This window comes from Schistosoma mansoni, chromosome 3 (genome assembly GCF_000237925.1).
Source record: "Schistosoma mansoni strain Puerto Rico chromosome 3, complete genome".
Classification (NCBI taxonomy): Eukaryota; Metazoa; Platyhelminthes; class Trematoda; order Strigeidida; family Schistosomatidae; genus Schistosoma; species Schistosoma mansoni.
The window spans coordinates 18,238,917-18,311,005 of NC_031497.1; the positions used below are offsets into that span (position 1 = coordinate 18,238,917).

General features: G+C 34.3%; 3 protein-coding genes across 3 annotated transcripts; all 3 read left to right on the forward strand.

Moving 5' to 3' along the window:
• Positions 1-883: 883 nt before the first annotated feature.
• Smp_084910 (hypothetical protein) lies at positions 884-6,672 on the forward strand. Its single transcript, XM_018799490.1, has 4 exons — positions 884-932; positions 3,860-3,957; positions 4,012-4,161; positions 6,044-6,672. The coding sequence occupies exons 2-4, from the start codon at positions 3,886-3,888 to the stop codon at positions 6,137-6,139; spliced, it is 318 nt and encodes a 105-aa protein (XP_018651273.1). The 5' UTR covers positions 884-932; positions 3,860-3,885; the 3' UTR covers positions 6,140-6,672.
• A 14,212-nt stretch (positions 6,673-20,884) lies between these two features.
• On the forward strand, positions 20,885-24,179 carry Smp_084900 (putative translation initiation factor EIF-2b alpha subunit). The gene is made up of 2 exons (XM_018799491.1): positions 20,885-21,186; positions 23,422-24,179. Exons 1-2 carry the CDS (start codon positions 20,905-20,907, stop codon positions 24,139-24,141), a joined length of 1,002 nt encoding a protein of 333 aa, XP_018651274.1. The 5' UTR covers positions 20,885-20,904; the 3' UTR covers positions 24,142-24,179.
• A 76-nt stretch (positions 24,180-24,255) lies between these two features.
• On the forward strand, positions 24,256-46,940 carry Smp_084890 (putative ectonucleotide pyrophosphatase/phosphodiesterase). The gene is made up of 6 exons (XM_018799492.1): positions 24,256-24,545; positions 26,226-26,344; positions 27,161-27,329; positions 33,426-33,636; positions 44,670-44,742; positions 46,220-46,940. The coding sequence occupies exons 1-6, from the start codon at positions 24,266-24,268 to the stop codon at positions 46,916-46,918; spliced, it is 1,551 nt and encodes a 516-aa protein (XP_018651275.1). The 5' UTR covers positions 24,256-24,265; the 3' UTR covers positions 46,919-46,940.
• Positions 46,941-72,089: the final 25,149 nt, after the last annotated feature.

Sequence of the window (72,089 nt, forward strand, 5' to 3'; positions counted from 1 at the left end):
GATTTTAATCCCAGGGTGAACTTTACTTTGTTTCAGGCTATGGAATGTCCTAGCGGTGTCCCTCAGAACTCATTACTAGGACCTCTTCTCTTCTTGATTTACATAAACGATCTTCCACGACAGGTCTCGTCAGATTTATTACTTTTATCCGATGATGTGGAACTCTGGATAGATACGCAGCCAAGAGTATATACTGGCACTTCAGGAGGATCTGACTGAACTTCAAAGTTGGACAGACTACAACGAGTTTACTTTTACCACTTCGAAGTGTAAAGTAGTCCATCTACGACATGTTGCAGACTACAGATACAACTTAGGAAACTCCTCTCTAGGAGTATCCTAAGTCGACAAGGATTTAGAATTGTAGGTACCCTAGGCCACGAAATCAGTTCGGGACTCAAATTCAAACCTAATGAAGAGCGCCTCAAATCACTAAACATTTACTCATTGGAGTATAGGCGTCCTTGAGGTGAACTAATAACTTACAAAATCCTAAATACTTCTGAACATCCCCTTAAACACCTACTAAAGTCTAGCCCCAATACAAACGTAGGAGGTAACACCTAGAGACTGGAGACCCAACATAGCAGAACGGACTGTAGACACAAACTTCTACTCTTCAAGAGTTGTGAAATGCCAGGCTAGGCAAGTGACTTTCTATGAGTCCTTTAAGAGGAAACTTGACCTGTTTTTAAGGATTAAGGATAACATGTTATTATGATTTATTAATTTCTTTTTTTCCTCTGTTATCGTTAATATACCTAGGTTCCTACCTAGAGGTATTTGTGGTCCAGTGCCACTAGGCAAGGAAGCCCGTTAAGCGAAAGCTTCTACTATTCCGTCCACAACCATTTGCACCATCTAAATATTGAGGAAAGAGCGGACTATTTGAATTGGGAGTTACTTGCTCCTGAGTTTGCGGATATTTTTTAGTAGGCTTTAGCCGTATTCCTGCCTACATAAGCATATTTTTTATGCTTTCCACTTACATGTAGCTCAGTGGAAGCTTTTGTGCAGTCTCAAACTGACGGATACGTCAATTATTTGGTTTTAATAGTTTTAAACGCTGACGAAACTATAATTTCTCGACGTACCAATTAGATTTAGATAACAAGTCTTTCGTTTTTTCGCGAAATCCACCGAATAGTATACTTTTATAGCATTTCGGCACTACGGCTGATTCCAGTTCGTTATGAAAATACTTACTCCGGCTCTTAACCCCCACTTCCCACTATAAATCTTTATTCCTCACAATAATATACAACCATCTTTTGACCTTAAAAAGTACGACAACCTCAGTTCCACGTTAGAATTATCTAAATGTCTCATCGAAACGATCGTTTTGGTTGACCAGCACAATGTCAGTACCGATGCAGTTTAGCAACGTTCATTTTAGCCACATTCATAAATGATGCTGTTTCTGTAAACAGGCCAGCTTACTTTCGTACATAAACCTATAGCATGCGCCTTTATTTCTCCGGACAAAAACGTTTATACATTGTCCGCACGAGTTGACAGGACTTATCATTTTTAATATTCACTTATTCACAGAAAGTACGATTACAATTTCCAAAAATAATATCATCAAGGGGTTATTCAAGCGTCTATATCGCGGCTTACGTATCTAGCAGCTACAACATAGTCGTATATATGATTATCCCCAACCGAAATGTAAAGAAAGCAGTCTATCCAAGGTGTCTTGAACATAATAGCTGCCAATAACGCCTACCATTTGGAACAAAATAATTATTCATGCTAACTGTACTAGTTATATCTCGTTTATTTACTTGGGGAAAGTCAAAAGTATCAATAATCTCAACAACCTAAACGTTTTCCTTTAGTTGTCAGCAGGCTTCACTTTATTCATCATTAGAATTTTAAAATTAGGCAACAATCAAAGTTTATTGCTACGTGTTTGTAAAATGTTTGCTAAGGATTTATAAGTTGACTTACAAATATATCACATACGGTTGATGACTGCGTCTAGAAAACAACAGAAAATAGTTAGTGGTACACATTGTCACTTACAATATATTTCCTTCTATAATTATGCATTTGCCTTGTCTCCCAGGTGAAAGCAACCATGTATAACGTTGTAATCTCTTGCAAGACCATCTTCACTGATAATAAGAATTTAGGTGCTAATCTGCTTACCAAATAAGCGTCACCAAATACCAATCTTCTTGTGCCATCGTAAAATCTGAAGTTGTGAGGATTCCTCCTCCTATCAGTCTGCAACAATGTAAACTTGAAGGCCGAACCAATTTTTTATTTCGCAAAGTAGAATATGTTTTAGGGATGTTTTGGCTTGTCATCCATTATCCCAAATATCACTGTCACTTAATATGTAAAAAAATTATAAAGTTAGTTAACTTACAAATTTATCTTGTACATTTTGTTTAAAATATATATTTCCAACTCTTCCAATTCCTCCAATGGACAAAGAGAACTTTAAGCTTGATAATCCCGCAAGCTTGTATAATTTCTTATCAAATATGTGCGTTTTACATAAGGACATCATTAGTCTCATTTTCAGACCATTCTGCAGTAGTAGTTCCAGGTTTTGTTAAATTTATATTCCCAGAAGGGGGTTTTTGTGGAGATTTTAGTAATATTTGTGGTTGAAATCATGAGTCAATTGAAGCTAGACCACCATGAAAAACCTGGAAATGCTGGACGGCCGTTCCGTCCTATTGTGGGACTCCTCAGCAGTGCACATCCACGAACCCACTTTTGATAATGATCATATGCTCACTAGTGACTGGCTTCAAGAGATATTTCCTTCTAGTGAGAAGCAGTCACCAGTGGAGTTCAACAGAGTCTGTTGTGATATAGTAACTCACTGAAGACAGTGGTGGATGGTTGCTCAATTTCGTGGATTGGTTGAAGTTAGACATTAACACCGTTGAATGCCGGATCAGTGGTCTAGAGGTCAAACGCTCGCGTGTGAGACTGATAGGTACTGGATCGGAATCTCGCGAGGCGAGATCGTGTATGCGCACTACTGAGGAGTCCCACAATAGGACGAAACGGCTGTCCAATGCTTCCATGTTTTCCGTGGTGGTCTAGATTCAATCGACTCATGATTTCAACTATAAAAATGTACATTTGTTTTTTTGACAATGTATGGGACTGTTAACATGAGTTGATGTATTGGGTGGTGATAACAGCTTTGATTGAACTTATTTCTATAATTTCCTGGAAATAAAAGGGTCACTTTGCAGTTGGAAAAGCTGGTGTTTTTAACAGTTTAAACTTCGGATTCTCAACGTGATTGTATCCGACCTACATTTATGTGACATCTAAATCGGCAGAATTACGCAATTACTCGAACTTGCGTTTGACTTTGGGTCTGTAGTCATTAAACAGGAATAATGTACTTAACTTTAGCGTTTTTACGTACCCGAGGGCAAGGTGTTTTCATCATACAAGTTGTGTTGTATTTCACTAAATTGTTCAACGATTGGAATAAGTCAGATGCAGGAGAGAAACAACTTATAGGAAAGCTATTAGTGTGTTTGCAAATCACTAAAGCAGTTCATAACCATTTATTTAAAAATTGACTGATTCATCTGGATCCACATTGTTTGCGATCTGGATGTCCGTTTAGTTATTCGGATACATGCACAGTTTTTAAATATAACAAACCACTTTTTATAAATAGTAGTGAATTAAAAAGTGATTCTTATTGAATCTGATGTTTTTTGGTCCTAAAAAATAATGTTGTTTCGTAATGAAACGGCTTTACACTTACTAGTCAAATCTCTAAAATTATCAACTTAAATGTACAATTTTTTTGCCTCAAAATATTTCTTTATATCTTTTCATCATGAAGTACTTATCCTACCACTAACTATAGATAAATTCATCATCAAATAATCGACAATGTCATCGAGGATTCAGCTATTCCGAAATATTCTCCGTGAACTTCGACACGTTCGAAAGAATCAAAGAGCAGTTAGTAATTCTTTTTGGAAATTTTTTATTGACAAATCATTCACTTTCATTTAGCCTTTTGACTATTCACCAGTAGTGCAATACGTTATTTCTGAATTTAGAAATAATCATTTAACCGATGCTCAAAAATGTGCTAGAGAAAATGAAAGTGTTCATCTAGCTGAAACATATTTAAATTATTTGCAAAGTTTACGAAAACATTCAGTAAGTAACCATTTTTAAATGTCATCATTAATTTATTTCTCTGTCTACATAAGTTTTACTGTAAATGTACTTTCATCTTTAAGCAAACGAATACAATCTAGTAAGCATACACTACTTTTGTTAAAAAGAAAAAGAATTTTCACACATTCTGATCGCTTGATAAACTTAAATAAAACGAGATGAACAATAAATTCATTATATTTCATACAACCTTTCCTATTCAAAACTTGAATAAAGAAAGAACAAATATGTTAATAGAGTAACGTAAATTCATTTATTTCGTGGGTACTCCTCAGTTGCTTATAACCTAAAGCTGTAGTATTAATCATTAAAACAAGTTGTACATACTTTACATCAGGAACGTTCAGAATAAACTGAGTTAAAATGTGAAGGTAGAATAGTTTTAAGAGACTATAGTACGAAAGAATTAAAATTATTCAAACAATGGCTTATTTATGGATCGAATATCTGAATATTCTAGAAGAGTATGGGAACAAGAAAATATGTTTTCTTTTCGAAACGGAAGATAGATCATGTTATATGAACTAGTTGAGTAAAGCTCAAAAGTAAGGATTAAGATTGGAGTTATGGAGAAAATAAAACAAAGCCTTACGTAATAATTTCATACGAAATAAGGTCACCAGAATAAAAATGTTTATAACTGTTTCCTTTTCAATTTATAAATTCGGTTCAAATCTTTTTATTGCAACAACTTCGGCAAATCGTAACAGTCTAGAATTCCTTTATTTGTTGGTTATTTTGAACGATTTCTTAACGTCAACGACAGGCCTACTATCGAGTAAGTGAAAAGCAGTCGCACTGTAGAAAACCTGTCTGGTTAGTCTTAACTTTTGAGGAATATGATTGGAGATACGGACGCAGACCCTCCATTCTGTTCCTCCAGTGTATTTGTGTTAGCGGGACATAGATTGGATTAAAGCATGTTTCATGCATGATGGTGTTGCTGCACGCTGATTGGCTAATTCTTATCCAATCAGCTCCAGTCGTTGCTTGGAGAAGACTCTAGAAGCTTCTCATGTAAAATCTATAAATATACTAACGTATTTCTTATTGCACTTCCTACTTCATCTATTCCTGCTATTTGGAATATAATTTCTTCCCTGTTCAACCGTGTTCTGATTTGGGAACTTGTCGAGTGTATTGGTGTCCAAGAATACTAAGCAATAGGAATAGCTGGGTCGTAATAAGGAATATATATATATATATATATATATAGTTATAACAATTTGCTTTAGCATATACATGTAAACTGGTAAACACAATTAGAGGTAACATAAGCCGGGTATATGTCCACATTCAATTGTCTCGATAAGCACTTATTTTGATATACGGACACCAACTTGGTCGCTGGATAAGTTCTTTTTAGTATCGCCTTTAGTTTAAAATCAATCCTTCCAGCTATCTCATCACCTTTAAGCCAAGTTTTAAGAATATAGGCTTTTTCTTAACCGTATGATATTTGATTTGCTTTTTTTTAAAGACGATCCGTATTTACTTATGAATTTTCGCGAGTAACCGTTCAATTAAATCACTTGAAATTCACTAAGGTAATATTGAAAATATCTAGTTTGATATATACCTTTACTTATGTTACATTATACAATCTGGGTTAGTTTTTTCTCAGTCACTCATAGTCAAAATGAAAGCAGATTTCATTTTCTATGTGGAAAGAATCTTCTGTAATCTTTTTTTGGAACGGTAATTAATAATTTCCATATTAGTAATAATAATTTAAAACTTAACTTATTTAATTTAGTAAATACAACAACATAAGTATCTTTTTCATAACAAGTAATGTATTGTGGAAAAAATACCTAACTTTGTACTGTATTTTTATTAGTATCCTTTTTTTATTTTTCAGGAACTCGTGGAATTGTATAAAACCAAAGAGAAAACAACTGAAGAAGCTGCCAAAATGGTTGGATTAGCTCTACCAGAAACAAATTATCATAAATAATAGGAATACTTATGATATTTTACCTAGGATATATTCCATTGTATATTTTCCTATTTTCATTGTTAGATATTGTTTCTAGCATGAATTCATTAGATGTTCGAATAGGTTTATAAGGTAGTATTCATATACTTTTGTTCATACTGTTTTAAAATTTGATTTTAATTTTAAATCAACATTAACTATCCTATTTGTTCTGTGTAAAATAGTTCTTCAATAGAGAACGTTTACATACATCATGAAAATCAACTGGTTCCTGTTGAGTTTTTTATCATCCCTTCCGATAGATGTACCACAATCTTAAAAGATTCATGAACTTTCACCGTGTCTTGACCCAACTGTTATTTATTGCACTATAAAAGAATACTGACTAATCATTATTCATGAACAAACTTCATATCTCTTAACAAATTTACATCACTATTAGTACCAAATTTTCGAGTAAGAACTCGATTTATTCGAGTGATTTCAATTAACAGCTTGAGGGATTTTAGGTAAGTACGTTTTTAATAGATAAACTTTACCTGTAGAATCTTAAAACATTCAGATACTTTTTGAGGGTGTCACGAGTATGACGAGTGACCTTGAAAACACGTAGTAAACTGTGACAGTGCTGTTTTTGTCAAGAAAGACGAGTACTTTAGAATGTATAAGAAAATTTTGGGTAGTACAATTTCGTCACTGTTTCAGAGTATCAATTTTTAGGTTTAATAGCAGTTTCTGTTGTTAATTTATAATTGATATAATACCTCGTCGTTTATATTGTGAATAGTGGTACAGAGTCGTGTGTAGATTCCCTAAAGTATGAGTAAACATCCTGGCAAATATCTCTCTGTCCTACCAATGTAATAACTCTCGTAAATATACATCAGGTGATAAACGCAGTTGCGAGTTACGGTATCTGGTAGTCTCACTGTTTTGTATTATAAATCTGTTAGTCAGTTTTGGTCTTAGTAATGTACTCATGAGTGTCCTATTAATTTGCTGTCATTACTGAACAAAAGTAGAATTCTTTGGTTCGTAGGAACATGAAATGCCTGTAGAAGGATAGAAAAGATTGCATCATAAAGTGATTTGAGACTTTAATTATCAGATAAGGTCATGTAATAATCAGGGGGTTAGATAACTATAGAAGGGTGAAAGATAAACATAAAGGTCATAATAATAACTGTACAATAATCATGAAAAATTGTTAAAGGATAATAATAACAGATTACTGTTTAAAATTACAAAACATTAATTTAAAAGAAAACCAACCAAAACATTCTATAGAAGGGAATTAGGGCCAAGGAAGAATAAGAGGATGGATGTATCGTTTTTGCATTCAGAGTTCAGGCTTGAATTAGTGGATCACCAATGCCTCAGCAATGCATACGTTTTTGATTGTGTAGATTATTTTAAAAGAAGACTCCTTTGGAGCGACGTGTCTAGAGTTGGTTAGATGTTCCTGTATTGAACTGGTAGCTGTTTTGCATTCTCTTTTTAAAAACCATGCTGGGTAGTATCCTGAGATGCGTCTATAGAGTGATTGCTTTGTGCGACCAATGTAACCTGCCCCACAGGAGCAAGTAAATTCATAGATACCTATTGATGTGGCCCCAAGCGGAAGTTTATTCTCAACATATCCGTGAATGGTAGTCCGGCTTCAGAAAACAATGAGAAACTTATCTGAGTAGGAGGTTTTATGCAGGGGATTCGAAATTCGTTTATTCAAGATTTCAACAGCAGTATTTCCTTCAAACTCGATATTCATAAAGGGTTTTCTTCCAAACTGTTGGCGTTTTTTCAGGACGTTGTCTAGTATTTAAGTTCCCACCGACAAATCTAGGTGGATATCCATTTCTGATGAGTATCTGTCCGAGTTGAAGTAGTTCATCATCTAATGTGTCATTAGAACATACTCACCCAATCCTTGAGGATAAAGAGTGAATTACGTTTCTCTTTCTACTCATGGGGACCAAGCTATGGAAGTTAGTATACTGCCCATTGCAAGTCGGTTTTCTATATATAGATCTCTGTGAAGAACCATCTGACGTTTTCAACCGGACATCAAGAAAATGAGATTCCTCTTCCACCTCTACCTCCATCGTGATTTGAAGTGAGTGATGACAATTATTGAAATGATTCAGATTTTCATTAAGGTTCATATCTTCTTCACGAATAATGAAATTATCATCCATATATATCTTATATAAATGAAATCTCTCAATTATTGGTCGAAGTACTGTATTTCCCAGATTGGCCATGAAACAATTAGTCAAGAGGGAACGCATTGCAACTCCATCTGTTTGTCTATAGAAATTAATAAATCTGAACTGCACTTGAGTACATCGTAGAAGTAGCTTTTTAAATAATGTCTCCAGACCCAAATATCAAGGTTAGTATTTTCATTATAGTCACATAAAAAACATAGTTTCTGTTAGTGGAACATTTGTAAAGAGAGAAGTGATATCCAATGAGATCATTTTTCTACCATTTACATTGATATTTCTAGTTCAGTCTACAAAGTAAAATGAATCAAGAGAGTTGAATCTACTGATATGATTCCTGACGAGTTGTAAACTATCAGCTAACCATTAAGCAATCAAATGATACGGAGAGTTATTTATATCAAGTATAGGACGTAGGGAGACATTCTCATGGACTTTTCAGAGTCCGTACAGCCTCGGTATAACGGAACCCGATGGTCTAAGATGTTCATAAAATTCACAATTGATGATAAAATCATCTTTCCTCTGAGGATTTTAATTAATATCTGTTCCATTTTCTCAGTTGCATCTTTTTTGAATGGCTTTTTTAGAGAATTTGGCGGGATCATAAAATATCAAGGATAGTTTGGTGACATAGTCATGACTATCTATAAGGAAAATCCCTGCACCCTTTTCTGGGCAACACAACACTATATCCTGATTTTTCTCCGAAGATCAAATAATTGAGATTTATGTTCCTTTGTGAGTAATAGACTAGTTTTACGTATTGCGTTTACATACCAATTACAACAGTTGGCAAAAGTTGTTTTAAAATGATCATAATCTCCATTGGATACTAGGATGAGGTCATTTGTATGACGAATAAGGCTTTCAAACTGGATTTTAGCGCTGAGTTCATTAATGTTAGTTAACGTACTACAAAATTTAGGACCAAGAGATAATGTTTGTAGCTGAATAGTCGATAATGTTATACCAAAATAAATTGGAAACATATTTTTTGGGAAAGAAGCTTAAATCTCCGTCAATTTTGAAATTTTCATTAATTTCAAAATCATGACTTTTGGCAACAGTATGAGTGTAATCTTCAGATTTGAATCGTTCATCTTCTGACAAATCAAATAACGTATGTGTTTGTAATGAAATATTCCATTCCATTTTTGGTATTCTTGGCTTAATTTCTCACCTTGAATCATATGGATTATATCCTTCTATAGACATTTTCCATCTAACTATAAATACGAATGTACAGCTTAAGTAAATACTTCCATCGAAAAAAATTATCTTTATTTTTATTCAATGACACAATGGGTCATTTTAACAGGTGAAATGTCTCAATTCATACGAAGGTGAAGATGTGTCGTTCTCCAAACAATTGAAATTTTTCTATTTGTGTACTATATTTAAAGACAAAAAAGGTATCATATAAAGCTATAAATTTATCTTAAGTGTTTTACTGTTTCTCAAGAAGTTTGCATCTTACCAACTTCCTGAGTGTGGTTTCTATTAATCATGATCAGTACGATCAACTGTATGTTGGTAGTGGATTCCGGAATTCAAATAGGGATTCCGTGATAACATTCTGAACATTTAGAACCATGAGTAAGTTAAGTAATTACTCCTCAGCTGTTATTTGACTTTTATCTACCCTTGTTAGAAACTAGCTCATTCTAATAAGTAGAGAAGTGTCGTTGATGTTAAAACCATTCAAGTCCTATGTTTCCGTTAGACCTGACGTCAATGTAGTGTTATATCTGAAAGAATAAGTAGATGGTAGCTGCTAGAATTTATTTGTTGATTTCCGTTATATTATATATATATATCATTGTATAACTACTAAGTAACTGTTTTATGTATATTCATATTCCTTTTATTTAAAGCTTCCATTTGACCTATTGACTACTATTATACGATTTACCATTTTCAAGTTATTTCCAATCTGTTAGTTACAGTCTCTTAAAATCACAGTCACCCTTTGGCTTGTTCTTGTATAAGTGTTTGATGTGTAGGCGAGAATGGTAATGATAGGTTTTTTTGCTTAGTCAGACTTGTAGATAGTCTGACAGGTGTTAGATGAGTTATATATTCTCCTGTTATTATTATTTATTATCGATTGTCCATTTGTTGTTGGGTTGTGTCGTTTTGGTGTGGAAATATATTTTTGTTCTAGTCAGTCTCACATATTTTTGATCTGAGTTGTGTTGAAGTCTTGTAGAGTAGACACTGGGGAGGAATCTGGTCTAGATATTCGTCTAAGGTAAATTAACGTCTCATTCGTGTAAACAAAGAAAACCGACCGTTATAACACTGGCGACGGTGATTAAAACGGATCTACGCCTATGTATTCAGTTAAAGTGGATTTTATAACAATAAAATGGATGATCTGAAATAAGCATTTCAACAGCAAAATGCTCTTATCGAATTATTGGTCAAGAATATGTTAGTATCCCCAAGAACTCAGGTATCTAATTCTACTATGACTTCGGATTCTATTACGAATTCAATAAGTGAATTTAGATTTGATCCAGAATGTGGGGTTACTTTTGAGGCATGGTTTAAACGCCATGCTGATTTGTTTACTAATTATTGTAAAGAGTGTGACGTAGGTTCGAAGCTAAGTTTATTACTACTGAATCTTGAAGTTTCTCAACATGAAAAGTTCTGTAATTTTATTCCTCCAAGAAAGCTAACCGACATAACTTTCGGAGAAACAGTAGAATACCTGACACGTATATTTGGGGAACGATCGTCAATTTTCCATACTAGATACCAGTGTCTCCAGCTTGTGAAACAATCACAGGACGGTTATGTGATATATGTAAGCATTGTGAACCGGGAATGTGAGCGGTTCCGGTCACAAGAAACGTCCTCAGATCAGTCTAATTATCTTATTATTGTCTGTGAGTTACAATCCTCAGTAGATGCAGATATCAGAACATGGATTTTAGTGAAGATCGAACAAGATCCCAATATTAGTCTGCAATCAGTATCTGAAGAATCTCAAAAACGGTTAATTTAAAGCATGATACAAATCTAGTGGAAAGAACACTAGGGACGGTGAAGTTAGTACTTTGCAGAAATCTTTTATTGGAAATAAGTATCCGTACTCCCAGCAAATCCCAAATCAAATGAAACTCGAAACGTCATGTTGGCGATGTGGTAAGTGCTATCCTACTAATGTTTGCTACTTCGAAAAAACGAGTATGTTTCCAATGTGGTAAACATCGTCATGCCCAAGTATATTGTAAAAGTAGCCCAAAGGTGGCTGACCGTCAGCACAAGTTTTGTATGGGAAATAAGACGCAGACGTCAAAAGATATACCATATAATTCAAATGTTGTTCTGACCACAAAATGTGATCGATTCTCATCTAAAAGGAAGTGCCTAACTATCTTTAATAGCGAACCGGTTAGTCTGCAAGTTGACACGGGGTCTGAAATAACATTAATTTCTAGAAAGACTTGGATAGAACTTGGCCGACCTCAATATCGACCTACATATTACAATGCTAAGATTGCGACAAGAACTAATATTACTACTCTTTGAGGACAAATTAGGACAATGTGTAGAGGTAAAGGCTCGTATGTGTGTTCAAAAGAAAGCGAAGCCTGTGTTCCCTCCAAGGGAACCGCCACCTTATTCGATTACTGATGCCTTGGGTGCAGAACTTGACAGACTGAAGAGCTCTGGGGTTATTTCTCCTGTAAATTATTCCGCGTAGGCAACACCATTAGTGGTTATAAGAATATCTGGTAGTAAATAACGTGTATGTGGAGACTTCACCATTGGGTTAAACAAAGCACCACAGGACCATTTATACCCCTTGCCGGTCCCAGAGGATTTGTTTACTAAGTTGAATGGGTGCCCCATATTTTCGATTGATTTTTCGGATGCATATCTTCAGGTGGCGGTCAAAGAAGGATGTAGGTTCCTGCTGACAATGAACACACATAGGAGATTGTTCCAATATAATGGACTGCTCTTTATGAGTTGTGCCTCAGCGATTTCTCAACAAGTCATGGGAACCATGTTAAGCGGTGTCCCGTTCGCCATGGCATATATAGATGATATTAGTATGCATAGTTATGTCTATTGGACATTTATGGAAAAGGCTGTGGAAGAAGAACACGTGTTGAGATGTCGTCGATGTGCTGAAGGTGCAAAAGATCCACCGAAAGTAGAATCTCAGTCATGGCCTGAAACGAACAAGCCTTAGGTCCGAGTACACATCGATTATGTTGGACCAATAAATGGATAATATTTCTTGTTAGTGGTAGGTTCATACTCTAGATGGCCTGAAATCGATGTTGTGCGAATAACGTCTACATCTGAAACACTTCTACACCTCAGACAACTATTTGGTAGGTTTGGGACTTCTAATGTTTTGGTTTCAGATAGCGAGACGAAGTTCACATCGTCATTCGGCTGTGACTGGTACAGATATCGTAGATGCGTAATTCCATTTTCACTGCAGAACCGTCAGGGTTTCAAGCAAGAAAGAATATTTTGATGCCTGTTAACGTATTTTGTGCCAGGGAAACTAAACCTCCCTTAAATAGAGGGACGTTGGAGAGTGTGTCTTTGCGGAATCGCTACCATGGTTAATGCCTTCAGATCCAGTTGCATTCTTCGTAAATAACAAAAAGTCAATAGTAACAGAAAAAACACCATAATGTTCCTGGTTGAACTCTGAGTTATGGTTTTAGAGAACTAAGTTTGGCTCGGCAGAGATTCAGCTGGAGATTTGACTTCACAGATGACCTAGCTTTTCTGTCCCATACACAGCTGGTGAAGGCAGTCTGTAAACAGCAGCCTTTTAGCAATAGGCCTCAAAATACCCATCAGCTAAAATGACAGAACGCTATTGAGCCAAAGGCATGGATAAATTTCGCATCAAAATCCAAGATATGTTACCTGACTTATGATTGTTTATCTTTTCTCCGCATCACGCTCTCAGAACACAGCTTTAAAGCATCTGACGCCTGAAACAAATTTGAAGTACGCGTTTTTTCAATGTCACAGCTCATACCAAGTGCTCTGTAAATCTAACTTAAAACAACTATAATTTCAAAATGTTGTATTGCATATACGCTTAGAACGACTAAATTTTTAACACAACAGTGCTGGATTTGTACCTGGTGTCCAACGTGGACGTGATGCCATTTTTAAAAACTGCACTTAGTGCAATAATGGAACAATAACCTAACCATTAACCTTTTGGGACGACTGCAATAGTGTACAGTCTTTTATTTTTATTGTCTTCACTTATTATTATTATTATTCACAAACACCTTATGGGTACATAAGTGCTGTGAAGAAACCATTTCGGGTTTCTTCAAAAATGCAATAATACACAATTTTCAATAATGTTAACATTACATATGCCATGTTTGAGAAAGGAAGGAAAAGGAAAACAAAATATTAATAATAGAATAATAATAGTAATAATAAATCAGGTTCTGAGTAATTAGCAACTCTTTTTGGTTAGCACATTGTAAGCAAATCAATGTTGTAACTTACAGATCATGCCTGTAAATGTGGTGTGCACCTGCCCTGGCAGAAATATATAGTAATGATAGGGAATTATAGTCTTGCGTCTTATTTGGTCGAAATAACTATGAATCGCTTGGCTTGTAATATGATTTCCCGGTAGGGAGTGACGCATATTCAAGGTTACAGACATGAGTCGAATAGGTGTCTAACATAATAAATTAGCGTCAGTAATATTGAACAATTACCTGCCACTAGTGCAATAATTTTCAAAAATGCCCCGTCCCACAAGCATGGGCAGACTGCAGTTATCTCCCAACTGTTTAGTGTAAAGTTACATATAAAGCTAAATAACGGTATAAGTCAAAAGGTACTGGTCAGATGATATGCAGTTTAGAGGTGATAGGGTCAGAGAGCTGATCAAAGAATATGAAAGACGAGCTTAGAGTTGCGAAATTTGTAAAGCGATAAGGTTGTAAGGGAACAAGACATCTGAATTCTGTTTAAAAAAGCTTCTAAACTTGTAGAACATGAACTAAAGGGAACTCAAAACAATTGAGTATATTTTGAGTTTCTTATGATCAGCCACAATTTGACAACACTCATAGTGTTGATGGGCTATTTGTCTGCCAACTAACAGGTTATTCTAGAAAATATGTTTATGGTATAATCCAAATACAATTTAGGCAATTGTATGTAAAATCTGAAGCATAAATATTCATCATGTGTGATAATATATGTTTCGGAGGTGTTAAATTGTGGTCATGTCAGATGGCCGAAACAATAAATAATTGTATGTATATTATCATATACGCTTCTGTTTTGTCATCATACGGAAAAATATACCTTGCCTACGTAAATGTTTCTGAAAGGATTTATCTTTCATAATTCTAAAGGAGAATAATCCGTTCTTCTCTGGATGGATCATTTTTATAGTTGATAGTGGTTCTTGTGGACAGTTTATGAGTGTTTCTGATTTCACACTCGAGTAGCCTACAGATACATTAAGTTTTATTCAGTTATGGTCCAAGGCATTTCTAAGGCCACATTTGTGCAGCATCAGCAAAAGTTTTCGGATTTCAGCCGGTTATGTTAGCAAGCACGGCTATGCATAGTCCAGAAAATGGGATGGAATAAATCTTCGAGACAGTTCATTTAACGATATATGTGTTAATTAGTAGCATTCCAGTCAATTTTAATGCCAAAATTAATTGGACATTCATATTAATATTGTGGCGAAGATGCTAACTGAATATTTTTAACATGCATTCGTATAGCTCAAGAAACTGAACTGTACAAAAAATCTCATGAAGTGGTTGACATAGATCAAACTTATGTTGGAAACAAGTGGACGTAAGTCAAAACGACTCGCTCACATAATTGATAAACCAACAAATTATTACAACTTGCCATTAAAGATTCTGGTAGTAATGAACGTCATGTTATGTTTCTTTTGCTCAGATCTGGTAGAAAGTTGGATCTTATATATGTATGCCGGAGAAACAGTCATAACGACAGATACAGCATGAAATCAAACATCCAATATGAACTGTCCTAGTTTCGTAAAGTTTGTTGAGCTAGTCCAAGAGACTTTCCAAGAGTCCTTTAAGAGAGAACCTGACATATTCTAAAGGATTAAGGACAGTATCTTACTATGATTCGCCAATTTTTTCTTTTTCCTCTTTTGTTGTCAATATGCTGTAATGATTACGAGTATTTGAATTACTGTACGAACTAGGGATACCAGAAATAACGCAATTTAGAGCAAGAAGAACCAAATGAGCACTAATGAATGTATCAGTTGCAACTAAACTCAACTCGATTTCGGAATAGTAGCAGTCTACTTAGCGACCAATCAGAATGAAGCGAGAATCATCATATCCGCCACTTTTGTGGGTAAGGGTGGTCGACTTTCTTTGTTCTGGGTTTTTTTCGCCGTTGCATAATTTAATGTTTTATTGTGTTAAAATTCTTCAGTTGACGTATTACTCTAAATGTTGGTGCAAATTTTTTTGGAACCAGCCTTGTTTCCTCGGTTTTTTCTACAGCTACTCAAGTCAATGTACTCCTTCAGGCAAGTTCGCTTGTCTTGTGTTGTAAAATCTTCATCCGTTTTGTTTGGAGTATTATTTTGTTGATATCGAAAGCCGAAGTTAGTTTTGTTTTTAGCTGAAATAAGTGTTGCTGTCATATGGGACTCCAACTGTCCGCATTTTCGTTCCTAGATGTTATTTAAGATGTTACCGTGAGCAATGAAAGGAAGAGGTCTCTAGTTTGTTATTTTATTCAGTATTGTGGATAGCCCTGCTCCATCAACTAGTCCGACTAATACTGAATGCCCAGTAGTTGTGGATGCTGGTGATGTTTTTGAAAGGATTATGAAACCCAGACACCTGACAACCTAGGACCAAGTCTAAGACGCTATCAATATGTTGCAGAAGATTTGTTGTTGAAAATGTAAGATCCATTTTGAAGGTCTCATGTGTGAAAATCCCTCCATGTATATATTTGCATCTTCTTAATGGTTTCTTTATTTGTACATATTGTTAATCTTTTTGATGCCGTTTGAGACTGTAATGTTTCATTTCATATTAGTTTTCTCAGCTTTTCTGTTGCTTTCACTGGGTTTCTATGTTTCTTCTTGAACTGTATCTATGTTGTTTTAAGTGATTTTTTTCCTGACGGCTGCCATATTGATTGTTCCCTATTTGATTGTGTGGCTTGACTTGGCCGGGATCGTGTATTTCAGTTGTAAATTGGAGCACTTTCCCAGAATTTGAAACACTTTGTGTTGTAAAGAAACTCATTCAGTGGATTTTTACTTGATCTATCCAGAAAGGATAGAATAACACTTACTGTTTGGATCGTTCGGTAATTTTCTCATACTTCTTATCAATTTGCTATTTATTTTAATTTAGATTGATTATTGTGGGACAATTGTTGGTTAAATAACTGAGTGTTAATATTTGTTTAGGTAAAATTATACATTTGTATTTACGATGAAATTTATAACCGTTGTTACCCCAATCACCTTGTTTTGATTTCGATTGAGTCGCACGTTAATATATTTATTCCACGGACAGTTATTCTTCACACAAACGCAGTTTAGATTTTATAGAAAATGTGCCTTATAATAGATGAGTTGAACTCATTACGTCTTAAGTGAAAGCAAGCTTAACATAAGAAAGCTGGAAGTTCGCTACCAGTATGTAGTGTATGTTTGTTGTTTTGGGCATAAACGAAAACCGGGAGGCCATGGTCAGGGATTAAAGGGTAAACAATTGTTATTGTTCTCAATTTTCCTGGCGCCGATGACGTTTAACTGGAAGAGGGAAGAAAAGAAGGTAGATGTAGTATGGATTGTAGATCATTTCAAAATCATCATGACGAACAACAGTGGGACCGAAACATTCGTGATGGATTGTGCAAGATCCATTGTATCTGCCACTGAAACAACTCACCGTAATACCCAAATAGTTTTATGTTCATCCCAAGTGTGTAGAGCTATGCGTAAGGAGACCCGTCATCCAATAATGAAGCAGTACTTGTGTTGACTTGTCCGTGAACAATCAGTGGTGAATTTTCGTCAGATCCAATACATAATCACTGTTCTCAGAAGATGCATCACAACGTAGTTAAACAAAAACTGGGTGAAGCGGAAACGATATTAGACCGCAGCTTTCAGCAGTGACGTTGTTATCTTGGGTGAAAATACAAATAACCACGTTGGAGAACCATATAGAAAATAATGAGGAAGTTGTGTAACCAAGATTTATTGAGCAAATGTGTGTGGAAGATGTACACATCGCAAAGACAATTAAGTAAACACAAGTCATTGCAGTCCAGCCTGTTTTGTAGTCATAAACGTAGGTTTATTGCTCCAGAGGGCTTAATGACTCTCTTAAGCAAGCTGACTAAGTATGCCGGGTTTCTAGTCCCTAGTGAATAAAAGAGGAAAAGGATGATGTACATTGGAAACAGTGAGTCATCATTAGTGTTCTTTGTGGACAGCAGTCACTGTCCTATAGTGGATATAAACGACGACATTCGCATATTCCGTGTATTCCGAATGTGTCGAACTTCACGTAAGCACACGGTATTTACTCATGTGCAGGTGCGTTCATATATTCATATATTCATCTTCGTTTCATGAAATAGCTGATATGGTCTTGAAGCTCTGTGGAGATGGACTTGGGCTGCCGGTGGAGATTGTATTCAGAATTTGAAATAAGGCAGACATCAAGTACAAAGGAATCATTAGTTCATACATACACCACGTACACCTAGGTTCTTATCTGGAAGTATCGGTGATCCACTGCTACTAGATACGGAAGGCCGTCAAGAAAATGTTTTTTTCTATTCCGTTCAGAACTATTTTAACCATTTGAAAGAAGTATTCCATGGAGCAAAGGTCATGTTATATACCTTCCAATTTTTGCAGTGTTGCGCATAAAATACAAAAAGTAAATACTAAGTGACTCATATTTTGCATGGTTCTTGGGGAATTGATTGCAAGATTCAATGAATATTTTCTGAAAACAAACATGGTCGAACTTGCTGTTGGCAAGTACTCAAGTAGATTTGGATAAATGGTTTACGCGATTAGTTGTTACTTGCCAAATGTTATTACTCGTTATAGAGCTAAAAAATGAACAACCATTACTCATATAACAGCCGTTAAACAAACAGGTTTATCTAAAAACCATGGGGATGCTGGTATAGAGGTCTGGATCTCATCATATCAAACATCGGAAGAATATAATTTAGTAATTAGTTCAAATCCCTATCAGCTAGAAATATCAACCATTCGGCCTACCAACATTATTTATTCTTCCAAATAATTCTTCCACATATTTCTCGTAAACTAACTCTCATTTTGCTGTGTGTAAGATGCTGTGTGAATAGCAATTTACGTAATGAATAAATAAATCATGCCACTCTAATACGTAGAATCTCACGTTACAGCTTCGTTCATGTATCCATACAACATATTTTAAATCTTGCAATATAAATTTGCCACACATATCAAACACAGTGTTCGTAATAAAGTTTTTACGAATATGGCGTTCATTTGTTATTGTTCCCTACATCATTCCCACTCAACATTCCCACGAGTGACATTCCAGACAGACCTTAGTAGAGGGAAGTTTGCTAGTGACTGTAGGACCCAGAATCCGTGAAGTCAAATACTCATTATACGTTTTTTAAGCATTTTTATCCCACTATATCTTAACCGCGTAAGAAATTATATTACAGCGTTGAGTAACTTAATATCCACAATAAATTTGAGGTTGTGCGTGGATAATATGCAAACAACATAGATGCTTTAGTTCGTATAGCAGTATCAGAACATCAACAAACAACGAGTTTGATTTTCTACTTGATTACGCTCTATCCATTCTTGAACTTTTGCGCAAACTTTAGAACTGATTCTCAGAAAAGTGTAACTTAGAAAACAGGTTACTAGACCTTGGCAGATTTTCAGTCAAAACCCGAACACGTTTAAGTTTACAAACACATGCCTCATCTAGACTACGGGACTATATGGCGAAGCAAACAAAAGTGGGAAAACATTTGCACACATATTCATACATAATCTACTTTATATAACCATGTGGCTAAACCATAGACTTGATAGCTCATTTCATTTTTCGTAAATCTCGCTTAAGAATTGTGATATAGAAATTTAGCCAGAGAGACTCTTACTTTGTGTCGAAAATACACAAGGCTTACTTACTGACCATTTGATGCATCTTCACCTGTCCGCAGTCCACCCCCGCACATGCTATGTAGGGCAGTCACAAACATAGAAATAAGAAATACTTATTATTTTTGATCAAAACATCTAATTTGTTCATCAAACCAACGGAATAAATGAATGAAATTTTATTAACCAAAACATAGGCGAAGTGTAAAGTCAGCCAATATATTCTAAAATAAAGTCAGGTGAAGCAACATGTACGAAAGCAGGTTAAAAGAATACAATATAAATAGTTTGCAACGAAGCTGACGACGGTGCTAACCCAATAAAGGCGATTTGTTACTCAGTGTAGGTGATTATTGATCCACATGAAGTGACTAGGCAGTCCAACTGTTAGTGACCAGTTTCTCGAGGTATGATATACGTCCTGAAGGATAAACTGGACTGAATTTGCTAGTGTTACACTGACTAAATATCCTTATGGTGATAATGCCAATATCACGCTTCATTCTGTCGAGCTACCAAACATTAAAAATTTTGAGCTTACAACTGCTTTTATCTTCTTTTATCTTATCTAATATGACAGCCTACTGTAAGTTGCGTAAATAATGACCGTATGTGGTCTCCTTCAGAAGACCGAGAAGTCTATTTTACAGCCATATGTTGGCGATACCTACGAAGGAGTAACTTTGGTTATCCTAGAATCTCGACTAAATCTGACTCTATCTAGAAAACGGATGGAAAACTGAAGTTTCTTCACTAGCCAAGTTACAGTTGGATTAAATCGCTTTCGCATTTCAGTACAAAATTCATTTTATTCCGAACACATTTACCTTGAATCGAGAATCAGAACTTACATGGCCCAAACTTCAGCTACATATGTCCACTGTCAAGTTGAAATAGGCTAAGATGATTGACTGAAAAGCTATCAAAAATAGCTACTCTGCGAAGTTATCCACCAATAATTACCGATAAATTAGGACTTACTCGGCATGATACATCGAAAACACTCACGGAATCTCAGGTAACCTCTCTTAGTGGATTCATATACAGTGAACACCAGTCTACTACAATGAAAGGAACTAATAAATATGAAATTAAACTGAAACACATCTACAGAAATGTACACTCGTCGTAAGAAAACCACCAGATATTGCCATATCAATAACGCTACTCTGCATGAATGAAGTGAATATATGACCATTTTTCTCTCTATGATCTGTGAGATTAGAAGAAAAGTTATAGATCCTTTGGATCAGGAATTCAATTTAAATGTTACAAACACGGATATTAAAAAATCTCTTACAGGATAGGTGTACAGTAAAGAATTGAACTAAACTGAAGGTCGACAGTAACGTCCTTCACGCACGATGACTAGTCAAATATTAGATCTAGTGAGGCGCTTTAAGGTCTTATGTGAAAGGAATCCAGACAAGTCAGAGGCTGTTGTTGCTATTGAAGTCCTTGCTCAACTTCATGAATGTTCCGATGTCACAACCGTCCAAGGTCTTCATGATGTAATGAATGCAGCCATAGAACGTATGTGGAAAGAGGGAGTTAGCAATCTCTCCGTTATATCAGCTTGTGAATTATTCCAGCGTTTTATTACGCTAGCAACACTGGATACAGTCGATTTTGATGAGTGTAAAAGAGTTCTTTTTGAGAGAGCCCAGATATTTATCAGAAAGGCGAGTATAATTTCATCTTTTTAATCAGGGAATTAATATTTTCGATAATTTGCCTCAGTATTGAGTTACTAATGGTTTTTATTACATAAATACGCTTTTTGGCCGTAATATTGGGTGAACGACCTTTGAGGGACGCTAGAGTGACCTCGAGAGTGTCCGCATAATTACTAGGATCAAATGAGGGTTATAAACCTGTGTGGGGAGTTCGAATTATGATTTACGGTTCATGGTTAAGGTTAGTAATTATACTTAAAGTTTTCATCACGAACCGACACCAGCCATAATGCCGAAACTTTATTTATCCAAGTGAATGAATTGATTTCGCGCCAAAATCCGAGACCTGTTACCTTATATCGGATCGGTTCGTCCATAAATCGTAGTATCGCTAAATTTCTCTAGAGTTATTGACGCCCTCTTACTAACTTCCAAGTCTGCTTTCCTCTTAGTTCGACAAAGTTACTCTGCTTGTTTCAGACCCATGTAAAGGTAGAAGGGATATTAATTTATGTATTCATAGACCACAAATATCTGAGATTCTATCTATTGACTTGTTAACCGTATGCTTTATAATTCCTGGGTATATATTACTTGTAAGTTTTCGTCTGTTTTGTTTATGTTACGTTTATTTTTATTCAAGCATTATTATCGTCCATCTATCAATTAAGGGACGAGTATACTGCCCGGCAGTTCGCTCTGTTCTAATTTACGTCTGTGAAACATGGCCATTACGAATAGAAGATACTCGTAAGTTACTAGTATTTGACCACAGATGTCTTAGAAATAGTACTCGCATCTTCTGGGATCACCGGGTAAGTAATAGTAAGGTCAGACACAGGGTATAAAGGAATTATGGTGATTCAGTTGATGAGGTTGTATATCCCCATCGACTGAGACGGTTAGGTCACGTGTTACGTATGCCTGAACACCGATTACCACGACGGGCTATGCTGACTAGTGTAGGGGATGGTTGAAAGAGTTAGGGGCGGCCAAACCAAATCATGGCATCAGTGCTTGAAGTCACTAACTTCTAGTCTGAGCCATGTTGGTAGATGCAGACTACTTGGTTGGGGTCTGCGTGATTATCGTAACCAATGGTTGGAAACTGGGTGACATGACTCAGAACCGATCACAATGGCGTAGGTGTATACACTCCCTGTTTTCCCTTAAACTATGAGGATAAAATTGCTTCATATCTTTCTTCCTGTATTATATCCTTATAAACAATCTTTCTTTTACATATTACCAACATTAAATTAACTACTTCTATGAATTCGGTGTTCATCTTGTGCTAATGGGGTATGGCAACTTGGACCGATGCATATATGTGTCTGGTCCTACGTTGTAGCTGACTGACTGATCGTTTGCCGCACCTGCTACCGATTTATCACTTGACTTGCGTGCTAAATATGTTGACTACTTCGATGTTGAATAGGTGACTTGTCCAACGTAGTTTCTTTAAACCCAGAGTAACAGTTGGGACTGTGGTTAGTTGAAATAATTAGTCTTCCAAAGGTTAACATTATTTTTGTTAAGGTAGAAACCATAACAATGGCAACATTTTATTACTCTAGCAACAGGTTTTCTTTAAGATGGTATTGTAAATATTAGGTGTCATTTCTTTGTATCCAAGTTCATGTGCATATAAATTCCTGTATTTCGTATAGGGCAGCTCACAAATCACATTACGCTCTGCATGAGTTCAACATAAGTTTCTAAGGCAAACTATTATTGACACCAACTCGGATGTGCAAATAATAAAAAGGCGAGAAGCGTTGCCTACAGCTTGCGACGTAATCAAACTAGCATCATGAATAGACGCAAGGTTTTAGAGCGAACTGTCATTATTATCATTTAAAAATTGCTACCTTTGAGAGATACTAGCAGCTAAACAATTTATCCAGTTCACTTCCCATATATGTATATCGTTTTATTATCATCGCTGGCCTTGTCCGTTAGCTCCCTTTTTTGTATGAATGTGTGAAGAAATCAAATAGCTTAAGTATCTCACTTCTTGAATGTCAGTTTGTTACTAGAGCAATTTTAGTTTTCACAGTACCTCTGACGATACCCGTGATTTCCAATTTGATGTGTGTTTACGAAATATTATTGTGTAATTCAATTGGTAACAGTTTTTTAAATCTCAATATTTGAATGCAGAGTTTACTACTAATAATTACAGAATTTTGTTTTCCGCTACAGGTCGGTTCATGTAGGCGAAAAATAGCAGAAAACTTCCTGAATTACATCCCTAATGGTTCAGTGATATTCTTGCATTCTTATTCCCGTGTTGTTCTTGCTGCACTGGAATATGCTGCATCTACTCAAAAGCGTCTTCATTGTTATGTGACAACGTGTGCACCTAGCGGGCTGGGTGCAAAAATGACGAAAGCGTTGGCTAAATTAAAAGTTTCCTGTACTCTTGTTCCAGACAACTCTCTTGCTTACTTGATGCCACAAGTCGACCTTGTTGTTTTGGGGGCTGAAGCTGTAGTGGAAAGTGGTGGAATATTAAATATGCTTGGTTCTTCACTAATGGCAATGACAGCATCTTCATTTGGTAGACCAGTTTATGTGCTTGCAGAATCTTTTAAATTTATGCGATGTTATCCTCTTGATCAGCGTCATATTCCTGATGAGTTCAAATGGTCTTACGATCACGAGTGTGGATCATTATCACCGTCAGCTCTATTAATTTTAGGAGATGGGAACAACTATTTAACTCAGGATGAAAATAATTGTGATTTTCCAGAAATGAAAACAGCATGGGCTGATGTTGAAGCACAAAGAGTTCCTGTAATTGAACAAAAAATGCCTCGAGTAGACTATACAAGTCCATGTTACATTAATTATCTTATAACAGATCTAGGTGTCTTAACACCTTCAGCTGTTAGTGATGAATTGATTAAATTGTATTTATAATATTATGGCCATGAAAATATATACATGTTCATACACCGACTAGTTCTTTTCTTTGAATCAACATTTCATTGCTAAATCTGTGTTTTTCTAAAAATTTCTTTACTTGCTTTTTCAGTTTCCCAATATGAACATTTACACATTTCTGTACATCTTAGTTTATTTATTCAATACGAACAGTTCAACAGTAACAACGACAATCTTAGATAATGACTCGTCAGGTTCTTCATCTCGTTTACTGGTTCTTCTAATTGATGGGCTAAGATGGGATGTAATAGCTGGTCATTTAGAAAATAATACTAATCGATTCGGATTTAAACGACTACAGAAAAATGGTGCGTATTTGCAGCGTTTCACTCCTGTATTTCCTGCAGAGTGTTATCCGAATATTTACTCACTATTTACAGGTAGGTACACAGTATTTATGTCTCATGTCTTATTTAGTTTATTTTTTTTCATGGTTAAATCCAAACATCTAAGCAAATACACAAAGCTATTTGCATATGCTAAGCCCTCGGTTACGTAAAGCATTTGAATGTCAATTCTATTTTCTGACTCACTGATCGAAACATACAAAATGGGCGTAAGTGTAGATCTATGACTTACTGGTTCAGCATTTCGTGTCTGAAACGATCAATTACATACAGTAAGTTGAATATAGCTCAAGGATTTGCGAATAAACTACCAAGTGGTTGGTAAATTAATATGATGATCCTAACCACTGATAGCTCTTATAAATCAGGAATTACTCTAGAGAACAAAATAGTCGTGTTGTAAAGAGATAAGAGGTGTAAAATCATGTTATTTATGATTGTAATATAAAACCATTTCATTACAGTATAAGTTAAGGCAAACATCTCATTTTGATTAGTAGTACATCTGAATTTAGGCAAAAAATGAAATAAAGTCCTATTGGAATCGTTGCTAACTTCGATTTTAAGTTATGTTCGATAGTTTTAGAAAACATTAAGTTCCTTGGTTTTCATAACTCCACCCACGAAATCGCAATATGACAATAGATGCCAACTGATTACAATTTTCTTTCACTTCACAACCATATAATAAACCAACCACCTCTCCCGTTTACCCAACTAATTCTAATGTCAGCAAAGGGTGGTTTTATACGAAAGCTGTCTTGAGATGTTACGGTAAACGTATCTAAACCATAAAGTCTATTTTTTAAAAGACAACTTCACTCTTTTTTCTGCAAACATACCCTGGCATGCCACTATTATTATATAGCAGCATCGCGTAATCCATACAGTTCAAGAACCAACCCCCACATCTCTATCATTGTTTTACTGAGCAGCGTTTGACTTAAAGTGTATTTCTGTCATCTTACTTAATGGCTATTTGAAATACTCCGAAAATCGCTCATAGTTGCTAAATTGGTATGTTTCATAAGAAAGTAAAAAATCAATAGGTGGTCGAGGGGGAATCAGTAGCTTCACATTAGTGAGGAAATAATTCAAGGTATATTTTAGGCTATACAGCTGTGTTATGAATTCTTTCATTTCTTAGTATTCCTGAACACCATTCCACTCGACAAGTTCCCAAATCAGAACATGGTTGAACAGGAACGCAGTTATATTCCAAATAACAAGGCTGAATGGAAGTAGGAATAAAAAAAAAGAAAAACCGTTAGTATATTTTATAATTTTTACATAAGAAGATTCCAGAGTCTTCTTCAAGCATCTGCTACCTCTGATTAAGAAACAGCCAACCAGCGTGCCCCAACGTAATCCTACACGGAACATGCTTTAATCCAACCTATAACTGGCTAACAAATTGAATTTCTCCAACTGCCTTTTTCCGACATATTTTTTAAAAATAAAACGTTCCTTACACCAATAGTCCCTCGTGAAATGATTATCATATTCAAGTGACTGGCTTCATCTCGAACAATTCCGTTAACTATCTAGTAGGAAGCTATAAATTTTTAATTAAGCAAAGTTAGGATAGTTGTTTTTTAATAATAACACGGACATAACGATCAGAAGTATTGTTATTATTTATCGCATATACAAACAATCTAGTTAGTTTCTTAACGCTCACAAATTAAATGATGCTCTGATTTTGGTTAACAGGTCGTCATCCAGTCGATCATGGAGTTATTCTGCCAACAACATTTAGTGAACATACAACTATTAATGGTAAGCCTATTCGTTCACAAGTTGAAGGTCTTTGGGAAACAGGAGTAAAACAAGTGAGTTCTTCGTTCTTTTTACACTCTTTATCTGATTTCATTTTTTCAATATTTTGTCACTAAGATAGGGTCCTGACTTTCACCTTTCTAGTCAGGCTCAAATCAGAATACTCTGGTTAGTCCGTTTCCAACTTGTCAAAACAGGTGGGCTCCAATGTTTTTATTATTGTACGTCTATTGTTCAGACTGCTGGAGAATACTTTATTTTCTCTCGAAATTTATTCTGATTTGAGAGGAGTATGGTAAAAATTATCTATGTTCAAGGAATATTAAACAGTAGGAAACACAAGTGTTATACTTCATTGCTGGTATAACTTAAAGGTGACTTGTTGTTCGTGATCATACTGTATTTATACTGTTTAAAATATCGTTTTTTCACTCAATCCAAGTTTGCAAATCCTCACTTTTGAAGTAAAATTGTCTACGACAAGCTAATCAAATAAACAGGTCTCCCTGATCAATTTACTAAGAGTCTTAAAAAAAGAACAAATGGGATCAAAGAACGAAGTATCCATGAATCAACATTGAAACCAAATCTCTAGAAGAAAATAGAGAATGAATACATTTTTGGTGTACTACTCGTACTGCTGTTGACTAACCCCATGTCACTCAATGTCTGAAACGAGGTAGTCTGTCTTTTTGTGTATGGTTTTACTTACAGTCAATGACTAATGTATCATATTTTGATGTAGCCTCCATTAACTGTTTTTCAAAGTGAACTTATGAAAGCCGAAAATAGGAGTATATTGTACTTTAGCATAAATGGTGACTAAATTATACTCATTTTGATTTTTTATTCCTTTTTTCCCTTCACAGAATAAAGGTGTTCATCTTTATCATTTGCCTATATGTTCTACTGAAGCTGGCACTGAAAATAGTTGGTATTGTGAACCGTATAGTCAAGAAGTTATGAATCCTATGCATTTGAATGCTACAATACAAAAAGCTGTGGATGGGCTAAAAAACGGCAGTGCGAATTTGGCAGGTATTCATTATATATATATAAAATTTTTGTTAACGTTTATTCATTATTTTGTAATCATCCGATTTTGTGACCATTCATCATCATCCTTACTGATTTCAACTGTCTTTTCACATTTTCACCTTATTAATTTCCACTCATAGTAAATGTGATATTGTAAAATGTAGTAATTTGAGCTAATCCACAGAGCTGTGTCACATCTCATTTTGTTTAACATTGAATGATAATTTTGATTCATCGTGCAAGACATAAAATATATATCTTGTCAAAAGTTACGAAATAACCTGTCTTGGTAGAGCTTTTTCCCTGTTAATCTCCTGGATATCCGTACTTCAAATACGTGTATCTTGTATTCATTGCACTTAAAAGATAGTTCCTAACAGAAAGCACTAAAATAAAAGTATTTTCTCAAAAACTACACATAACTACTACTTTTATTGTTTTTCCGATCAATGATATTTAAGTTAATAGATCAAATTAGTGTTTAGATTACTTCATATTTTAATCACTTTCTTTGTCATACTATTTTTTGCTTCGATAACTCAATGTTGAAAAAGACTAAAGATAACCCAACTAAATCATTTCAGCAGTTCATAAAATCGATGACTGTTGGTGGATTTTAATGTAATGGGAAGCTTTAGTCAATAATAGGTCCTTGCATATTTCACTACTATCAAGTATCACTCTGTATCGGCTTCTGTTGGTATTAGTTTCGTATCTCGTTAAAGTTGTTAGCTCTATACTCACTAAATTTAAAAAAATATAAATAAGTTACAAGTATCCAATCATCGACTTCTTCAAGAAGTTGTTTCTGGGTGATGGGATCATGGAGTTGGTAATACAGATGCTTCGCATAAAGTGAAAGAATTGTGACTCACTTATTACATACGGGTTCACGTTCTTGGATTTTAGTCACATTTTACTTCCATGAGCACTAACGATGCTACCCTTGTGATAAAATTAAATTGGGTAAATGGGGCTTTGAACTCCCGGTTTCAGAGCCTAAAGCCTAGCGTTATAACCAATAGATTATCGCTCCAATATACATAAAGTATTATTATTTAAACATGTAAATATTGGTACATAGGAGGCACTGAATATATATGCTCTACACTTCACTCAATTTGTGTGAGGACTAGGATACTTCCTGGTCACCCAGACTGAACGAGGTGGTTTTCTTCGGTGGGCCACTCCCCTAGCCTTTAACCTAAAGATCTAATCCACAAGGCGACTGAGCAACGTTAGGAGATACAATACCATAGTAACCGGTGAGCAACAATAGGTTCATACGCCATTTGTTTCCTCAGGATCCTGGAGCCAATGTTCACCATTGATTTGGAATTAGTGTTTTCCAACTTCCCTAGGTGGACCATCCGTGTCCACCAACCTGGTTAAAGCGCGGGATATTCGCTTTTGGTCTTCCAAATTTTGTAAACAACACCCGCGTCGCATGAAGGCAGTGAGTAGGACTTTAATGGTAGTAGCTGTATACTCATGGCCATGTGAGAGTATTTCAAGAGGGAAAGCTGACTCTCACCACCCTTGTCCGTACCAGGGCTCTATATACATAAAGTACTGAATTAAAAGTCCTTTAGATTTCTACGGGTCAAGTGATTGAACATTGAACTTAGTAGATAATTTCAGTCAAAGCATCTGTGGCTGTGTGTTTCAGAAATTGTGTATACGATTACGCTCAGAGACCTGAGAGTTTTAGTTGTTCATCTTACTTTACAGCTGTTTATTGTTACTTTCCTCACTATGACAAGTGGACAATCAAGTCTTCTTCGTGGTATTCAAAAAGTGATACGTTATTTGCTGATTGGAATTCCTTGGTGTTTTATTTGATCTAGAAGGATACAGATAGTGACTTGCGAAGTGTATTCCTATCATGTTTGTTGGTTTTTAAATGCTTCGAATTTCTCAATTTTTTTATTCCTCGTTTGTCATCTAAGAAATGGTTGTCCCCAAATGTCCTGGTACGGCCGAGAGTGGGGAGAGTCCGCTCTCCCTCTCGAAATACTCTCACATGGCCAGCGAATATATAGCCTCTGACAGGGAAGTCCTACTCACTGCCTTCTCGTGGCGGGGTTGTTGGTTTCGAAATTGAGAGGACGAAAAGCGAATGTCCGGCGCTTTAACCGGGTTGGTGGACAAGGCGAGTCCACCTAGGGGAGTTGGAAAACCCTGATTCCAAACCAATGGTGCACATGGGCTCCAGTATCCTGAAGGAACAAATGGCGTACGAATCAATCATTGATCACCGGCTATCATGGGACTGCATCTCCTCACGATGCTCCACTGCCTTGTGGACTAGACCTTTAGGTCAAAGGCTCTGGGTGTGGCCCCCTAAGAAAACCACCTGCTTCAGTCTGGGCACCTGGGCAGTATCACAGCCCTCACACAAATCGAATGAGATTTGTGAGGCGCATATTTATCTGGTGCTTCCTTGTACCAATATTTGTGTTTAAATAAAATAAAATAAATAATGTCAATAAAGTTGATTGGGACATTAAACGAGGCCCATTTTTCATGATCAGATGTTTTTGAACTATTTGGAGAATAAAGTAGACAATGCCATCGGAATACTGTTTTTCAGTTTTGTTATTAATTTACATCCTCTTGTCTCAGTGTTAATTATTCATCTATGTAGTTCTCACTTTTTTGTACGATGATCGTTACTATTATTATACATTAAAGTTCCTAATTAGTCAAGAACTATTTTTGCATGGTAAGTAAATCCGTGTGTGTGTGCGTGTGCTTAACATATAATTTTCTCTAACTACGTTTTCTAACAACGATCATTTTGTTCTGACTAATACTAGTTCATATTTCGTTCACAAATGTTTACTTGTCCTGTTCTCGTATTGTTTGTACGTGTATCTAATACTGACAGTTTTGATAAAGGTTTATATTCTTTGCTGTACTGTGAAAGTTAGTAGACGTGTCACCTTATGAATTCAGTTTCAGTTAGGTTCGGTCTTTCATTACGAATAAGATCTATGCTAACTTGACAAACCGAATGACGGATGACTACTCCACAATACTTGAGCGCTTATCCTCTTGACGATGGATAAGAGAGAAATATTGTAAGAACGATTTATCGGTGAAGACCTCAGAAAAAACTGCTAATTTACATTTCAAGTTAATTCAATTATAAATCGATTATTCAATGATTTCATCAAACAAAATAATCAACATTTGAACACAAAATCACGGCCGATTAATTAATTAATACAATAACAATGGATTGAAAATAAAAGGAACTAACTTCACATTGAATAAGCCGTTACAAATGAAAACACAGTGAAAGTCAATGAACCAAGTTCACTTTAAATCAATATGCAAACTTGAAGATTGATTTCTTCCTAAATGTAATATTTTGAGGATTCACCATCTACGACATATGTAATACTGTATGAGATGTTCTATCAATCAGATTCTCATTATTTTCGTGCAATAAACTAAATTTGCACGCTACTTAGGAAATACAGAGAGGAAAAAACCATCCGACCTTATTTAAAACATAAATGATTTATATCGTCATTAGGAATGGGCTGAACTGTCGCGTTATCGATATTAGGGACTGAAACTTGATTAAAGTTTGGTCCCTAGTATCAGCAACCTGATAACTCAGACCTTTTCTAGTACCCATATGAACATCATATCTATTGAATAGATTAGTGAATTTATGAGCTCGGTAGCTCAGTGGATAACGCGTTGGGCGTTTTGAGCAAAATATATGCTTACTGTTATCTTTTAGCTAGCTGAAAATTTTTTACATTGTAACGATGTGTATTTACAAAATATGGCACTGTAATTTGCTCTATATCTACATTTCTTGTGAATCCAACATGTCCACCGAGATGTTTATTACGTTTGTAACTAAAGTTTTCCCTCTGCTTATCAACATCGACTAAAGGGATTTAATCGGTGTCGTGACATTTTCATTATTTTCAATGTCTCTAATTTAAATTTAATTAGGTCATCACATATATATTTATGCTTACTGGCTTGTAAGCCTCATTATGTAAAGACTTTGTTATAATCTTAACTTTCATAGATATAACGAGTTTCAAACTTACACCTCACAGGTTGAAAGTTAAATTCACAGTTACTTCGCATAAGAAATGATGTGACATAAAAGCCTATTTTTACAAATTTGATAGGCTCGTGTAATATAAATGATAAGTAATGTAATTCACTAAGTACGAGTATATCAATTCTATTTCGAACCACCAATTTCTCCATAACGGCTAGTGTTACCATCCAAGTCATCAATCCTAACTAATTACTTGATAAATCATAAATTCATGGATAGCTATTAACTATCCAGACTTCGTTAAAGTTAATTTAACTATAAAATAAAAAAAATCTATTTGATCAGAATCATTTTCACTTCCTGTTCGAGTAGATAAAATTTTGGATCAATGTAAATTATTTAACCAATTTTTTTCTTTTCTAATTATTCCTATAGTTCCATATAGGATGCCTGTGTCATACAACTGAGTGAAATATCTATAATAATTCTCATCTCTTGTTTTGACTAACCATTCTGAGATGTTTTCCTGCTTTATTTTTTAAGAAATAGCTTGTCGATATCCAACAATAGAATTTAAAAATACTCCTAATCCACTTCGTACTAGTGTGTGCTCAATAGGTACTAGTTTTCTTATTCGAATTGTTGACCCTCAATAACCAGAAATCGGCTCAATTTTCAAAGATTTATGAACTAGTCTAAAGAATTTGTCCACTGATCATCTCTTTGTTTACATTGATTATTAGTTTTATTCAAGTTTGAAATTTTCAATTTTTCGTGTCTTCGGAAGGGGATGGGCTAGATTTAATTTCTTTTAAAATCATTGTATTTTCACAAACTATGCAACAGATAGATTTCAAAGAAATATCTTCATCTATACTGATAAGACAGTCTAAGTTAACAGTCATGACACATGTGTAGGAAAGTTTTACTACTGTAAGAGTATGTTGGATAGTTGTTGGTGGGCAGATAAGTAGCATTTTATCGTGGGTAAAATGTTTGCACAAATCACTTTAGTCGATTCAACTTATCATTGTAATCTTATAAATTGTTTTGCGTGTTCAGCTCAAAATACTCACACTTAGTCTATAAACTTTCCACATTTCATCGTTTTGATATACACCTATCACAACAATGGACTCTAATTATTGGATAAAATAAATCACTATTTTTTTAGTACAGGAAGTTGTAAAGAGGCTAAGGTTACTTAGACAATCATTGAAAATCTGAAGATAAGCAATAGTTGTTTCATTATAGTATAGGACTTCTCAATGATGCGCATTCACAACCTACCAGGAATCGGATCTAGAAACTTCACGACTCCAGACAAGGGTTTAACCTTCACAAATCACTGGTTTTGGTACCAAATAGGTGTATAACTTTCTTTTCAATTTGTAAAATCATTTACTCGATTTTGGGAGATCATTTTACTTAACACAGCATTTTGTGTGTTTTGACTTTTGTTTGAATCACCTTATTTTTAGTTATCTCACAAAATACTTATCATCTTATGATATAATATATGGATTTATCATTTTTAAGGGATTATACTTTCCAGTTGTTAAAGTCTGCAGAAGATCGGTAACTTTTTAACATATATGCACCCTGAGCGAATGGCCTCAATATTGTCACTTAGTCACATGTGTTTTACTAAATTTGGATAATAGTTTCGTGTGGACCTCGGGACACGCATTTTGTCATGTTCGGGACTAAACTAGCCGGATGTACCTATATGCTATTGTTGATGCTCTCATTAAGATTTAAACACAATCCTTTTGCTGTAAATATCAACGCGAAGCAGTGGTTATCTGAACTCAGTAGCTCAAGAAATAGCTCATTGGTTTTTGAAGCGAACAAAACTGGGTTCAGGTCTAAGTGTAAATTTTAACACTGGGATGCAGGTACATTTAGCTGAATGGACCTTAGATAGGGCGAAGATCAAGTACTGAATTCCGTAGCTACCCACCATCCAACTTTGATAAAAAAATATGAACTTATTCCATAATGAATAATACATATGTTGTTTTTTTGTCTACTCCTTTATATCTTTTTCCCTGTTTCAGTGGTATACTACGATGAATTAGATCGTATCGGACATAGATATGGTCCATTATCTAATGAATTAGTTCATAAACATTTAGTGTATTTGGATCATGTTTTAGACTATGCATTGAACATCATAGAATCTATACCAAATTTAAATTTAATGCTAACTTCTGACCATGGTATGGCTACAGTCTCACATCAAGCACATGCTGATCGTTATTTTAAAGGGTAAGATGAAATTTTTTTGTTTAAACAACCATCATCATGTTTTTTTGTCTATTTCTGCATCAAAATCTATTTCGCCTGTTTAATATACTTATTTAGTTCTGTGATAAAATGAAAATTTGTATTCTGAAATAACGATTTATTTTTACCATCGCTAAAATGTCCATAAAGTTTTTGACCATCGGTCTGGGCTGTGTTGATAGGTCCAGACTATCAGATTGGGGTCTGTGTGGTTCAAGATATTGACTGGCTTGGCTTATTATGGATCGCAGTTGCATTCACTCTTTATCTTATCCTAGATCTTTAGTTCCAGTACTGTTTTGTTTATATCTTGTCATTCTACCTTTTAAAACTATATTATCAATTATTAGTCTTTTTCTTTGTTATTGCAGTTAAAATTATTCCGACTACTTTGCTTTTCATCTTTTTAGTTTCATCTCGTCAGTCTAATGTGCTACGTTAACCTGGGATAACGCACATCTATGGTGAGCTCTGTGTTAATCAAAACTGACCGGTTGATTTTTTAAAATCAAACCTGGAATAGCAGTTTTACCACATAGTTATTAAAAGATATCATGAATCAAATTCAAGTCTACAAGTTTGTGAACTCTGACATGCTACGACGTAGTTTTCATGAGAGAGCCACTACAGTTACAGAAATACTAGAGATCATCAGTAGATACTAATTCTATTACCATACATTTTATCATAGATAATCTTCCGATCACAATCATCGAACTGTTCGGAATAATTTACATTTCATAAAATATCAGATTACAATTCAGTGTAGAAGTCAGTATAAGTTGTGATACATTTTTTGTCATATTATCCATAATAATAGTAGTAGTAGTAGCGCAATGCTGATTAGTATAGGGGCGGCCAAACCAAATCATGGCATCAGTGCTTGAAGTCACTAACTTCTAGTCTGAGCCATGTTGGTAGATGCAGACTACTTGGTTGGGGTCTGCGTGATTATCGTAACCAATGGTTGGAAACTGGGTGACATGACTCAGAACCGATCACAATGGCGTAGGTGTATACACTCCCTGTTTTCCCTTAAACTATGAGGATAAAATTGCTTCATATCTTTCTTCCTGTATTATATCCTTATAAACAATCTTTCTTTTACATATTACCAACATTAAATTAACTACTTCTATGAATTCGGTGTTCATCTTGTGCTAATGGGGTATGGCAACTTGGACCGATGCATATATGTGTCTGGTCCTACGTTGTAGCGGACTGACTGAGTATTGAGATGAACCTTTTAAACTGGAAAAAATCTTTCCTGGTCGTATTTTCTTCAATAATTACTGTTCTTGCTCATCTCCTTATTTTAACTTAACGCGAGCATTTTCCTTTGTGCTTTTATTCCCGATATCATCATTTTATTCTTGAGGCCCATTTTCTTACTGTCCTAATGTATTGGAATTTTTATTAGCTATAAATGAACAAGTAGGTAAAATCCTTTGCCGTATAATCTGCAAAACATCAATGCTAATCTAACTTTAATTTTATTTGAACTAATGAATGTAATATTTAGATGATATATTTCTGTGACAACCTGGAAACACTTAACGGCCGTTTCGCGCGAACGCTTAACCTCTGAATTACTGAGCCGGCTGCATCCAACGGTGTTAATGGTTGCGCAAGATCATGGATCGATTGAAGTTAGACATCAATACCGTTGGATGCCGCCAGCCCAGTGGTCTAGAAGTTAAGCGTTCGCGCGCGAGACCGTAGGTTCCTGATTTTGAGTCCTGCATGCAGGACGAAACGACCGTTTAATGTTTCCAGGTTTTCCATGATGGTCTAGCTTAGATTGACTCATGAGTTCAACTATTAAAATTACTACAATCTTCACAAATCCATATTCTGATATTTCAGTGAACTTATCCCACTGTTTTTAATATTCATTTAACTTTCCATCTCGGTTGCATCTTCATTATTTCATCATGAAAAATGTCCAATTTTCAAAATCAATTAGTTAAGTTAAATTGCTACTGAAATTCTTCAACTCCTTTTACTCCACTAAATGAGATCAGTATAGTATATTAGTAATCAAATAGAAATTATTATTGATCAGGATTTAATTTTAATACTCGACTATCAATTCGAAGTTTGTTTTCTGGCCTATCCATGTTTACATGACCTTCATTTTTGTGTTTTGTTTAGTTTAACATTTCGAACTTTATTTATGTAACACAACTGTAAATTGGATTTCGGCAGTAAGAACTGTGTTATTGTTTTATTGTTTTTTCCCACATTACTATTTACGCTTATTACACAATATTGAATAAAGTAAACGTAAGGCTGTGATGACGTGAAAGGGGATTGAATCAATCCATTATATCATATCCACAAAATCACTGACTTATTGACGTGGTTTTGCACGTAGTGATCTAAACTTTGTTACTGAATTCCTCAAGATGATAAAAATTGGTGGTTGAAAGTCTCAAATAACAAGGAATAGTCTTTTTTCTTGTGGTTAATATTATTGTTTAGTATCAATCCCATTTCATTGTTTTTCTTATTCCAATTTCTCATCTTTATTAAACGTTTTCTTTGATTGACTTCGTGTGCTATGTGGCACTTCAAACCGACATTATATATATATCGGAAAAATAAGCCATTAGTAATCCATGTCTCATTCCTTAGAAATTCAAGTCATTTTTTGACTAGTCACGGATACTTACCATTCGGTGAATTTGTGATTTACCCAATGTGTTACTTTTCCCTCTTGAAAATAGATATTGCTCTCGGGACTCTCAACTGGAAGTGTTGGGATGTGGGCGTATCACTTTTTTTCTTACAGAGTTCTACTTTCATGTGTATGTCTGTTGGTCTTATTTCAACAAATTCTTAAACTGCTGAAATTCTTAGTACTTTTATATTAGGTGTGTTATAAATGAAGTTGTTTTCACTGAATTTGTGTATAAAGTACTTTTTTGTAAATTAACTTGTTTACTTTTACTGTTTATTGTGTTTTTTCTCTTCAAGAATTAGTTAGGCATTTAATATCATGTGTATTAATCGACCATTACAAGTGTTATATATATCTATATTACTCAGTCTTAGGCTTTCATCAAATTTCTTTGATATATTATTGAAGACAACTTTAGCTGATATATTCAGCTTCCTGACGCTATACTGATTAAGAAATGGAATCAATAGCAACTTTTATCGATTAGTTTGCAGACATGTCAACACTCGACAAAATGAAAAGAGCATTTCCATTCACGCCTAAAATGTGACTCAATTTCAATAACTAATATGATAATGTCAACAAATTACTATGATTTGAAGGGAAAGTATCATCCGGCTCTTGTTATTAGGCCCTAAGCCCTTCAATTTATACATTCAGCTTTACACCAGCAGGTGGTAGATTCGAATTCCACCATATCTACTCAAATTTTAGCAGCTGAGCAATATCACTAAACCTCATACAATTGAATTGTGGTTTATATATAATTGTACATGTAAATCTGTACATGATAAATGAGTTATCTCTTACTTAAAGCTATAAAAACATTTCTAGATAAGAAATTCAAGAGTCCTCAGAAAAATTCATCAATAATTGAATGAATTGATATTGTGTACTGGACTTTATGTTACATTTTGTCTTCATATTTTATCGCACTTCAAAATAAATCAGTGTTTGTGCAAAATTGTGAACTTTCTGATTTATTGTCCTTACCGTGGTACTTTGCAACTCTGAACATTTTAAACATTGATTTTATGAATGGTGACTTTAAAAAAATCATTTAATACATCTGAACAGTATCACAGTATATTTTGTTACATTGTGTTTATGATGCATTGAACAAGCATACACATTTTGCCGAATAGGTTACGAGTATAACATTCAGTCTTTGGTAGGTTTACGTCTAGTTTAAAGGTACTTTGTTTGCTGGGGGAATGTTAGAAGCAGTAAGTGAGATCATCTAAAACAGAGAAAAACAATGGAAAAAGTGAACCAACGACTCGGTATGCATATAGAATACACTTACATTTAGTAACGAAAGCAATTACCAACAATCAAAAATAACACGAGCATGAGATTAAAACAATTCGACAATCGAAACAGGAAGTTGATAGTTTAAGGTTTTGAACGTGTTACAAAATTACAATTAATTTTTGAACATTACAAATATTTTTTTTGTGTCATATAGAATGTGTTCAATTTGTTTCAAACAACTATTACTGGTTGTGAAAGCAGTTAATGATTAATATGTGTTGTATGCATCCCCACAAATATTCTAATGTTCAACGAATTTAATTAGACTAGTGATAACCGAGCATCCTGTCTAGTTTTTCTCAAATAGTATAATTTACAAATGTATAAAGTGTTTTGAAGTTCCAACCTCTTCATCATAAATAATACACTAGCAGAATTTTTATTTGTTTCAAGTCCAAAACATACCTTAAGGGGAAGTACTTTCATCCATATCTCCATACATGTATTTGCTGCTTTGAATTGATTTCTTTTTAGCAAATTCGAATGATGAGATGTGATATATTATGATATTTGTTTGTTTTAATTACCCCCACCCATCCATAAATATACACACTGGGAAATATGTCATTACTTAGCTCTTGACATCAGTCAGTCAGCTACAACGTAGGACCAGGCACATATATGCATCGGTCCAAGTTGCCATACCCCATACGCCATTGTGATCGGTTCTGAGTCATGTCACCCAGTTTCCAACCATTGGTTACGATAATCACGCAGACCCCAACCAAGTAGTCTGCATCTACCAACATGGCTCAGACTAGAAGTTAGTGACTTCAAGCACTGATGCCATGATTTGGTTTGGCCGCCCCTATACTAGTCAGCATTGCGCTACTACTACTACTATTACTATGGATAATATGACAAAAAATGTATCACAACTTATACTGACTTCTACACTGAATTGTAATCTGATATTTTGCCCCCAAATGCCCTGGTACGGCCGAGAGTGGGGAGAGTCTGCTCTCCCTCTCGAAATGCTCTCATATAGCCACGCGAATATATAGCCTCTGCCAGGGAAGTCCTACTCACTGCCTTCTCGTGGCGGGGTTGTTGGTTTCGAAATTGAGAGGATGAAAAGCGAATGTCCGGCGCTTTAACCGGGTTGGTGGACAAGGCGAGTCCACCTAGGGGAGTTGGAAAACCCTGATTCCAAACCAATGGTGCACATGGGCTCCAGTATCCTGAAGGAACAAATGGCGTACGAATCAATCATTGATCACCGGCTATCATGGGACTGCATCTCCTCACGATGCTCCACTGCCTTGTGGACTAGACCTTTAGGTCAAAGGCTCTGGGTGTGGCCCCCTAAGAAAACCACTTGCTTCAGTCTGGGCACCTGGGCAGTATCACAGCCCTCACACAAATCGAATGAGATTTGTGAGGCGCATATTTATCTGGTGCTTTTTTGTACCAATATTTATGTGTTTAAATGAATAAATAAATCTGATATTTTATGAAATGTAAATTATTCCGAACAGTTCGATGATTGTGATCGGAAGATTATCTATGATAAAATGTATGGTAATAGAATTAGTATCTACTGATGATCTCTAGTATTTCTGTAACTGTAGTGGCTCTCTCATGAAAACTACGTCGTAGCATGTCAGAGTTCACAAACTTGTAGACTTGAATTTGATTCATGATATCTTTTAATAACTATGTGGTAAAACTGCTATTCCAGGTTTGATTTTAAAAAATCAACCGGTCAGTTTTGATTAACACAGAGCTCACCATAGATGTGCGTTATCCCAGGTTAACGTAGCACATTAGACTGACGAGATGAAACTAAAAAGATGAAAAGCAAAGTAGTCGGAATAATTTTAACTGCAATAACAAAGAAAAAGACTAATAATTGATAATATAGTTTTAAAAGGTAGAATGACAAGATATAAACAAAACAGTACTGGAACATTTGGGGGTCATTATTGCTGAGCGCTGCCAAGAGTCTCTGCATTTTATCAGCGTCTTCACCAAACAGGACTATTTAATTTGCGTATTCTAAGTCGATAAGTGGACCTCCTGGTAGGAGATCAAATCCTGAAAATTCAGTCGACGAGAGCGTTATTATTGCGAAACCAAATGACAGTTCGCCATAAGCTCTGACTCGACTGGTAGTGTTCGAGTAAAGAGCCCTAACAAGGTTTGTGTACTTCTGAGGTTTACCTTTCAATGACAGACACTGCCACAGAGCCTCTCGGTCTACATGGTCAAATGCTGCTTTTAAGTCAAGAAAAACTATCATTGTTGGACGCCGGTAAGGACGCCTGTGTTCTGAGATCTGACGAATAGTGAATATGTGGTAAATGCAGCCACGACCAGTTTTGAAGCCAGCCTGATTTTCTCGTGTTTTCAGTCCATGAGCCTCTATTAGTTGTCCGATAATTATTGAGGCTAGTATTTTAGATGCTATAAAAGTCAAACTAATCCCTCTATGGTTATCACAAGACTATTTTAACCCCTTCTTATATATTAGGACAGTAAGTGATTGAGACCAGTCAGATGTGATTACGTCCAACTCCCAGATTTTAGCTAAAATATTAGTCAACGTAATCGCTAAAATTGGACCACCATATTTAAAGACATCTGGAGCCAATCTATCTGGACTAGCTGCTCTTCCTTGTTTCAGATTAGCTATAGCCTTTTGAACTTCAGCTAGAGTCGGGGACCTACTTCAATGTTCCATTCAGGTTTTCTGGAAATGACGGGTAACTGTAGAGTTGCTGAAGGCCAGCTAAACTGTTCTCTAAAGTGTTCCGCCCATCATTCTAAACGTCTGGGCTGAGAGCAGATAAAAGTCTCGTCTTTTTCCGATATTGTCTCACTTACACTTGAATTCCAGTTCCTTTCATTAGTCTCAAAAGCTGTCTAGGGTTACCTGCAACCGCTGCCTTTTCCATCTTGTTTGCTTTCGTTGCCCACCACTGCTCACGATCGTTCCTTAGACTTTTGGTTAACCTGGATCTGATTTGCTTTCGATCTTCATCGTTTTCAGAGCTTGATGGGATGAGTTTACGAGAATCCATCAGTGTAATAGACTTAGAAGAAATCCATTGGTTTTTTGGAACCCTATGGTTTAAATTACTAATAGATGTTACTGCTGTTTCAACAGCTGTTCGTATATCTTTCCATGTAACGTCTGGGTCAGCTTCGTTTTCAGATTTACCTAAGTGTGACCTTAGTTGCTCCTTGAATTTACATTTAGCTTTCTCGTGCTCCAGTTCAATCCTAATGGGTCTTTTTAATGTGGTTTTTCTGCGTCCAGTGAGGCGCAAACAAATGCGTGCTCCTATTAAAGCGTGATCAGAGTATAAATATGTATTCCAAAACGAACGACAATCTATCGAGCCTCTCCAACGATGAATGATGGCAATATGGTCTATTCGAGTCCATCGTTGGTTTGGTGCAGGTGGTCGTCATGTTAGATGATGTCTCTCCTTATGCCTAAAATTAGTGTTTGCTAAAAATAAACGATTGTCTGAGTATAGTTGCCACAGACGATCACCATTATCTGTTCGCTGAACCGGAATACAAAAATAACCACCTAAATGTCTTTCTGTTTGATTTAAGCTACCTACTTGGGCATTAAAGTCACATCCTTCGAGTAATATGTCTGAGCGCTTAGCTTTTTGAAGAAGTTCAGAGTGCTTTCTGTAAAAGTCACCTACCACTTCATTCAGGCTACAGTCAGTAGGAGTGTAGGCAGAAACGACAAAAATTCAACGACGAGTGTCCCTATCCTTTCGATTTCTTACGTAGCCGTTTAGCCAGGCAGCACATAGGTAATTGTTAACGGGGACTCACTCTAATAGTGCTTGTTCTACTCTCGTACTAAGTGCTATGCCTACACCTGCAAGTCCACGAGAAATAGCCATCGGGTTGCCAGATAAACGGAGGGTGTATCTCGTTGGCTCTTCGTTTTGGCGAGGTGAGGTCATGTGAATGAACACACTAGGATCCTGTATGCGAATTTTGGAGACACAGTATACATCAATGGTATGAGATTCTAGGGTTTTAGCCAAGGAGATCTGCTGACCGATGTGTAGTTTGGAGCGCTGTTTCAGTAGACCTGGAACAGTGTTTTGCGCACTAGAATCGTTGGCTATGGTGACACTTGAGAAGGAATCCGAAAGAGGAAGTTTAGTGTTGAAAGTCGAGGTCGAAGGAGTAATAAGAATTGGAGGAGACTGATTATGAATATATTGATTTTGAGTGCCGTTAGAGGTATGAGGGGAGTTATCACTTCCCGGTTGCCCACACCGTGGAAGAGTGATATTGACATTACTGTAGGCAATTGTCATCCGAGTGGATCTGAGGTTTCTCACTGACTAACTGTGATTTTAGAAAAAAACAGAAGTCTTACTTTCTCCATACTACTCCTACTTCAATAGTCTCCGTACTTTTCCACCAAACTAGCAGAAATTCCTTCGTCAAATTCTCTTGCCAAACGAAAACGTGCTTGGAGTCACTAACTTCTGATCTTGACTAGGTTGGTAGACGCAGACTACTTTGTCGGGGTCCACGTGACCATCGTAACCAATGGTTGGAGCCTCTGGGTGACATGGTTCATAATCGATCAGTGGCGTAGGTTTATACACTCCCTGTCTTCCCTTAAACCGTGAGATTAAAATTACTTTGTACCTTTCTTTCTACAAAGTAATTCTTTCTTTATTATATCCTTATATGCAATCATTTTTTATACATTACTACCATCGAAGTAACTACTATGAATTTGGTTTTCATCTTGTACTGATGAGATATGACGACTAGAACTGATGCATATATGTTCCTGGTTCTGAATTGTAGCTGACTGACTGACTAATTGTCCAATGAACTACCAGGCATTGATCATTTCATGATAGGTCTTTTCTAACTTACGAAATATTTTTTAAAAACCACATATGATTATTTTGTATTTTCACAGTTGTAATCATGAGTCAATTGAAGCTAGACCACCATCGAAAACCTGGAAGCACTGGACGGCCGTTTCGTCCTATTATGGGACTCCTCAGCAGTGCGCATCCACGATCCTGCACTCGCGAGATCCGAACCCAGGACCTACCAGCCTCGAGCCGAAGCCCTTAACCGATAGACCACTGAGCCAGCATCCAACGGTGTTAATGTCTAACTTCAACCAATCCACGATTTTGAGCGACCGTTCACCAATTCTCTTCAGTGAGCTGATATCTCTACAACAGACCTGGTATTTGTTGATTGTTCTATGCTTCTTTTTTGTCAAAGGGATTATGTAGATATTGCCATGATGACTTAGTTGTACATTGATTTTCTACGAATTATTTTGTTTTGTTAAGTCACATGAATCAATGTAGAATAACAGTGAATCAGTAAAAATATCTCTATTGATTCCTATGTACTAATGCCTTTTCTCTGGTAACGTAATTATTGTTCATGATTAGTACAGAATTTTAATTCTTTTTTACGTAGTTAAATGTTTCTTTGTAATTTTTAAAATTTACTTGCTGTACAGTTGTCAATTAAAATTGATGATAATTATACCTAAAAATAACAACAGTTTTTAAAATAATAATATTTAAACGAAATTCTCCTTGAATCTGTGTTCCGATAAATCTAACCGACTGGTGTATAGAGTTATGACAGATGTCAGGCTTCTCGATACAAGTTTGGTAGTAGTGGAGTAGAAGGGATATATTTTCATTGAATGAAATTTACTCTTTTAGGAGCCTTATCTCGTTTCGTTGTTATGTGGGCTATATGAAATGGTGATTGGTTGTTTTCTCAGACAAACGACTGTTAGATAGTCTGACAAATATATGATGTGTCATATATCTCTTCCCCTGACCATTTGTACATACTCGATTGTTAGCTAATACACGTGCTAGTCAGACGGAACACGCGTTCTTGATTTGAGTTATGTTGATACCTTGTAGAACAGTGCTCTGAGTATCTAGTATAGAGCAGACAAATCGTTCATTGTTCGTCCTAAGGAATTCAGTGTCCTATTAGTGTAAAGGAAATATTATACAGGTTATTTCATAAGATGCTTGTCGCCTTTAATTTTGGGAATTATTTTAACGTACATTTAATAAAGCGTTAGGGTACAACACGTCTAGAATTTTAAACTTTTGATGTTAATAGATTGTATTAATACCATCAGCCCCCCTCCTACACACTCAAGCACAACGTAGTTTAAAGTTAAACATACTAATTAGTACTTTATGAGTTGAGAAAAATCTTCGCGCCTTGTTTCACAATTCTTAAAACCATTTATTGACATTATTTTTTCTTCATTATTTAATGACTTCAGATTGTCACGGTTGAACTCATGAGTCTATCTAAGCTAGACCACCGGAAAACGTTTTCACCACAGTATGAGACTCCTCAGCAGCGCGCATTAGTGAACTCACAACCAGAGTCGAACCCGAAACCCTCGGTCTCGCGCGCGAACGCTTAACCTCTAGGCCGACATCTGGACGCGTTAATATCCGACTTCAATCAATCCATAATCTTGCTCAACCATCATCCGTTGCCTACTCTGGATATCTGTTTCACATCTGACATGGTTTAATGAACTCCACTGGTCACAGCTTCTTACTAGAACTCCAGAAGTTACATCTCAAAGCAAGTCACTAGTGAGCACATGAATATTAGTAGTATAGGAGATTTGTGGAGATTTTAAGATTTAAACAGTTTAAATCACGAATAGTATGTCCATATTAATTTTATTGACGTATAAGACATTCTTACATAAGTTGAATTCAAAAGAGATAATTAGTTGTATTTTGTCTTATATATATATATATATATATATATATATATATATATATATAGTTGAAATGTGTTCATAAAATCACTTCATACAGTTTTTCCCTCTGTTTATGTTTATCTAGTAATAATCAGTTATTTAGCAGGATATCATTGTACAAAAGCAGTATGGATCTGGACATTTTGTATACTGGTAGAGTTATTGTACCTGTTGTACAATCACTCATCAATTTTTAAAGATAATATATTTTTTGTTGTTACCTTTCCTTGTTTGTAGGACAGAATTAGATAGAGTACTGAATCGTGGAAGTACATTGTGGATCTGGCCTAAACCAGAATTTGAAAACAATGTAAGTTGTTATTAAGAAAATTCAATACACTTTTTACTGCTTATCTGTCATTGCGTTTAACAATTTAATCCCCATTTATCTAGTTTGTCTTCTTATTTTTTTTTCTGAAAAAATTGTGAATTGTTATCTTAAAGTCTAGTATGCAAATTTACATTCATGTGGGTTGTGCTATCATTATCCTACGTTTGATTAATAAGATTAAAGTTGGTTTCTTTCTGCATTAAGTATTTCGATATTTAGCATCCCAAATAGTCTCGTGAGTAGCAACTTTGAGCCAGCTTACATTTATACCAGTCTTTACATTAATTATGGTGAACTGATTTGTTCATCAACCATATTGTATTTTTGCAGATTATCTACTAATCATCATTTTAACAAGTAAAGCATGATTATAATCATAAGTTTTATAAAAACCCTTCTCTATAATAGCTCAAAACCAAATGGAGATATTAATATTTAGAGTGATGGCTTTGTAGTTAGAACACTGTACTTCCAATTAGTAGGTTATTGCTTCCAATCCAACTTCTCAGGGAGTAGTTTTTTTATCCCTCACCCTAACCGTCTGACTAAAATGATAACTTCATAAACCTGTACTGGGTAACTGTTACGTCTCGCCGGTTAGAACGCTATATTCGCTTCCCTAAACTAGTTCCGTACCCCCGAGCTAGAACTACTCAGCGACTTGAAGACCAGAGAAAAGGTACAAAGTGTGAGGGAAGCACTTTACTACAGGGTTCCTTTATATACAGAAAATACAGAGATTTTATAGTAATCTAAGAGACCTTGAGTTTTACCGAAAGTTCTAGAATACTGCTAAACATAGTAGCAGTATATTAATCAGCCAGTCAGGATCTCCACATGTGACTTTTTCATCCTCGTTATTTTGGTAACATAACTTCACATAACTTCTAATTAATCGCTGATTGGTTGAAAATGCTCCTTGATGACCCATGAGCTTGTCATGTCGCTTGCGAGAAAATTGCAGTCATCCCAACAGTAACCAAGTTACATTTCTATTAAGTTGACAACTTTTACCCCATCCTGTTGACTAGTTGCAAGTATCAATACATAAACATCAATTGAAAAGGAACCTAAATAGTACGCCAAGGTGGGAACACAACGCTCTGTGATTATCTTTTAAACCAACAATTTCATAAAAAAGAGAAAGTTTCCGAAAGATCAGTAAAGAAAATTTACAACTCTCTAAGGAGAACAAGTAGTAAGGAAGTCTAAGATTTTGAGTGTATCCTGGTCATTTTCGTTATGTATTTTATTCAATATGACGTTTTTTTCACTATAGCATACATTTGAGTTCTAATTATATAGATTTAATTAACAATCATTGAAAAATGAATCTGTTAATAGGAGAGTGATATTTCTTCATATATATATTCATAATTGATTATTTTGAGTTAACGTTATTGAGTAGATTTTCATCTTCACAGTTGCTCTTTTTTTTCATCTTCAAAACATTCAGGTGTATAATCGTTTACTAATTCAACAAAGTAAATCTCCTTTCACTGTATACAATTCATCGACCATTCTTTCACATTGGGAAATTATGACAAATAACAATAATAATAATTCATTATTGCCACCGGTATTGTTAATCGCTTCACCGAATTATATATTTCATTCCAAGGCATGGCCATTAAATATGAGTCATTACAATTTAATCGATCCCAAAGGAATGCATGGCTATGATCCAGAACTACCTGATATGCATATTCCATTATTTATTTATGGTCCAAATATTAATCGTGGTGTTCAATTAAATTTTACCAAAGAAATTCGTTCAGTTCATATACATAGTTTAATGGCTTATTTAGCATCGATTAATCTGCCAGATTTTCGTTCACTCGATTTATTCAAACCATTACTTTCACACAATTATTATCATCATCAGTTGTCACCTGTGTTGAATAATTTCTATTGGCCATTGAATGACAAATCATCATCATCATTATCATTTTCTTCAACATTATACGGAGATCGTTTTATGGTGAATTTTCTAATCGTAGCAGCAGCGTTAACCTGTTTCTTTGTGCTAATTTGCGCTTTCATCATATTAGCCTATGTTAGATGTCGTATTTCATTGACGACTACACGTGTATTCGGTTATCAAGATGATTTAGACAAGGAATTAGTTAAATCTGAGGTACTTTCTGAAGCTTAACTTCTCGGTCATACCGTGTTCTATACCAATGTGTACGTGTGTTCCTTGTCCTTCTTTCAACTAGTCTTTATCCCGTTTGGTTAAAGAAGAATACATTTATAGCACTCAGGTTATTTTTATCTGATTACAGACCATATATCTTTTTTTTTCGCTAAACTACTCTTATTGTTTCCATAAACTTTTTGTGAGATCCATTCCCAATAGATTATGAACTGACCAGCACTCAATCTAACTGTGCGCCTCCACAATAATCCTTTCTCTTCTCTAGACAGATAACCACTATTTTATAGAATATATATACATGAGATATTTCTCAGGATGTTAAAATGGTTACTAATTGTCAATATGACTATAACCGCTTTTTAATGTAGCAATTATACTACTATTACTACTAATAGGTGTAATGATAATATCAGATTAATAATAATAACAACCATTTTTTGATTATTAGTACCTCATACTCAGTATAATATTAACATTCTTTTATTAACCGAACATGTAGTACCTTCGTTTCTGCACTTATTACGCCTTAGAATTTCTGTATGTGTATGCATGCGCGCTCACCTGCCCAACTAATCATTCATTGTATGCATGTATCTTCTACTTCACCACCTACGCCTACAAACTTATATACCAATTCTACAGAGTTGGTTTTTTCTTAATTTGAGATTTAATATTTGTTCAATTATTTTGCTTTATTTGCCTTAGTGATTTCGATCCTAGTTCTCGACTTTCTTTCATTATCATTATTATCGTTATTGTTGTGTATTTTATAGGAAGAAAACAAAAGAAAGAAAAAAATGTACTATTTGCCTAATTTACTTCCCCTCCCCATTACTTGTCTCCCAGTTGCTTGCTAGCTTCTCTTGATTGGCTTTCTTCCTTTCTGTGTGTAGCGAAAGTGTAGTTATTAAATTTATCAATATTTTTGGAAAAGAATATCCTATCCTTGTTTTTGTTTTACCCTTACAAATATCACTTAGTTAGTTCATGGGAAAAATTAATCGATATGAGGGAATAGTGATAGAGAGAAGGAGTAAAGAAAATTCAATATAGTTCCTATAGGATTAAAGAGTATAATAGACTCTGGAACTAAATAATGATTTTGTATATACTAAACACCTTATAAACTAAAAATAATTTCCCTGTTTCAATTATTACGTTACACCTTTATTTTATTGATAATTTAGAGGAAGAAAAACATTTTTTCTGTACATTTTAGTAAATACTAATGGCTTACAATGAAATGTAGGATTTGTTCTGTTTTAAATCTGTTCATTAAATGTTTATAAAAATGTTATAATTAAGCATAAATCATTCAACTGATTCAGATTTGTGTAGTTAATTGTATGCTATGAGCTAGTGATTTTTGTTATCCGAGTACCCAAACAGAAGTAAATGAAATTGAATTTAAAACTGTGATCTAGTCATTGAAAGTCAGATAGTTTAATCATTGACCCACTGTTCTGGTTAGTTAGTTATGGTAAAATGACAGAATTTCATTAATAATCCAATTGTTATTTGAATCATGATCACTACTGATAACTTGTGAGCATTGGACGAGTGTTTCATATTAGTATGGAAATCCTCAGCAGTGTGCATCCACGATCTGGCGTGTAGGAGTCGTCTGTTTAACTTTAATACTGATTCTTATTGTTGTTGTAGAAGCAGTTAATTGTAAAGGTGTCAAACACCATTTCATTCGAAAACAAAGGTGAAATCAAAAGATAAAATTACAATTTGAATGTAATCGATCACTGACTCTAAACAGCTTCTAGGTTATACATCGTCGAACATGTATTTTGAATCCTCGATTAACTAAACTACTGTCTGACATCTGAAACTGTTAATATTAATGGTAAGAGACTTAGAATTCGAAATTTATTCCATATTGGCATTGACAACTAGAAGGTATACATCAGAAGATGAAGCAAACAGTTCAGTTTATAGATGTCCATCATTTAGTATAATAGTCGATTTCTTGCTTTAAATTTTTCTGGTTAGCGTTTTTTTCGATTTAGTTTTCTACGACATGGGGCCGCTAACCCCATGCCCAAACCTCCTCCTTTATCCGGGCTTGGGATTGGCAGTAGCCTCCGGAGGGACTACAGACGAAATTAATGGTCAATTTCGCACACATTTTAATGTAATTTTAGCAGTTGCACCGAATAGTACTTGTTTTCCCGTTCAGGAACATAGTTTTGAATTGTTGGCTGGTATTTTTTTAGTGATATTTATCGTGGCTTAGGGTAAGAAAATTGTTCTCTATTAGCATATGCGTAGTTTGACTTCCCATGTCTCAGTAATCTTAATAGCGTTAGTTATATGTAGTGAACCATCCACTCTGTCTATTGTATAGAGTATGATTTAACTTTATAACTCTTAAAATGTTTGTTTTTCCATATTTCTTGTGTATGGGATATCGCCTGAATACTCAAACCGAAATAGGTGATTTTCCTAGAGCTACTGTGGTGTGTGCTACTTATATCGATATAAGTAGTATATGACGCTTGTCAGAAATACAATGTCTGGCAGCAGAAGGTCGAGAACGAAAGAACTGGAACAGAAAGCATTTGGTATGGAAATGAAGGGACAGTGAATTTCGAGACAATTGATTGACATTTTTCAAATTAAGTATTTACTGTACGGTTCTCAGATTTTACTAAGATGTTCTGTAATTTTGTGTTCAAATACATTCGGTTGTCCCCACTTGTGTTCTGGTTCACTACACTACTATCTTAGCCTGAAACCTAAATATCTCGTCTACAACACGATGCAGTAGTATCACAAGATGCAATTCCGTGGTATTCGATAACCACAATAGGCTTGTGTATCATTCATTCAATTTGGAATCCATATAACTATTTATTTTAGATCAGGGTCTTGAAAAATCTCCTGGGGAGGTACTCTGTATCAACTGACCAGTTTTGAGCAACGGATCTTCACTTTTCGTCCACTCTCAAAAAAACGCTCTGAGGGAAGTAGACGCAACACTTCGTCTTTACTCGTTCCCTCATAATAGGCTATTTAGAGGCTATATGTGTGGAAATAACGTTATAGAAAGAGGAAATAAATTTAAAGATACCACAGCAACCGATCATTACATAAGAACATATACTATACTGTTTAGTTCGTAATGGCGATATGATTTCTTCAAATGGTAAGCAATTCATTATAATTTTCCATTTTGGTGTTGAGTGGTTGAAAACAATCCAACAGTAATTTCAATAATTCCAATACTGAATGATGTAGGTTAACATCTTTGAGAACTACTACCGTCAAGATAATAGTGTACAATATGTTGTGAACCACCATATTCATTTTCACAGTTTCCTTTCATATCCTTCAATCACGTTAAAAGTTCATTTGTTATTTTAAAAAATTATTTACTCAATATATATATATATACATGATCATGTGATTCAGTCTAAACTTAACTGGCACTTTCATTCATGTTTATAATCAAAACTTTTAGTCCACTGACATTATATTATACACGTGATGGAGAAATATTGAGTTAATGCATGACATTCATTCCATCCAACAAAATATATGTTTCACGGAATGGTTGTGCGTTAATCAATGTTTGGTTCAATCCCATGCAGATTGTTGAAGATGTCAGATCAAAAATAAACTAGCTTCCTGACTGCTATTCATTTTACAACGAAAACTATTTTCAAACGTACTATTCGTTGCATAATTCTCATGTATTCTATTATCCTTTTTTTTATACATTCGTTACTAAAAGATTATGGTGAATTGACTTACACCACATAAACATCTACGACAAAGTGTTTGGTGTGCACAGACCGAAATGAAACTGTATCTCAAAAAAATCGGGCATTTTTTGATAAAAATATTTTAAAAATCTTATTCACTTAATGATGAACATTTTTTGAATTTACAGGTAATTAGTTCACTATGAAAATTAAAACTCACCTTCCTGACTTTAGTGGTAAATTTAAATCTATAGTATCTTAGCTATATTAAATAAGTAAATGTTAACCACAATAGGAAACTGACATGAAAACTGTTTGACTGTTTTATACAACTACACGACAGCAAACATAATGCAATCAAATGTTGAACTACTTATCTTATTGGATGCATTTTTTGAAATTTTCTCAACATAGTTCTCTATTAACTCAAGGGTTTTAAATACACCATAAGCTCATGGTACGAACACCATACTACTCTCCCGTAAACCATGATACAATATGATAAATAAGCACTCTAATAATATTCGAAACTTCACTATCGGTAATCACTTATGTTGTGACTTTTAGCCTTGTTCCCTATCAATATATAACATAATAATACCGTCAATTAGAAAACAGTGACTTATCGACCGGACTAATGACACATAAACCTGAACGAACAGCCAAGAGTCTTTATTGGTCCTTCTTCCAAACTAGTCCTAAAAGTTGAGTCCAGAACACCAATCTTAGCCTTCACAATATGAACCATGTATTTCAAACATACTTAGTTTATATACAAACAAACCGGGTCACAGCACACCACAATATAGAAAATAACATTTGTACAAGATCAAGCCAAATGTGTTTGTGATTGTGGGAGACTGTAATTAATAGACTGGACATAACTTAAGATCGGTGAATCGTATAATAATAGACTATAGGTCTATACATATAGTATTAGACCATAAATAGATCCCAAAAATTACCATTCATTATTTTCTTAAGGATAGCTTTCATTCGGATTCAGAATATAGAACTTGTGCCAAGAGTGTTTTCATTGTTTTTAGTTAACTTATAATATTATTCGTTCTATAATAAATCACACAACACTTAATCATTTTAAGTATAACCAACTTTTAAATTGAATTTTTACTATGTTAAAGCATATTTTCTTGATAACTAACATTTATACATAGCTTAGACTACATTTCATCATATACATTTATCTTTCTTGTTTAAATCATGCCATTAATTCAGATGACCTTGGCATACTTTTTTAAAATTTATGTCTAACATTGTCAAATAATCTTAAAACATTATTATTATTATTATTATTATTATTAACCTAAATTGTCTCAAATATTTTAAATAGAAATGACTGAGATATTGTATGTGTACATTTTTAGAGAATGTAAAATTATTATCTCATATTTAATAGGCTTAATATTTATAAGTAAATATCTTTTCTTCTTTTTCTGTTTTGAGAAAAACTTTTTTTCTCATTTAAATCATTTTTCTTTCAATATTTGACTATTTAATTGATGCCAAAATAAAAAAAGTTAATTTAATTTACTTTTTATGATTGTGGAAGTATGTAGCATGTTTGTCTTCCCTTAAACTATGAGATTAAAATTGCTTCATATCTGTCTTTCTTCATGTATTATATCCGTATATACAATCTTTCTTTTATATATTACTAACATTAAATTAACTATTTCTATGAATTCGGTGTTCATCTTATTGTGCTAATGGTGTATGGCAACTTGGACCGATGCATATATGTGCCTAGTCCTACGTTGTAGCTGATTGACTGAGAATGTTGTAAATAATAAACAGATTTTCAGAAGGGATTTTGTGGAGATTTCAGTATTTTCATAGTTGAAATCATGAGTCAATTGAAGCTAGACCACCATGGAAAACCTGGAAGTACTGGACGACCGTTTCGTCCTATTATGGGACTCCTCAGTAGTGCCCATCCACGATCCCGCCTCGCTGAGGAGTCCCAAAATAGGACGAAACGGTCGCCCAGGTTTTCCATAGTGGTCTAGCTTCAATGGACTCATGATTTAAACTATGAAGACAGATTTTTGTTTTAATCTTTCAGTTTTTTTTTAAATACTGTTCCATTTACATGTTCACTTTTTTAAATTATCTGACTATATATAATAAAACAAAACTAATATTATGAAATATGTGTATATATATTTTAATGATGAATAGTGTATAGAATAAATTAAAATTAACGTTTGTTTTATTATTTCAATACAATAACATTGAAATAATATGGTATAGATCGATTGCATAACAAAACTATAATGACTCAATTAAAGACAATTAGATATTCATTTAACTGAATATGAGATACATAAACTATTATTCTATAAAAATCCATATAAAATTACAGGACCTATTACTCAAATCTAAGAACCATACAGTGAATAGTTTATTTGAAAAATGTTTATCAGTTATCTCAGACTTTATTGTTGTGTTTTTTTCATTTTCATACTTATCATTATCTCTCCTCGTTCTCTTCTCTTGGATTTTCTCAACCTTCTGCTTCCAGGCCTTCTACTTTCGAATGATGATACTTACTGTTGTATCTGCTAACATCAGTAGCACACACCACACTGATAATTTGAAAAACGTTCATCTACAAATGTTATAATAGGTGATAAAAAAAACTGTTTGAAGCAGTATATTGTCTTATATGTACACGTATGGTGTATTCTACTCATGTTAACAGACATAAGTAGTGTTACGCAGCAGTCGAAAGTGGAATACCTACCAGCAGAAGATTGAGTTGAAAAGAACAGGAAAAAAATTGCAGAGCAATCGAGATATAAAACAGGATTAGAGGAATAACTGGGTATATAAAGTATAATCCAAGGAAGATGTGAAAATTATTTTCATATTTTATAGAGACATTCAGTAATTCTGCGTCAAACAATAATTTGATGATCACCAAATAAGTTCTCACTCGCTACACAGCTTTGTTGAGATAGTTGATTTTCGTCAAAACCCCGAAACAATCTAATTCGAACCACCAATGAAAACCTGCAAGCACTGAACGGCTGTTTCGTCCTAGTACAGGATTCCTAGGCGGTGCGCGTCCAAAACCCCTCACATGGCGATCGTACTCATGATATTCGATTTCTCGTGTGAAGCAATAACCTTCAGATCACTGATCCTGAGCTTTAAAGCGTTAATATCTAACTTCAGTTAATCCGTGATATTGCACTACCATCTTCTGTTCTGTTCGGTGGGTAACTGCCTCATACCCAATTGAAGCCAGACATAAACTTGTTTGGACGCAGGCTCAGTGGTCTAGAGGTTAACGGTTTGCGCAGCTGACCGAGTGTCCTGGATACGATCGTCATGTGCAGAGTCGTGGACGCTCACCACCTAAGAATCCCTTACTAGTACGAAGCAGGGTTTCAACAGTGACCCAACCTAAATCGGTCCAGGATTTCAATAAACTTTTCTTATTTTTGACTACATTTATTCTCTTAAAAACTGATTGTTCTAGTTGTAAATATTTCACTTTAACAACTGAAAAAAATATATAATTGCTACAAATAACAACTTATACGCCATTCAAAATGCATTCAGTATCAAAATTATGTTATGTTAAATATAATCTATTATCCATTTAAAATAAAATTAATCGATTACTTCTACCTCATGTGAACATTACAAAAGTTATATGAAAATTTGATATAGTTAAAATCATGAGTCAATGGAAGCTAGACCACCATGGAAAACCTGGAAGCACTGGATGGCTGTTTCGTCCTATTATGGGACTCCTCAGCAGTGCTCATTCACGATCCTTCCTCGCGAGATTCGAACCCAGGACCTACCAGTCTCGCGCGCGAGCACCTAACCGATCGTGGATGCGCACTGCTGAGGAGTCCCACAATAGGACGAAACGGAAGTTATTTTTTTGGTCATTAAATAATGAAGCTTATATAAATGAAAAATTCTTTGAATGTTTTAATTTAAACAAATAGTATAATCAATCATATTCATACTGAGTACAATTCAATTTCATTTTTTACGCAATTCTAAGTTCAATTTTTAAATGAAATTCTATACTGTTAATCAACTTTAAAATTTAAAAAGAAAAAAATCAATAGTCAATACTGAAATAACGATTATTTTTTCAATTATTTCTAGAATATATTGAATAGAAAAAAGACGATACTGATTAATAGATGAACAAGTTCAATGATCATGTTAATTTTTTTGAAACTTGAAAACTTTTATTTTTTTTATTAGAAAATACTACTCATTTTTATGAGTAGCTTAAAATCATTTAGATAATATGTGTAATAGGAAATAATTCAGTTTTTTTTTAACAGTGATCTTGAGTGCTGTTAGAGGTATGAGGACAGTTATCACTTCCCGGTTGCCCACACCATGGAAGGGTTCTTCTAGAGGTACCTGAAAAGGAAATTGGGTTAGAAATGGTCTTAATGACCCGAAAGCCTGACCGCAGTGCCCAAGGGTCAACTGCTTGAGGTCGGTCACACACGACCTTTTTGTGTGTGATTTTTGTGTTAGCCCCGTACTTGTTGGGATCTTACCGCCGGAGAAGGATATCCGTGGGATAAGGCGAGGTGTGCATTTCTAGGGTCGACCTTTTCTAACCCCAACCCTCCTTGTGGGAAGGCAGCATCGCTGTTATGCTGGTTGTCTGAAGGAAACACCTTACTGCCGTCACACCTCTGTACAGTCAGCAGTATGACTTCGCCTTCGGACCTTGGGTTTGCTGCTTTTAGTCTTATTGTTCTTCAATCGACCTGCCTGGCATGGTAGGACCTTGAGGAATGATTGTTCCAGCCAGTATAGCTCGATTAGTTCATCACTATAGGCAAGCCCGACCACCTCGTCAAGGTAGTAGCAACGGTCGGGTTTTTTTGAACAGATAGATTTGATATTCAACACATTAATGTTTTGAAGTAAATCTTAGAAACCGGTTGTTTAAATGGTTAAACCCACGAATCCTTAATAATTCCAATTTGTAGAGTTTCAATATTTCTTTTGACCAATATGAACAACTCTTGGTTTATGTACTCAAACTGGTCTTAGAAATAAAATTTCACTCATATTTAGACCTTCAAATCTATTCATGATTTAAGTATTATAGAATATCAAAAAATAAAAAACTCGCTTGGAAGTCACTGTCTTATAGGATCAGATATAATAAATATTCATCTGATTTTTTATGGTGATGGTTTAGTGTAATAATTGTTTAACGCATTGAATTTTTAGTTACGTATAAGAACCATCTAATCTCTTGCAATATTACATCTAGTCACGTGATTCATTGGAAGAATTGGAGAACTATTATGATGTTACTTGTTAGTTTAACCACTGTTACAGCTCATATGTTCTTGATAGTTTGAAAACGTATAAAATGTCTTCGAGCTGTAAACATTATTATTCAGTTTTTGGCAGTAGAACTTCCTATACAGCCATAGTCTTATTTATCGATCTGTTTAGTTGGTTAACTGTTAGGAATGTGATGATGACTAAATTGCATCACAGTACACAGTAAGTTCACCTTTATAAATTTAAATAAAGCTAAAACAACAATTAAGGCATGAGATCAGGATGAAAATCACTCAAGTCTCAAACTTATGTAAACTTTTCAAATATTCCGTAACTATTTACTCTGAAGAAGTGGCTTACATTGAGACTAACAACCTTAGACAGAGTGGCGAAAACCATATTATCACCTGATTGGTTGACAGGAGAGAGAGAAGACGAGTCAACTGGAACACTATTCGATTTATTCCCGATTCGGAATAATGTAAAAAGATAGTATGAGTAAATAGATGACTAAGACGACCACAACTCACAACTGAATCCAAAGTAAGCATCTGGGTAGAAAAATTGGAGTAAAAAAGGTTGCGTTTAAATTACAATAACTTTGGGATGGAAAAGTATATGGCAGCGAATAATGCATCAAACAAGAGCTTATAGAATCATCAGGGGAAAAAACAAATGTTAGTATTTCATAAACTTTGAACTAAGTAGAATAATCTTCACAAAAATACGTTCTGTTGTTCGTCATGGCTTCTTTATTTCTCTATTCACATCATGGTTGACCTAGAAAACAAACTATTATGGTTAGTTGGAAGAAAGACGAAAAATGCTTCAGATGTTGACTGATTATACACTGAAAAGTACATTAAAAACTACATCTGATTGTTCACTAATTTTTCAGTAATTGATTTACATTGATCAATGGTCAGATTTGAATAAATTAAAATTAGGAGCACTTAATATTTAATAAATCAATAAATTAATACATAAAACGTCAATTATCAATATCATTAAATTAGATTACTATAACCAACAAGTGTAACTAACGAATTAATCTACCAGCGTACGTTCTGTATTCAAATAAACAAATTTGTCTTGGTCTGATCTGATCATTTTTCTACTGGATACAAACAGAATTTTCAATTATGCTTCTTCATAACAAAGACTAAAAGGATAAGTAAAGTGATTTAACTGGGTGGAAAAAAGAATCAGCAGCTCTGGGATAAAATACTCACCTAAAGTAGATTAATGTGTATATAAGATTTTTATTTCGAATGATAAAACTTCTGTATAAGACAGTATTTGTTAACTAGATTGTTGTCACTCATCTGAAAAGAAACACTCATTCTTTGGAAATGATCATAGAAGTTTGCGAAAAGAATCTCAACTTCATGTATTGTATTTCAGTCAGTTAGTCATACTCAAGGTAGAACCTGGCACATTTTTGCATTGGTTCAAGCTGCCAAATCGCATAAGCGTGGGGAGATGTCACAGTAGTAGAAGTAGTAACAGTATTAATGGTAATAGAAATGATTAGGCATAGAAGATAGAGTTCGAGAAGGAAATATGAATTCATAGAATTAGCTAAACAAAATAATTTTGAAATGTAGGATCTAAGAGAAGAGAAAGAGTGAATGAACTTGTATTGTTTTAAACCATTCTGAATCATGTCACTCAAAGTCTCCAGCCAACGGTCGCGATAATCACTCACGTCCCAAAGATGCTGTTTGTACCCACTTACACTGTTCAGTCTAACAATCAATAGCTTCATAAACTGATGCTACTTCTTGTTTCAACTGTCTCTAGCTTCCTTCCAACGTGATCCTATAACAGTTATTATAATGCTTCAGGGTAGATATAATGCATGAATTGTATTCTATCAAACAAAAATGACAAAAAAATTTCTACATTATTTTCTGTTCATTTTTGATATTTCTCTCCTAAAAACTGAATTGTTACGGCAATGATTAACACGAGCACATATAAAAAGAGACAGAGAGTGTAATTGCTGGCTCTATGTCAAGCCCACATAGGTTATTCTAGGTTCTGGACAGACCAATCTATTCATACTTCTTAAATCACATTTTGACCTTGTCACTTATTGTTTTATTAACCTTGACTATTTTTATATCATTGTGTGTATGTTGACTGCTTATCTATTCATCACATGTCTGTAACTTACTTTTGTCTGATTGTAAACATCGCTCAGTTGATATATCTCGAACTTAGATTCTTAGAATGTCGCGTATAGCTTGAGCACTCGAACACTCGAACCTTCCCAAGTCGCAAAATGAGAAGACAAAAGACAAGTGGAAGGAATGTTATTTCAAAGTGTCAATTATGGTACAAAACTGTCAGGTATTTATAGTTTTTAGTAAAAACAAAATCATAATTATAGTTACCCAATCCGCACACAGGGGCTTATTAGCATTTGTCCGATAGGGAAGCTACACGTAGCGATTCTGGAATACTCTTGCAGAAGCTGAATGGATGGAATATGTTCGGATCCATTTGAGCTTCTTAAAGCTTCCTCAAGTTCACCTGTGAACCGTCCTTACAAAATCGATTTGGTTTCAATCTCTTTCACTTCGCTTTCTCCTCTTCCCTCCCTTTGCTTTGTTTCTCTGATCGTCTGTCCGGATCAACGATTGTATAAAACACACGTATTCGAAATTCATTCTCGTATTTAACTTATTTTATTCCGTTATTCATTAACGTGATATATGTCGATGATTATATACCAGGGTCGGCGGAACATACATTCCGATGATAATTATCATACGATATAACTGGTGTCAGATATCTGATCACCTAAAAGTGGATACTTTAGTTTTATTATTTCTAACCATCTAACCTTTTACATCTATTTCACTTATCATTATTTTAAAACAAGAAGAACTTGGAGTTATCTCAACCAATCAAACACTTTTGAATTCAAAAGACGATTTCAAAATTAATTAAATTAATCAATGTAAATTCAAACAAAATTTTTTAAAAAAAATTTTAATTTTGAACTTGTTATTTTTACTTTTTTAAATGTTCCATTTTTAAAAAAAGATACTTTAACTATACAAAATTAATCGACCAGATTTAGTAAATAAAAAATATTTTATTCTCTTTTTGATAAAAATTTTTAGAAAAAAAATCGATAATTCACACTATTTGGGTTTTTTTCTTTTTCTTTATAATCTAAATTAGATCCGATTAATTGATTTAGAAATAATTTGTTAAAAACTATTTACTACTATTTAAACAAAACTTCGCCTGTAGCTTTTCTGGAGTTACTGACAGTATCAAGCCCGGGTAAAGGAGGAGGGTTTAGTATGGGGTCAGCAAACCTATCCTGTAGAAAAAAAACTTGCTAAAAAATACGTCAACCAGATTAAACAAATTAAACCATTTAAATTCTGCTTCGGGAGTTGAAGGAAGAATTATGACGCCTCAGGATGAATGCCGATATTTTTGGGAAGTCAAGAGGTCGATGTCCCTTTTAACAACCAGAGCAACAATTTTTATAGGTACATGGAACGTCCGAACAATGTGGGACACCTGAATGATCAGTCAAATATCAACGGAAATGAGGAGATACAACTTGACGGTTCTTGGAATCAACGAAACTCATTGAACCCAAACTGGACAACAAAGGCTAGATACGGGGGAGATGCTATTGTACTCTGATCACGAAGAAGAAAATGCTCCACACACGCAGAGAGTCGCTCTAATTCTAAGCTCTTTTAAAAAAAGTAACGGTCAGTAAGTAATGATACATGTAATATGAAAATAGTATTTTATATGATATGATGTGTAGGTCATAAACACAAATTGATAGTTATGTATGTTTGAATATTGATAAGTTAGAATATATGTGACTGTTTATTCCAAGGGCAAACTAAATATATATCCAGTATCTAAGTTCTATAGGGAGACACAGAGAAAATAAAGCAAAGATAACAGAACCTGTAACTTTGATATTTTATCGTTGCAGAAAGTTTAAACTTTTAGAAAGGGAGAGTATCAGTTCTTTCAAGATTCCATATATACACTCTCGTAGTGCGGAGAATAAAGCTAGTCCAGACTAGGTTTCTTATAAAATGGCATCTAACTATTGAGTTTAAAATAAATCATTACTTTTGAGTTGAATCACTTCGGCTACTAGCTACATGACAACATGATCAATAAAAACAAAGTATCACAAACCTAATAACATGTTTATGGCTATCATTCAGTAACTAGTTATAAAAAAAAAATTCAGTTCAATAAAAAACCCTTCAAGATACTTATTGTTGTGTTTTTCTGTAAAACTCCCGTCGCCAATTTGTTTTGACTTTTAACCGGTTAAGTATCATGTGATTTACTCGCCAATCAAAATACAACATACATAATCTTAGCGCAGTGCCAAACCAATGACTTATCGACCGGCATAGGCAGCCTAGAGCCCTTATTGGTCCTTCTTCCAGACCAACCCTGAAAGTTGAGTCCAGAACACCGATTCCAGCTTCCATTATATTATTCATTTATTTTAAACATAATTGGTTTATATAAAAGCAAACCAGGCCACATTAAACCATTAAATAGAAAATAACATTTGTACAAGATCAAGCCAAAAGTGTTTGTGAATGTGAGAGACTGTAATTAATAGACTGGACATAACTTAAGATCGGTGAATCGTATAATAATAGACTATAGGTCAAAATAAAGCTTATAATAAGAGGAATATGAATATGCATATACAAATTACTGAATAGTTATACAATAAAAAGATATATATAATATTAGTTCATAATTAGTTCTCAGGAATTACCCATCATTTGATCTTCGCTAGGATATAACACTTATGTGCGCGATAATAGACAATTTTTTATGTAATGTTTAGACAATAACTATCAAAATAAACTTCGTCCGTAACGAGAAAATAAATTCAAAAGTACTATATTAAATAAACTGATTAGGTTGAATTCCCATTTGTAAAGGTGTACTTTCAGTAAACGAATGGATCTACAATGAACCCTGCTCTTGAATACTCAGTTAGAGATTGCATAATACATTTTGTGTTAAAATGTTGAGTCAGATTTCTAATCGGAAATGTTTCAATCTGTAAGAGATACATGCATACAAATTATCTGCTCAAGAATAAGTATAATCGACAAACTAACATTACAAATTGTATGTAAAATGAAAATGAACAACCCTAAAATGCTTGATCGAATTAATCCAAAGTTCTCTTTGATAAAAAGCGTACTTGGATAGGATAGTATTTATTTGTATATAACTGAGGCATATAACTCAAAATCTGTTGGAAAGATACAAAGCATTCATCTTCTGTTTTAAAATACTTATTCTTTCTATTCCACAAATTAATTTTTTCTTCTTGAACCATATTATATATCAGAAGGGGTTTTGTGGATATTTTAATAGTTGAGATCACGAATCAGTTGAAGCTAGATCACCATGGAAAACCTGGAAGCACTGGACGGCCCTTTTGCTCTATGGTGAGACTCCTTAACAGTGCGCATCCACGATCCCGCCTCGCGAGATTCCAACCCAGGACCTATCAGTCTGGCGCGCGAGGGCTTAACCAATAGACCACTGAGCCGGCATCCAATGGTGTTAATGTCTTACTTCAACCGATCCACGAAATTGAGCGACACATCCACCATTGTCTTCAGTGAGTTACTATCTCACAACAGACCTGGTTCAACTCCACTGGTCACTGTTTCCCACTAGAACTCCAGGAAATACCTCTTGAAGCCAGTCACTAGTGAGCATTTGTCGGTCATATTATATATCAGTAATATTTTCTATGATCACTTGATATAGTTATTACTTGTACTACTCTAGTATTTGTCATAAAAATTTCATCTCACCGTGCTGATATGGTGTATTTAAAAGTTAGACCGATATAAACACAAAGTTCTACATTCTTTATAACTAATTAACCGATTGTGTTCAGTTCAAAAAGTAACAGTCAATTTAATTTATCATTATCACAACACACTACTCACAAGAAATCTTGTGAGTAGCATTCACTATACTATCGTTTCTACTCTATCGTGGTAAGGAGTGATTTTTCTTTATCACTTCAAATGTTCTGAACATTATAAAGAGGTATTTATAATGATCACTATACGTGACATTTAAATTTTCCGTAAAGTTTGAAAGCCGAATATTAGATACTGACTAGTTTGTCCCTGTAGTGTACTTTTACCAAAATATCCAGCAAGAAGTTCAATCATATATAAAGAGCACACCTATTAAATGAGTGTAAAATACATTTCATTTATTCAACATTGTAAAAGTAACTGATAAGGTCAGTCAATAAGATTAAAATTAGAGAATCAATTCAAAAGCAATTAATGTAAATACTTGTACAAAATGAATAAGTAGCCAAATTTATGTCCTAATATAAAAGCTGTTCAATATCAAAACTTATTCGGTCATCAATACCGTAAATAAATGTTTACCTTTTATCTACCATTTTAGTGATAAAATAAATAGTGACATAAACTTCAAGTTAGAAAAATGTTTTAAAAATATCTTTTTGGATATTGTATTTGAGAAAATATAATTAAAGTTTCAGTACAAAGTTGAAAAAGATGAAAACAATATTTCACATTACATCGTATTTGTCAGTTTATGTTGGGGATGTTAGATCCTCAGAATTCACTTGGTAAACGTCTTATTTTTTTATTTCAGAAATTTGAATTTTTTGCTTTCGCCTCAAAGGCGCCCAGTTTTACTTTTAGATTGTATTTCCAAATTGTAAGGATCTTAAATGTCACTGGTTGGTTTGCTCTTTTAATATGTTATTTTGAGACGTTTCCCAAGGACATTTTTATGCTATGTACATACGATTTGGCTGTGTGCTTGTTGTTATTGTGCTTTTGGCTGCTTGATGAACATACTTCCCTCATCAGAACCTGAAATTCTTCCTCTAGTTAGCGGGGCTGGAACTCATTGGAATAGTTTAACTGTCTATATATAACTGTGTATATATATGTTCACAAAGTAATAATTAAGACTGATTTACTATTTTCAGGCACCTGGAAATGAGAATCTTTACCGTGAAGTAGTTGAGTGGATGTCCTCGAAATGGTGAATAAAATGTATCTCTTAGAATAATCTTCATTATAAGTACAGATTTTTAAAGCTTTCTAGATATAAGCAAAGTATGTATGCAAACATTCATTTTTTTATGTTTTTCTGTAATCCGTTTTGAAATAAAAAATATCACTCATTTTTACCGTTCATATTACAAATCAATATTATTTTATGGAGTGAATATACTGATTCTTATGTTTAACAAATAGATATTATATAATTGTAACATATGATAATACTTAACTAGCATCTGCGCCTGTTAAGCCTCATGAAGGAGCATAGGCCACTTACCAGCATTTTCCATCTAACTCTGTCTTGGACAATCCTATTCAGTTGTTTTCAGTTGTTATATATCCTTTTGATATCTACTTCTATTTACCGGAGAAGTAGGTTCCTTGGTCTTCCTCTTTTCTGTTTACCTTCAGGATTCCAAGTTAGCGTTTGCTTCGTGATGTCATATAATGATTTCCTCAATGCATATCCTATCTACCTGCAGTGTCCTTTCCTCATTCTTCTTCAGCTGAAAGTTGGTTTGTTTTCTCCCACAGCAGGTTGTTGTTGATGGTTTCCGGTCAATGAACATTGAGTATCTTACATAGACAACTGTTTATAAATACTTGTACCATTTTGATGATGGTTGTGGTAGTTTTCCAAGTTTTAGCTCCGTACAATAGAACTGTCTTGACGTTCGTATTGAAGATTGTGACTTTGATGTTAGTTTACAGTTGTTTTGAATTCCATATATTCTTCAACTGTAGGAATGCTGTTCTTTATTTGGTAATCCTTGCTTTTACGTCTGCATCGGATTCTTCCTGTTCACTGATGATGTTGCTGTCCAGGTTTGTGAAATTTTTCACCTCTTCCTGAGTTTCTCCATCCAGTGTTATTGGGCTGTCAACTGGGTAAATATCAAATACCTCATGTTGCATATCCCTAAATATTGTAACACATTCAAACCTGAATCTAACTGAGTGGTACGTTGCATGCTAAGATGGTATGAAGAGAAATGAGTATGAGAGATAAGAGAAAAAATGACACTTTCATAAGATCAATTAATGATGAAAATAACAAAAGAATCGCAGTAATTACAAGCGACATGGAGGTAAAAAACAATAAAACTTTAACTGAGCTTACAACTTACTATGTATACGTGTGGTATGAGTAGTAAGAATTTACGCAGTAAACATACAACGGAGCTAAGCTTTTCAATGAAAACTGTGAACAATTTTCAGTAAATTCACGAAACCTTGAAGGCCATCCATCGAACTAAGACTTCAAAGAGAATAGTTCTTTTTAGGGGCATCAAGCGTTATGGTGAGAATCAGGAAAACTGAAATAATGATGCAAAAAAGACAACTTTTGATCTTTTGGGTCGATAAAAATGTCGAATGTGTGTGTTCTTTTACGCTTTCCCATTGTCGTTTCACAATACAGGTGATTATTGCTTAACTGTATTCAGGGAAATTATCACAATTCATGATTCTAGCAAAACCTGAAACGAAGATAGCTAGTGGGAGTATCCAGGTATGTTCTGTGCAATTAGAAGCAAGACAGGAAAGTATATGGCTAAAATAGGGAATACTTTGAAGAGAGTAAATTAATATACCCCGTATTTTGTGAAGTACAGCCATCTCATGACTTGGACCTCACGCTTATTCAAAATCTATATACATACTGTATAAAATTTAAAACTTGATAATATTTGGTTAATGACGTTAATGCAGACGAAGATGAAGATCATGACCACTTTTTCCTACATGGTATTCGTCACAATTGTCGCAATTTATTTCACAGATGCTATTTGACTTTTCTTCGTTTGTTGTTGTGCCTTTTGGTTTGTCCAATACTGTTTGCAATGATTTTATTGGCTTATGGGTTACGCTCGACCTTCGTGCTCTTAAGATTTTGTTTGTGATCACCAAGATATTCTTCATCTAGAGTAAAACTGACCGTGTTGCAAGATGGCTTCATTATATTTCACAGTGTTTGGATATAGTTTACTTTATGATCCATTGGGTTATTGCAATTTTAATTGAGTATTCGATCGACATGGGTCAGTTTTTGCTATACTTGAGTTTACAGCTTCCCTATATTGACTCTGGTGACCAATATATTCAAAATGCTGATTTTCGTCTGATCCTGCTTCCATTATGAATTTTATGTCGTCGAAGACCCTATTGACAAGTTGAGAGTACTTTACAACTGTTTCTTTTTGATAATGATGTATGTGTCGACTACGTAGCGTATCCAAATGTTTGGTTCGATAATTGGCTAAACCACACATTCCAGCCTCCTAATAACTTTCTGAAACGAATCAAGATGTTATCAATTCCAATGGAGTTTCTTTTGTTTATTTTTATGTTTTGCTGTTTAATTTGAAGTATTTTGTCAGATACAATTCGATGAAGTCAAACAGACTTGATTCTGAATATTTGTGTGTTCTGAAATATGTATATAATCGGTGAAGAAAACCAACCTGTTTAAAAATCATACTTCATAGTAACTAAGTGAAAACGCCATCATTATCTTAAATTCATTATCCTTCACTAAGATCATAGACTTCCTACAAGTGTGAAGTCTACAGTTTTACTTTCCAAAACAAGCCAGTCATGAGTATTGGTTATTGTTACGGATCTCATTATCCCACTGTTGATTGACAGGAATGAACCAACCAAAAACACCAGTCTTAAATTTAGTTGATAACTGCGACTAAATACCTATCTGTCATTTGATTAGGAGTTATGGTGTCGTGGGCGCCAATCACGAGGGTGTTTACAAGTACTGGGTAAGAATGAAAACGAGTTTGGAAACAATTTAGATCACAAACTGATATCAGTTAGGTTGTTTCGATTTTATTCTGGTTGGAACTCATGATCAAGGTATGTCCATAGTTTTTGATTAACTTGTTCGCTGCCATAGAATCGAATTTAAATTAATTAGTGCAAAATCCAAAAAAACCTTAACACTCATCTGTTTCCTCTTAGACTTACTTCTTGTATAACTGAAATGTGTGTGTATTAATCGTTTGCCGAGTTTATAACCGCCTTCATATTATCTAGTCGTTAGTGTTGACAAAATCAAAACAAGTTATTTCTGTTTATCCCGTTTTAAATCGATAATTAAATGACATTTATAGACTACTAAATTTTAAGGTTGTTTATATGGTTCATTCAAATCTACCTAGATTTCTTCGTATAAAACTCCTAAAACTAGCCGAAGCTCTTACCATCCACAAAAAATTAATCTTCAAATCTATCGATAAAGAGGTACTTGATTTCAGCTGAATCACCAAAGTGACTTCTGAATTCATGTTTGGAGTTATTGGGTTCTATGATTCAATTCACTATGATTGTTACTAACTCTTGGCCACTGCACTAAGTAGAAAGAAGATAAAAAGTACGTAGCAATCACTATTATTATATCTGGAATATATATATATATATATATTATGTGGGCGAGGAAAATAATGATTGGTTGTTTACCTAGTCAGACTAGAATGTAGTCTGACAGGTATTAGATTTAAGTTCGTCGTAGAGTAAATGTAAAGCATAGGGACGAACTTCAGTGATTCTTAGGATGATCTCTCGATTTTAAAGTTATTTACAGAAAAGTTGCAGAGGGCTTGATTAAATCATAGGTATCTCACAACGCAAGTCACAAAACTGATTTGAGTTTATTGGCTTTCCCAAACTTATTGTCAGTTTTTCGACCTTAATGTTGTAGAAATAGAGCTACATAATCTAACTGATCTATTGATACTGACAGTTTCTTCCTGAATCTTTAATATAGCCATGAGTACTTTTATAGAAAATTCATCATCATCTACAAAATCTGTATCAATATATACACTGAAGCGTCATGGAGATGAAATTGTAAAAGAACCATCATTATTGTCATGTTAATATGGAGCAATCATGCATAGAAATTGTTACCTATCCTAGCAATCTTACTTCACTAGCTCACCTGCTATTCAGTTAAATAACAACAAAATGATTTCTTTGAGTATTCTGTATGAGTAGATAAACAAAGTAGACTAAAATAAAATCTGATTGATTCATGTGTTATGTAAAGCCAATGTGTAAAAAATGTGATCTTGATACGTCTAAGACTTTTATTTCTATTCTATGAGGACAAGAAGAACTTTTTCTAACGATTTTGAACATTCTAAACACTAAACGAAACTGTTTCTATCATGGATTTTATGTTGTGAAAAACAAGTCATTCATTTTTTATGTCTGTGAAAGAACTCAAAAGTTGTCATTTAAATTTTGATTCAATAGTCTCTATATTATTCCTGAAGCGGTTCTAGTATCAACCTCTTCAGTAGTACGTACCAACTACCTACTACCAATTATTAAGCTTCATATAAAATGTTTCCCATTGTATATTAAGTTGATATCCAACAGTGATCATTTTTAAGTTTAACGAATTCCTGATAATCAGTGCCATGAATATCAATTTGCTTCGATGATTCCTATCTTGTAAGAGTAATGGATAAAATTTAATTATTGATTGGTTACACATACAACTATTTACATCATAGTTTAGTGAAATATTTACTGTTTTTGTAATTTACAATATGATCATATTCTTAAATGTAACACATTAACCTTGTTGATATTTTGTGACTAGACAAGTAGAAAACAGTTTTTCTTATCTATGGGTTACATTTAATAAATTCATTAATTGTGTTCACAGAAATTGATCATATTATGATTAGCAGGTTGGTAACTACTTGTAATTTATGTAACAAGAAGAGAGATATTTTTTTATTAAGTTGCTAAGTTTGCATCGCTAATTATTATATAGGGATCACTTATTCTTGTACTTTGAACAGCGATGAACCACTGCAATTCCCACAACTCGAGTAAGAACACATGCTGGACATATTTCATATTAATCTGTGAAAAGAATATCGGATTTGGAACAGACAGTACACTCGGATAAATAAATTTTATACCGAATAAAATATAACACTGGAAAACGAATCAAATATTACACTGAGCAATTATCACATTGAATTAAAATGGAAGCAATATTAATCAAAATACACATTGAATAAAAGAATGTAATTTTGCTTTTTAATCCTGTCATGTTACATCCCCTTCTTCTTTAACGGAATACGTAAGAATAAATTTACCGTAGAGAGCTTATTCAAAAAATTATTGTTCTTTTTCGTACTTGCTGAGATCTCGGCCGGTCACGTGGTGGTGTTCCAGCTTCCAGTTGCTTTTCTTCAGCTTCACTGGAAAAAAAGTCTCTTTAAATTTATGACTTCTATCCGCTGCTACTTATTTCAATATATATATGATTCTCTCCTCTCCACGAAACAATATTGGATCATCATGTACCCATGTTACAAATGATGTGACTTTATTGATCTAAACTGTCGCAACACTACTCACACCTTCATTATATGAGAGTATTAGGGCAAGTGGGTATACATAAAGGTTTAAGGATCCAAATTAGCCCTAACAATTGACAAATTATTAACTCCAAACCTAAGCTTCAACACTTTTTAATCAATCCAAGTAGCTAACGTATTTACAAAACAAAATTTTGATCAGCTCTAATCATGTTATCTCTCTGGATATATCTTTCAAAAGTGCTTACATTGATTTAATGACTTATGAATTGTAGATGCTATGGTGATTCATCTTTTCAAAGTAGAATTCTGTGTTCAAAAGGATGCGCGACAATCATTTATTCTACCACATGATCCTGATACTCAATTTTTTATGCTCAGTAAATCAGTCGTTGATACCATCTAATACAGAATTTCTAAGTTTTCAATCATTTGTTGTTATCAGGTTTACGGATTTAAAAAAACAACTTATTATTCACCTTTCGCATACTCAATTATCTTTCATGCAATTTAGTTTTATATTATCATTTCTCGTTAACTTCTCGTTCATTACTTAACTTACTTTCAACACCTAAAGTGTTTGGACAACAAGTTATGATGTAATTCTCTACTTATTTTTTCCAATAAACCACCATAATCATGATTGTATAGAAAAAGTTGATGATATCGTCGGACAAAAAATTCGTTGACCGAATTATATTTAATCGTTAAATAAAAAAGGTTTACCTTTGTTTACTTTATATTACTTGAATGTTATTCTTATTTTGTAAAATATTCAGTCTCAGTTTGGGGAAATACCAATCATGAGTATCCACCAAGACACAAGAGATAGAACTGAAGACCTTTAGTTCTTACGGAAAGGAAAATATCATTTTCATTCAGCTTGATAGTTCAGATTATCAATTTCGGTGAGTTTATATTAAAGGCTCAATGTATTACCATATTTTAGGCTTTTGATCAACTTCAGAGTAGATGAGTTTTGTGATAGTGATAGATTGGTAATTCAATCTACAACTGATGATAGCTCTCAACATATTTGAATACATGATACAACTAGTATATTCAGGAATACAACGTACAAGGGAGACGAAAATGACAATTAGCAAGAGCTTTAAAAAACTGTTTTTTATGGAAATATTAAAAGTACATCACGATACAAGCAAAAAACGTAACAAATAAAGTATTGACAGAATAGGCTAAAACATGATGTTGATGTGTGGTATAAATTCATGATGTAGTGAGATGATCATCCTAAGGTTAGTTTTTACTTTTCAGAATAATGAAATAAATAATATCTAAAAATCAAAAGTAGTATGACTTCTGTGAATGTTTGAGCAGATTCTGTTCTCAATATTACAAGAATACGTATTTATTTAGTATTTTCCCGTTTTTCAAACTGCATCACGAGGCAAACCCAAACTTGGAATCCGGAAAAGAAGTGGAAAGGAGGAAGGCCAAAGAACACATTACGCCGGGAAACAGAAGCAGATATAAAAAGACTGAATAAAAACTGGAAAGGATTGCTCAGGACAGGATTGGATAGAGAAAACTGGTGTGCCACCCATGCTCCCTCACGAGGGGTAACAGGCGTACGTAAAAGTAAATTTTCCCGTTTATGTGGAGTCAAAGTTCTCGATAATAGTGTTAGAAGACAACATTGAGTATTACACCCAAACCGATATTTAAAACCATTGTTCATCAAGACGTTTAAATGAAAGGGCAGAGGAGATTAGCAGAATACGAATAATGGAGATAAATTTTATTCATTTACAATATCTCTTGCTAATCATTAGCTGACATTAAATTCTGATTTATATATATACCAAGAATTAGGGGGTAAAATACAGAAAACCAAAATGCATTGAATAGCTGTTTCTTAGTTGTCCCCATTAAGAATTCCTAAGTCCTTTTAAATCTGTCAGTAAAACCAACTTAATCGATTTTAAATTTACTCAATAGAAAAAATACAGAAAAACCTAAAATGTTTGGTAAAATTTTTGATTCTTGAAAATAAAAATGCTCCAACTATCCTGAAAATGTTAACTTGATTTGTAATAGCTTGGATTTTATCTGTAAATTCTGGAACTATATTTCTTACTAGTTATGAATCATCAGCTGGAGTTGTTGCCCGGTGTTAGCGACATTTCATTCATCAATCTATCCATTTCCTCTCTCTCTCTCTCTCTCTCTCTCTCTATATATATATATATATATATATATATATTACTGTGTTTGTGCTTACCGTAACCATAACAACAGATAATGTGCATTTATTGGAGCATTGCGAAGACAAGGTTAAATCTGATCATTAATATTAACAAGTGCCAGTTAGAAGGAGATTCTTGTTTTTGTTAGCCATATAATCTTATACTGATGAAATATGATTGGCTGTTTTTTACTCATGTTACTTTCACAAGAAAATTAGTAACTATATGACTGTCAATATGTATGGTGGTAAACCGCTTTTTTGCAGATTGATTCTCTTATGATTGTAAAATGGTAATATCTGGATGTACATAAACATTTAACACGTGAGTCTATATTTATTTTTAAAAGTTCAAATCGTTCATCTTATGTGTACTGTTGAGGTTACTTTCCTCAGTTCGATTCTAACTTAGTTATTTCTGTATGAAGGATAAGTTTCTTGTTTGATACCAGAAACTATTTTGGAGCATAAATCTAACGACCAATTTTTCTAACTCTACAATATCAAAATTTTCATCTATAGATAACAAAAAGTATTGACTGACAGTTTATTTCATTTACATACAGTATATGATCTTGCATTCTATTCTCTTGTATCCAATCAAAGCTTTTTCATTTTATTAATTTATTCTGTAATGTATTCTGATCGTTATCCAGCAAAGAACGATTAATTTATCTGCTGGGAATTCTTTATAAATTATAATTAGTATACTTTTTATATAGAATAGATGGGTACATATGTACACAAATCTATCCTTTCTCGCAAAGAGCGGGATATTATTTATTTATTGAGTTAGTTACCAGTGTTTTTTCATTTTTAACGTTAATTAATTCGGATTATTCTGCTTTTCTAATTTTATGTTGTGGTTATGAAATGCTGGTTCACTAACTGCTTGATGAACTGCACAGAAAGTAGTTGATATTAGTCAATGACGCAAATTACTTCGATTTGATCATTTCGTTAATATATAAGTACGATTAACATAATAGTTGTGTTTAACCAATGATAATTTACTAAACGTTAGCTGATTATTTAACTAGGGTTGGTGAATATTAGAACAATGATAGTATGTTATTGGTGTAATATCAAATCTGACTATGTTTAGTAATTGCTATGTAATCTATTCAGTTAAAACGCACCAAGACAAAGATATGCTAACTTGTAATAGACTTCATTTATAAACTTAATTAGCAAAGCTGAGCTTTAACACTGAATGACCTTGAGAATAAAACAAGTTTTAGCCAATCAGAAATAAAAGACTTATATCGAATAGAAAATGAAAGGATTTCCATTTTACAAAAATATTGCATTTTAGGAATTTGGTTTTGAGTTGTCTAACCTAGATATCCTACCCTTAACGATGTCTTAATAACAGGATATCAATGAATTTTATACTTCTAGACATATATTTGGCCTCCCCATATTCATATATATATATATATATATATATGAACATTTTTCAACATTCCAACGTTT

Excerpts from the sequence above, each read along its gene's own strand:
- Smp_084890 (XM_018799492.1), top strand. The coding sequence starts at position 24,266 with ATGAACATTTACACATTTCTGTACATCTTAGTTTATTTATTCAATACG. Across the intron at positions 27,330-33,425 it reads CGGCAGTGCGAATTTGGCAG|TGGTATACTACGATGAATTA; the intron begins GTATTCATTATA and ends TCCCTGTTTCAG. Across the intron at positions 44,743-46,219 it reads AACCAGAATTTGAAAACAAT|GTGTATAATCGTTTACTAAT; the intron begins GTAAGTTGTTAT and ends CAAAACATTCAG.
- Smp_084910 (XM_018799490.1), top strand. The coding sequence starts at position 3,886 with ATGTCATCGAGGATTCAGCTATTCCGAAATATTCTCCGTGAACTTCGA. Across the intron at positions 3,958-4,011 it reads TTCGAAAGAATCAAAGAGCA|CCTTTTGACTATTCACCAGT; the intron begins GTTAGTAATTCT and ends ACTTTCATTTAG. Across the intron at positions 4,162-6,043 it reads AAAGTTTACGAAAACATTCA|GAACTCGTGGAATTGTATAA; the intron begins GTAAGTAACCAT and ends TTTATTTTTCAG.
- Smp_084900 (XM_018799491.1), top strand. The coding sequence starts at position 20,905 with ATGACTAGTCAAATATTAGATCTAGTGAGGCGCTTTAAGGTCTTATGT. Across the intron at positions 21,187-23,421 it reads ATTTTGATGAGTGTAAAAGA|GTCGGTTCATGTAGGCGAAA; the intron begins GTTCTTTTTGAG and ends TTTCCGCTACAG.